Source organism: Wolffia australiana, chromosome 12 (genome assembly GCF_029677425.1).
Source record: "Wolffia australiana isolate 7733 chromosome 12, ASM2967742v1".
NCBI classification, from domain to species: domain Eukaryota; kingdom Viridiplantae; phylum Streptophyta; class Magnoliopsida; order Alismatales; family Araceae; genus Wolffia; species Wolffia australiana.
Window position 1 is genome coordinate 16,202,286 of NC_135846.1, and position 72,089 is coordinate 16,274,374.

General features: G+C 40.5%; 2 protein-coding genes and 1 long non-coding RNA gene across 3 annotated transcripts; 1 reads left to right on the forward strand and 2 right to left on the reverse strand.

Annotated features, from left to right (window-relative positions):
* Positions 1-27,885: 27,885 nt before the first annotated feature.
* LOC144710484 (rhomboid protein-like protein) lies at positions 27,886-32,052 on the reverse strand. The gene is made up of 8 exons (XM_078584279.1): positions 31,933-32,052; positions 31,254-31,378; positions 30,795-30,855; positions 29,761-29,927; positions 29,108-29,222; positions 28,814-29,016; positions 28,227-28,364; positions 27,886-28,148 (listed from the first exon to the last, which is right to left on the reverse strand). The coding sequence occupies exons 1-8, from the start codon at positions 31,963-31,965 to the stop codon at positions 28,055-28,057; spliced, it is 936 nt and encodes a 311-aa protein (XP_078440405.1). The 5' UTR covers positions 31,966-32,052; the 3' UTR covers positions 27,886-28,054.
* A 1,358-nt stretch (positions 32,053-33,410) lies between these two features.
* Positions 33,411-35,574, forward strand: LOC144710456 (uncharacterized). Its single transcript, XR_013583293.1, has 2 exons — positions 33,411-35,226; positions 35,297-35,574. It is a non-coding gene; the product is annotated as an uncharacterized LOC144710456 (long non-coding RNA).
* A 2,612-nt stretch (positions 35,575-38,186) lies between these two features.
* Positions 38,187-40,501, reverse strand: ATWHY2 (WHIRLY 2). The gene is made up of 9 exons (XM_078584411.1): positions 40,246-40,501; positions 40,110-40,160; positions 39,755-39,864; positions 39,586-39,683; positions 39,418-39,510; positions 39,190-39,284; positions 38,984-39,057; positions 38,704-38,792; positions 38,187-38,600 (listed from the first exon to the last, which is right to left on the reverse strand). The coding sequence occupies exons 2-9, from the start codon at positions 40,139-40,141 to the stop codon at positions 38,496-38,498; spliced, it is 696 nt and encodes a 231-aa protein (XP_078440537.1). The 5' UTR covers positions 40,142-40,160; positions 40,246-40,501; the 3' UTR covers positions 38,187-38,495.
* Positions 40,502-72,089: the final 31,588 nt, after the last annotated feature.

Genomic DNA, 72,089 nt, shown 5'->3' on the forward strand with positions numbered 1-72,089 from the left:
GCTCCCTCTGTATCTTTCTCGCTTTATCTCTCTCTTTCATGTCTCTCTCACTCTATTATATGTCTCTCTATCACTTTCATGTCTCTCTCACTCTCTCTTACCACTCTCTCTATTTCTTTCATGTCTCTCTCACTAGCACTTAACTCTCTTTATCTCTTTCATGTCTCTCTCACTTACTCTTATCCCTCTCTTTATCTCTTTCATACCTCTTTCACTCTCTTTGTCTCTCTCTCTATCTTTTTCATGTCTCTCTAACTCTCTCTGTATATCTCTCCTCTCTCCCTCCCCCCTCTCTCATCTCTCTCTTTCGTGAAGAGTGCCCTGATCCCAAGACACCGTCGGGAGTTGCACCTTCAATAAATATAACCCGCAATCGTGAATGTCAACATATTTGAACGTTTCTCAGACTTTGTTTGCGGTCACTTTTGGTTATTAACTCTTCCTTTTTTTCATAGCTACCTAACACTGTTGATGTCGTTTTTTTTATAAAATAGAGATCAGACCTAACATGGAGTTGTATTAGGTTGTAAGGCAAAGGTTGTAATATCTATCGTGCACATAACCAAGGGGTCAAAATTGAATATGATTAGACGGCCGCCATTTTTCTCTTCTAAAAATGTAAATACTATTCAGACTTGTCTATCTTATCCATAACATTCATTTAAAATAATATTCCCAAAAAACAAATTACTATTGGAAAACTAAATCATGGTTTTTAATAAAATGCTTCTCATAAAATATCTCATGCAATTTATTTTCTTATATTTTAAATTGTGTTTACATTATTTTTGATGTTTTTAAAAACCTCAAAAGGTCATGCTTTGAACAAAATTGTACAGGTGTGTATGTCATGGATTGAAAGGTGATTTACTTCAAGGTAGCTTGAAATTTATTAAATTATAATCCGAATTCATTTTGAAACATCAAAATTGTTACCATTTTATGTGATTTTTCATGCAAGAAGATGTAGAAATGAACGTGGATGAAGATTGAATTGAGAAATCTCACTTAAATAGATTAATAGAATATTCAATGATAATTTTCTGCGAGCAAAGAAGTTTAAAACAATGGAAGTGAGGATAGTTTTCACAATTTATCAACAAATCTAATCTAACATGCTGTATACATAGTCAAAATTGTAGATGATAGATAAAACTCTGGCTATCTTGGTTTCTTTCTGGGCCGATCCTATGTGTGCCATACTTGTGGCCAAACCCTTATTTCCGGCAACAATTTCTCCTTAGATCCATGATAAGTTAGTGTGATTTCTCACTCAAATAAAATATGACGCAGGACAGCTACGAAATGGGCGACTAAGGAATGGACAACTAAGAAAAAGGGCGACTGAGGAGACGGATGGGTTGACGACAGGTAAAGGGTGATAGACGGGTTTGTAGGGAGGGATAAAACAGTCCACAGAAATTCACAAGGTCGGATTCGGACTTTAAAACCGATGAAAATCTGGTGGTGCAGCTCCGACCCTTATCGAGGGCGGAAGTACTGTCTTCCCCCACCGCGACGATGCCTAAGCACCGAAATCAATACCCAAATTCGCGTCGCGAGGAAACACTCCAGAAAGAGGGAGAAGAAGTAGAAAATCTAAACCAAATCTAATTCTGACGGTGATGGAAACTTCTCGAGAAAACACTGACGGAGAACACTTTGACACCAAAGAGTTCGGGGGTACCTCGGCACCGTAGTGCGTGAAGAGGTTGCAGGAAATTCAGATCGTGACGAAGCTCGGCGACTACGGGTGTTGAGAGGCCCACTGAACGACGGGATCTGGGCGCTCCGGGCATTGAATGGTCCTGGTCGAGACTAGATGTTGTTGTCACAGAGTCAGGCGTAGGCGAATACCTGCGCGCACGAAGCGCGCGTAGGGTGCGCGGAGTGCACGGAGCGCGCAGAGCAGCGCGCGCAGGCGCTGAGCGCGCGGAGTGCCGGGGCGCGCACGGAGTGCGGCGGAGAGCACCCAGAGCGCGCGCAGCTCGAAGCGTCGGACGGCGTCAATGACGATCGGTGGCCTGGGGCGTTCTGGGCGACGGTGTAGGACGTGGCTTGGGCGGCCCTGGCAGGGGCGGCCTGGGCGGCCTTGGGCGGCCCTGGTAGGGGCGGCCCAGGGCGGGCCTAGGCGGCCTGGCTGGGGAGGCCTGGGCAGCCTTGGGCGGCCTTGGCAGGGGCAGCCCTGGGCCGGCCTGGGCGGCCTGACTAGGGCGGCCTGGGCAGCCTAGGGCGGTCCTGGCTGGGGTGGCCTTGGGCGTGGCCTGGGTGGCCTGGCTGGGGCGACCTAGGCGGCCTTGGGCGGCCTTGGGCGGCCTTGGCGGCCTTGGGGGACATGGGTGGCCTGGCGGGGCGGCCTGGGCAGCCTTGGGCGGCCACGGCAGGTGGCCTTGGGCGTGGCCTAGCGGCGCTGGGCGGCCGGGGCAGGCAGCGGCCGGCTGGGCGCCTGGCGGCTGGCAGGCAGCCTGGCGAGCACAGGCAGCCTGGCTGTGGCGGACTGGGCAGCACGGGGCGGCTTGAGGCGGCAGCCTTGGGCGGCCCTAGGCGGCAGCCCTGGGCGTCCTGGGTGGCTGCCTTGGGCAGCCTTGGAAGGGAGCCTGAGGCAAGCGTGAGAGAGAGAGAGAGTGGGAGAAAGGAGGAAGAGAAGAAGATGGATGGGGAGAGGTGGTGACCGGCGATGTGTGGCGATGGTGGTGGCGGCGGCGGCAGCGGCGACGGCGGAGGCGGCACGACGGCGGCGGCGGCAGCGGGCGGCGGCGGCAGCGGCGGCGGCAGCGGCGGCGGCGGCGGCGGCAGCGGCGGCGGCAGCGGCGGCGGCGGCAGCAGCGCGCGGCGGCAGGCGGGCGGCGGCAGCGGCGGCGGCGGCGGCGGCGGCAGCGGCGGCGGCAGCGGCGGGCGGCAGCGGCGGCAGCGGCGGCGGCGGCGGCGGCAGCGGCGGCGGCGGCGGCAGCGGCGGCGGCAGCGGCGGCGGCGGCGGCAGCGGCGGCGGCAGCGGCGGCGCGGCGGCGGCAGCGGCGGCAGCGGCGGCGGCGGGCGGTAGCGGCGGCGGCGGCAGCGGCGGCGCGGCAGCGGCGGCGGCAGCGGCAGCGGCGGCAGCGGCGGCGGCAGCGGCGGCAGCGGCAGCGGCGGCGGCGGCGGCAGCGGCGGCAGCGGCGGCGGCGGCGGCGGCAGCGGCGACGGCGGCAGCGGCAGCGGCGGCGGCGGCGGCAGCGGCGGCGGCGGCGGCGGCGGCGGCGGCAGCGGCGGCGGCAGCGGCGCGGCGACGGCGGCGGCGGCTGGCGGCGGCGGCGGCGGCGACGGCGGCGGCGGCAGCGACGGCGGCGGCGGCGGCGGCAGCAGCGACGGCTAGGGTTTGAGGGTAGAGGGAGGCAGGGCAGTCCTCCAAGAAGAGTTTAACTGAAACTCAATTCTTGAAATTATGACTGCCTAATGTTTCTTGAGAACAATGGCCTATATATAGGCCTTGGAGGAAAGAGAAAATGACAAGAAATTAGAGACGAGAAATTAAAGACGTGCGTCGTGTCATGCCAAAGGTCAGTTGGGGATCTGCCTCTGGCGTCGTGTCATGACGCGCGTAGGGACGTGCGCAGGTGGAGACGTGCTAGTCGACGGTTGCGGCGTGTTGACTTTGGAGTTGACTTCGGTTGACCGTGGCGGGTTGACTTTGATTGACTTCACCGTCAGGTCCATAGCAGGCGTGTTGTTTCCGGTTGACCGTGGTGACGCATTCTACGGTGATGTGTTGTCTTCCTCACCATCAAAATATATGAATCTTAGATCTCCAACAAGTACAATAATGTGCTCTAACACGGCAAAGAATTTTCTGCATGGTCCAAAAGATGGAACATCTATGACCAGGTGATAATCAATGGGCGAGATAAATTTCATTTAATAGAAAAGAGGCTTGACATTGGATCTTCATTGGACAGAAATATTGTTAATGTTTTTTCTTCAGAGAAACGCGCCATTGTGACCACATGAATCACGGCCATGTACCCATTTCCATGAAACCATCTTTCACTGGGCCTACTTTACTTGCAGGCCAGATTAGTTTTCTCTTAGACATGTACCCCCCTTCATCCATTGCCCATGACTAGACATGGTCGGTCTGTTCTTTTTGTGTGAATTTGTGCGAATTGTTCGTTCTGTTTGATTTTCCACACAGAACAAAAACAAATTAAAACAGAACATCGCACAAATCCTTGTGCAGTTCTTTTGTTCGCTTTGTGTGAATTTTGTTCTAGTTATGTGCGAATGTGAGAATTTGTGCGACTGTGCGAATTTTTGTTCATTTTGAAAAAAAAGAACAGAACAAAGCACAAGGCCCAGTGCGGTTCTTTTTTGCAAATTTTTTGTTCGTTAAAAACTAACAAAACAGAATGACCATGTCTACCCATGATCAAATTCCCCCGCACCATGACCCACAGTTCCAGGCATGTTAGTGTGTTGTGTGGCCCACGTGACAGATCTTAATAGAACATTATTGATTAATTAAATAAAACAGATATTTAAAATACACATTATCCACAAATGAATCATTAATTTGTGAAATAAAGGCTAAAAGTACAATTAAATCCTAAAATATAATGAATAAACCAAATATATTAGGGAAAAATCCAGAATAATTATTGACTGCATAATCATGCACAATAGTTTTGATTTATTATATTAAAATGTGATACAATTAATAATTACCAATTTTATGCATAAAAAAGAGAATATATATAAAATAAATGATAATGAATTATTTTACTAATTTGAATGAATAAATGATGTTAATCACATGTAAATGCATGGTATATTTCAATGTTGTCCCAAATCAATGTTAAACTTTTATGAAGGGCACGTTATCAGATGTCACCATTGAAGTACTCCGCCTTATCTAAGTGTTGACTTTGGTTTGATCATTTTTTAATGTATATTTACCAGGTGGTGAGAAATTAGAATGCACCAAGCATGCAAAAACTGTTATCTCTATTTTTGTGTTTAATAAATATATAGTATTTAATTCGTCTATTTATAGTTCCAGTCCTTAACATCTTACACGTTCGTCAAAAGTGACAAAGGCGATGTAAGAAATACTATTGAAATGATTTTTGATCATGTGAAAATTGAACAAATCTGATATTTTTTCAACCAAAGGCAAAAATTTCAGCTTAATCATGATTATTGTGTCCATCAGATTGAATGCTTCGTGAGGTGAGAGCTCATCACATCCAATGATCACACCAAAATATTTATTGATCAGTTGTAGATTATGAAGGTCAAGTAGCAACCAACTATTTTTAATTGTAACAAGTATTTTTATTGATCAGTTGTAGATTATCAAGGTCAAGTGTTGTGCAGTAAACATTATCCAATTATGTGCTGATCATAAATTTTACAATTAAAAATTTTAATTACCCCCCAAAGTCTCACAGCTAAGCCGTGTAATGCACATCCTATTTCAAGTAGAAAAGAATGGATAGCAAAGACATTTACTAAACCTTGGAGGCAACTGTATAGGTGTATGGGTTATTATAACTTTATTATATCTGATCTTATTTGGATGTGTACAATTCTAAGTCTAACCCAAGTACCTCTAATACATTTACATGAGATTGATTGGTTCAGTGTCAAGTATCAATACCATATGGTCAAAATTTATCTACCATAAGTTATTTAAGTCACAAACCTGAGCTAAGTTATATCAATTGGGTAGTAAGAACGTTATACTAGATTCTTAAACTAAATTAAGACTCTGTCCACATACCCAACATTTAATTTTTAATTAAATATTACTCTCATAACTAAAAGGTATATTCACCTACTTATTTTCATTATAAATCATAAGAGGGGTAATGACTAAGGCTCCTAAGTTATGATTTGAAACAATAGATGCATGTTATCCTAAGTTTCCTAACTTACACTTTCATTCTATCAAAGCACAAAACAGGTTCACAATGGATTTTATTTTTTGCATAATTTTCAATTTTATTTCCCACTAATGCCTTCTTAACAAGCTCTGCTAAAAATGAATGCCACAGATGGTAAATGGAGTATGTTTAGAATGACAAAGATAAAATATACAAAGGCTACGTTCCTATGTTATTAAAACTTGAGAAAATTTTAACTTAAATATTCTAATATTCGGTTTAGTGACATCAAATTTGACGTGAAATAGAGTTGTGTGCAAACTCACAATAATTTAAAACATTAAATTTTGAACTATATGTATGAAATTATTTGAATTTATTTGTACGTTAATCACAATGAGGAAGTGACAGTTTATATTTAAATATTTCCTTGGCTTTGAAATTTTAAACATTATAGGATGAGAAAATGGGTGAGAAACTAGATGTCTTCTAGTTCAAATCTGTTCAGATGTAACTAAATAGAATGCTTTGAACAAACCCTTTGATTTGTTCTCATTTTTCAGCATATTTGTCAATGGAATGGGTCTACAAATCCATAAATATGATGAAAAATATAGTAGAGTATGTAGTCCATAAAAAAATAAACACAAAGACATATAAAAGGTGAGTAGTATAGTCCAAGGAAGAAATCACACTATTCTAGAAAGAAATCCCCAAAGAGAGGGTAAAATGGAAATAAATATTGGTTCTGTTTTTTTTACAAGTGAAAAATTCCTGAAAGAGAAACCTTGATCACTCAAAAAAGTGGCCTTAATATAAATAAACAGATCAAGAAAGAGCATGGTACTCAAACTTTTCTTCAATAATTGGTTGGAGGGAGCAACATGCGGTTGGTAGCAGGATTGAGCTTGTAGTCCAACACCAGAGATCTCCATTATATATTCTAACTTTTTATCCTCTCTTTTATTCCTTTTTGACAGTTGTTCTTAAACTCTATTTTGAATCTTAGATCCAAGAACTGTTGAATGGGGTTTCTTGGTACAAATTTAGCAAAGTATTTTTGATTGGGAAATAATTTATCCATACATTACTCTAGCTGAAAATAAAGATGGGATTGCATTTCCTTTTTAACTCCAAATAACCTTCCATGGTGAATGGTAAATCATTTTTCAAATATTTTGGCATGACTTATCAAATATTTTCTCTTGGGAAGTAATTTGACACTGCAATATTGGGTACATTACAGAAGGAAACTTCTCATTAGAACCGTGCATGATGTGGCCTATTGCTCAGCATCCAGATTTCTTAAAAATTCTCTCAAAAGTATAGTACCGGAACTGAATGGTGGTTTTATAGTATATGATTACATTGATAATTTGGAGCGAGAAAATGGCTGGCAAGGCTGATGACGGGACATTGACATGGCTCGTGGGTGCATCAAACTTAAAGGGGTCCATGAATGTGATTTAATTTCAGCCGTCAGATCCCATATGAAGGAGATTGGATGGCCAGGTGATGTTTCATTCATCTCGGCCCGTGGCCGTCGACACTGTCATCAGACTGAAGTTTTTGGCCAGTAGGGGAGACCGCCATGGCAATCTGATGGCCTAGGAGGACCCCTAAGGGTGTCCCATTGCATCGATGGCCATGGGAGGTCCTTCCAACGCCTTATAAAGGGCTCAACAACTCTTAATTTGATTATCTCCCGATCAAGAACCAAGATCTGGTGAGAGACCCTTCTTGTGGCGGGATGAGCCAGGGGAGTGCCATGACACCTCCCCGACAGCTCCGACTGCTCAAGGTGGCATCAAAGGAGGTCTGGAACACCCAGGAGATGCACCAGCATGGAGGAAGGCGGGCGCATGCGCACACTAAAGCTAGGAGGAAGGCACTCTCCGACCGCCTGAATCTGGGCAATCCAGGTTAATTTTTGAGTCAATTTTGGTAGATATCTTGTTCTTATTCATATTTTCTTTGATACATTTGGTAAAAATTGTATGTTTAGATTGATATTGTTGTGATTTCATTGTGTGACATCTTTTAGGCATTCCATCAAACATGTTCCATGCATTGAGCATTCTACACAATTTCCACTATTGTCTCCCTATTGACCTTATATAAAATACTAAAATTATTTGTTATATATTTAAACTTCTTTAAATTGCATATTATCATATACTACCGCAAACCATATGGAATTATACATATTGATATTTCTCTCTTTCTATATAAATTCTCTTAACCTCCCCTTCTATATCTAATTAAATAAACTCTTAAAAATTAGATAATATCTATACTCTCATTTATCTCTATTAAGCTGTTAGCATATATGAATGTTTCTTACCTCATTAATCTATATCTTGTTAATAATATCTTCCCTGATATCATTAATATTCTTATCCCTCTTATCCATACCTTACTAAGTAAACATTCATATTGACTAACCCCCTACTCAATCATCTTCATTCACTATTATTTATCTCTTATATTATATATAACCTACTATTAATTAAATAATAACTCTCTCATATTCTACTATTAATAGTGTTGTATTATTCTATCTTCCTCACTTATCTTATATCCTTATTCCATTACATGCATTAACATCACTCTTAGGTACAATACCATTAACTCATTTTAAACATCCCGCTTTACTATCTTTAGTACCTATAAAAAAATATAAATAATATATTTTTTATTTCTCTCTTCGTCTAGTTCTCTCTCACGCCATTTACAATTCATTACTATTAAGTATTATCTTAATTCTTTCATCCATAAGATACTACCTCCCAGCTACTAAATACTCATCTTCTACTATTCCACTATCTTCCCTACTATTATTACTTCAAGTACTCAACTATAACTAACTTCTTCAACTACTAATATCATCATACTTAATTCTCCATCATCCTAACTCAACTATTAAATTCATTTCTAAAGGTCAGTCCCTGTGGAGACGACCACGCTCCTACTATACATTTGACTGAGTTTTCTATTGTTATTAAATTTATTTCATTTAGATAAATTTAAATTACCACGACATTAAAATTGGATACGTAATTTGCCTTCATCAAGTATCCTTTGAATATGAATATCTAGAACACATGCATCAAGATTTGTGATCCTCGTATTATAATCTCATCATAATTCAACAAGTCTGATCATGTATTAATGGAGTACATTCTATTAATGAACATTGAAACAAGATATGGAATTTGTGATTGACACATATATTTCCATCAATCTAGGGCCATTCGTGCTACTAGAGGAGCTAGCTTACAAGGAGATGGGCGATTCCTCGAAGTACAGTCAAGGGATCTCTACCAAAAGAATGTGACGCCACATCTATAAGAAGATTTCTTGTTTTCTAACCAATTTGATGCGGATCATACCATTTGGTATCATAGGAATGGTACGTGTCAAATTGGTTATTTAGAAGGAGAAGAATTCCAATGGTATATTTGGACATAAGATTTTATACTTTCTCAATTGGACGGATTTCAAAATCTATATGGCAAGCATTTTAATGATGATTTTTCAGATATTGTGCTCAACCGATTCATGTAAAGTGAACAGCTTGAGAATATAGAAGACAATTGCTGCAAATTTGAAAGTCTATATTTGTGCTCATCTCCCCTCTCTAGTATAGGTCTGCAAGAGAATTTCTTTAAAGGTTTGAATCCAGATATAAACATGAAGTAATCCATGAAAAACACATGGTTTGATGAAGCCAGGGAAGGCAAATTCCTTGTTCATAGTCAAATGAACACTGTTCATCGACAAACAAACAGGTCAAAATCAATGTTCATGTTCGTGTTCAGTTCATTTGTGTTTGTTTGTGAACAGTTCGCAAACGCTACACGTTTTCCAAACCTATATTACATGTGGGAAATTTGGGAAAATTGACTTAGCTATTGTTTCTCAACAATAATCATTATATGAGAAATACTATTTAGAAAGTGTTTGGAAATAAAAGTCACTCAAAAATTGATGTTTTAAATGAATAATAGAATTACTTGTAGAAATATTAATAATGAGGTAAGAGTTTGACTTTAGCTATATTTTCCTGAAAATAACCACTAGGTTTGAAATACTATTTAGATAGTGTTTAAGACTATAAGTAATGGTAAACTGTCAAAGATTTGATGTAAAATTAATGGTTTAAGTCAGTACTACAAGAATTAGAATTTGACTTCAGCTATGTTTCCTGGAAAAAATATTTGTTGTGAAATATTGTTTAGTAATATAAGTAATGGTCAACTGTAAAAGAATCGTTTAAAATCAATGGGTTAAGTTAGTAATACAAGAATAAAAAGTTGAGTTTAGTTATCTTTCCTGGAAAAAAATATTTATTGTAAAATAGTGTTTAGAAATATAAGAAATTGTCAACTGTAAAATATTTTCTTCAAAATTAGTGTTTTATATCTGTCATACAAGAATTCGAATTCGACTTTAGCTATATTTCCTAGAAAAAAATTTCTTGTGAAAAAGTGTTTAGAGAGTGTTTAGGAATATAAGTAATAGTCATCTGTAAAAGATTTGCGTTAAAATTAATGGTTTAAATCAGTAATGAAATAATCGCATCAGTTTTACTATTGAATAAGTAGCTATCTTTCCAGGAAAAAATAAGTAATCATGAAATACTATTTACATAGTGTTTAGAAATATAAGTAATGGTAAAGTGTAAAAGAATTATTCTATATTTAATATATTAAACTTTGTGCCATATGAAACACGTATTCGCTGGAACTTTTCTGAACGACTGTTTCAATCCAAAGTATAAAGATAGTTATGTAAACATAACATAGTCGACGGAGTTTCATAAACATAAATAAAGCTAGGTTGATACAACATAGTGGATTACTAAAAGAGCCATCCTTTGTCACCCCTACAGGTTAACTGGGCAAGTTGTGGAGAGGTGAAGCAGTTGACATGATGTTGGACTGAGCAATCTTTGCCGAATTGAATATGTAATGGTTCCAAAATATTCTATCACTCCACTGGCTGGAGTCTATTTTTCTTCCATGCCTTGTGAGATGTGGGGATCGATCATGAAGTATGGTGGAGTTAGGGAAATGAGTTTTGTAAGAATGTCTTTGGTACTTGACGAAGCAAAAATGGGGTGTGAATTTTGTGTTGTTGTTATTATTTTCACTTCATTCAAATAAATATCTAATTTTTAAACTTACTCAGGGATGTATAGTTATAAGTAAGGTGGTCTCCACAGGGGTTGGCACTTAGAGATAGAATTGACTCTGAGTTGGAGAGTAAAGAAAAGAACGGTCTAATAGGATAATACTACTAGGTAATTAAATGAATGGTGAATATTATTAATTTTATCTATATTTTTTTATAGATAATTCCCCCTATATATTATATTTAGACTTCCAATTTCATTTAGAAGTATAAAAGCTTGATTAATTATTTTAGGAAATTTTTATAGAATTTTTTGGAGTCGAATTATAGGAGAAGGAATTCAACTAATGAGTTAGGGGATATAGAGAGACGGAATTTTACATAGTCCCTTATTAAGATTTTATATAGACTCCATATTTTATGGATAGGTAGTGGAAGTATATTAGTGGTTTTAGGATATTTTTTGGAATTTTTAGAGGCCCAATTGTCATAGAAAAGTAAGAGTCAAATATTGAAGTCAAAGTGTTTGATAAAATGCCTAAAAGAAGATGTGGGCTTTTATGGATATTTAGAATGAACGAGAGTGATGCTTTTAGGTATTTTATCTTAAGGTATATGTAAAAAGGTCCGCGATCTATCCCGGGTTTTTAAAAAGTTCCGCCATCTATCCCTGGTTTATTTTATTCTGCGATCTATCCCAGGTTTTCTAAAAGTTCCGCGATGTATCCCAGGTTTTCCCGACGATGACGTGGCATCCGACGCGGACGCCCAAGTGGGCAACTGGGCTGACCGTAATTGACGTGGCATCCAAGTCGGACGCCACGTCATCATCGGGAAAAAACCCCACTCTCTCTCTCCCTCCGCGATCTCTCTCTCTCTCTTCCGCGATCTCTCTCTCTCTCTCTTCCACGATCACCTTCTCACTCTCTCTCGCGCGATCTCTCTCTAATTCTCTCCGGGTCTCCCTCTCTCTCTCTCTCTCCACGATCTCTCTCTCTCCCCTTCTCTCTCTCTCTCTGCGGTCTCTCTCTCCCTCCCTCTCTCTTCGCGATCAGTCTCTCTCTCTCTTCCCCTCTTTCTCTCTCTTCTGTGATCTCTCTCTCTCCCCTTCTCTCTCTCTCTCTGCGATCTCTCTCTCTCTGCGATCAGTCTCTCTCTCTCTCCGCGGTCTCTCTTCCCCTCTTTCTCTCTCTCTCTTTTCGCGAGACTTGGAGAAAGAATGAGAGAAAAATGAGGAGAGAGAAACTACGTGTCTGAAATTTCCTCCAGTAACCTAGAGAAAGAGAGGCACCAAAAAACCCATATGCGGCAATTTTACAGCATCCGCCGCCATCTCTCTCTCATACCATAGATAGAGAGAGAAAGAGGGAAAATTGAGGAGAGAGAAAATACATATCCTTGAATGGATCGCTCGTCGAAATCGCCGGAGAGATGAAAAGGGTTTTTTCCCCGACGATTTCCGATCGAAGATGATGACTTATTGGGTTCTTTCCAACGATGACGTGGCGTCCGACTTGGATGCCATGTCTATTACGGTCAGCCCAGCTGCCCACTTTGCTGTCCACGTCGGACGCCACGTCAGCATCGGAAAAAACCTGGGATCAATCGCGGAACTTTTAAAAAATTGGGGATAGATTGTGGAACTTTTCAAAAACTGGGGATAGATCGTGTGAAAAAAAACCTGGGATAGATCGCGGACAATTTAAAAAACATGGGATATATGGGACTATTTGCCCATTTTTTAAAGATCATGGCTTGATGGGCCACCATCAATCACTTGCCATAAATGGCCCAGCTTGATCGCAGAAGCGCGGTTTTGAATATCCCATATTTCCAGTTTTAAAACGTTGGAGCACTATATACATTTGAAAAAACACAACAACATCAATTGAAACAAACCATTTTTTACCTTGGGCACGGGTAACCTTCTCCAATGGGCCGCTTTAAGGTGCCGGTCTTGGCTGCGCCTGCGCTGTGGGTGCCGCCTGCGACTTCGGCCTTGGCTGTGGATGCGGGTGATGCCTGCGCTGCGGCGGCCTTGGCGGCTTCTTAGTAGCCCACATTTTTTTATTATATCTATATTTTTTATATTAATATTCTTTTGCTAATTTTTTATTTATTTATTGTATTTCTACTCAATCAATGGAAGTCATACTATTTTTTAGAAATGCAAAAACCCAGTAAAAATATGACATTTTACGTAATGAATTAATAATTTCATAAAAATGGAATTTAACATAAAAATGTATCTTCATTTCATTATATGCATTCATAAACCCTTAAAAAATGTTGATTTGCATGCATGATTTATGGTAGGTGAGTACTTACCCCAATCAATGCAACTTGCTCAGTGGAGAATGGGCATCCACTACCTAGTTGGCATCGTTCATTGCTTCAGCGCTATCGTCATGGTCATTGTCTGATTCAGATTCTGAGCTGACAACGATAATAGTAGAGTCTTGGGGTTGCTTTGCTAGTCTTCATAAGAGAAGTCGTACCCTCCTGCATGGTATGGGTCGAGGTTGAGCTCCCACTTCCTATATAAATCGATGACATCATAAACATTGGGCGAAACCCTGAAGACTGACTGTAGCATAATCCATGCTACCAGCTTTTCCATAATTCACTTTCCATGTACGAAAGAAAAAATGTTCAAAATAACTAAAAAATGTTCCAAAATGAAATCTTAGATTTTAAAAAGAAAACATCAAAATGTCATGTATATCAAATGTTATAATGCGTTTTCTATAAAATAGGATAATATTTTGAATCTCCATATCAGCCTTCCGAGGGTATCAATGTATACTATTTCCCTACGCCATGTTTCAATCATATTTGACAACTCCTATGGTACCTAGTAACACAGTGATAGTAAAGTAATCAATGCATGCACTACTGTATTAAAATAAATTAAAAAAATACATATTAAAAATAAAATATACTTGGGGATTTTGGTCTACCATCCATCTTGTGGAGTTTCTTCATCATAGTCTCATTCCACCAATTCAGCCTCTTCAACTCAGGCAATGACTCACCCATGTTGTTTTATGGATACTACTACCACAACCAACATTTTGATGTCATCATTATGGATATGTTCTGAATTGAAAGCCTTGAACGTTTGTACGTACAAATTCCATGGCCAACAAAGAAAAATCTTTTGATTGGTGCAATAAACGCACAAACAAGAAGGAAGTCTAGTGCCAAAACGGAAAGCTAAGGGAGTATCTTACATCCTTTACCATCCCACCATAATAAGGAATCATTCGACACATTAATCATTTGTAGGTAGCTCTTTAACTCATCTTCAACTGATGGGGTAACACGATTTTAATGTGGAAAAAAATGTGCAAGCCTCGACTTGACGGAAGGTACATAGCTCTCATCCATCCCACCATCCTTGTCATCACCCATGCATTGGTGTTGATCCCTCTGCCTCCTATGTCGTCAACATCCCTCTAAATTTGGGACTTCCTCCTCACTAACGTCATTCAAAAGTCCTCGAACATATGCCACCAAGCTCTCGCAATTTTTGGGGGCGATAGAGTCTAATTTAATCTTGGATTTACGACTCACTCAACTGAAAATGCAGTATTTCCCTGAATGCGAGCCTCGTACATTGAAACCTTTACTCTCGTGACTTTGCATGTAATCGAGATGGCGGCTTGCGGATCCATTGTGAGAACAAACACTGTTAGGAAAGCATCCTTGGTCTATGGCGTCAATATGTTCTAAGAGCTGTTCATCAAGAATTTGGAGCAATGATTAAATTGTTGTTCCTGTCGCACATTTAGAGCTGCAAAAAATATATGAATCTTCAAAGAATGCCTTTAAAATTGGAGCAAAATGTACCGCTAATCACTATTCATATTCATCGATCATAAACTTCTTTATGTCAAGTTGTCGAGTTTAAAAAGGGCCATCTTGTACAACACTTCACTCTTTTGATATTCTACCTTCAACATTTCATGTGTGGAGTTTCATCTAGTCTTCACATCCTACATCAATTTTCTGCTATTAGACATTTTTAGTTGAGCACAATATTGGACATAGCTCTCCCGTATATCATATGATGAACAAATTGCCGCAACAATGTGACACACCCTTGTAGCCAAGTTTCACGAGTTAGACCGCTTGACCCACCGTGTTTGTGCATCTTCATACTCCCCATCCACTAGCTCTGATGCCTCGTCAGGGGTAAGCGGCAATGGAATTCTCAATTTCTGCATCTATCTTGCACTACAACATTGATGACATGCTCAATAGAAAGCATGTGGCAAGTTCTATCAAAATTGGGGTTCACTTTTCTCATTGCACTTGCCAACGATGTAATCATCAACCTATTGTTACTTGCATTATCCATCGTAACAGTGATTACTTTCTTCCCCAATCCAAAGTCAACCACACCCCTATAAGCAGTAGCGCGAGATAACTCCCGTTATGCGATCCATTAATTTTCTTTACCCCCAAGACATGATCTTCAAGTTACCAGCTCTTTGTGACCTAGTGAATAGTGATTCCCAACAAGGAATCATATTTTCATTTGTCCATGCGTCAACTATTCTGCAAACGCTTCTAACATTGGATAATGAGTCTATCAACTTTTGCCTCTCTCTAGTAAACAAGGTCTTCAAACATGGTATTCTCATCTTATATTGTACACAATAAAGTAATACTTCTCTAAATCTTTTGTCATCAACGATGGTCCATGCTTGGTTAGTGAGACATATAAATCTGGTCAGCATCTCCCTAGTTCTCTCAAATGTGATACCAAGTATGGGTACGACCTCATGCCCCTCCATTATTTTCCTCCCTTTGGTTTTAGTTGTTGTCTGTGTACCCTCATCAACGCTCATAGAAGATAAATAGATCACCTTTTGTTGGATCTACTTTGAGTCCCTTGAAATGAGGATTAGAGAAATCGCACATAAACATGGATCTACAACAATACTGATCCAAGATGATGACTCTAGCTCTTTAGACTCCTTAGAAAAATACATCGACAGATAGACAGATATATATACATTGATACATAGATAGAAGCAGTTCTCATTATGTAAATGAAAGAGCAGACACATAAATGTTACTTCATCTCAACACTTAGATTCATTACGAGCTACTAATCAATAATTATAGTTATCGTTTGGAATATGTGTTATTGGAGATCAAAGACAAACACATAACAATGAAACATAAAAATACTTAATTCATAAGCTTCCTAATAATGTAAACAAGATCAGTAATCAAGTACCTTTTGTAGTTAGTCGGAGGGGATGCCTTGCAAGAGGGTGGGAATCAAAAGGAAGAGCCGAAGAGGGGGGCCTTGCTAGAGGCAAGAACGAGAAAGAGTGGCTTTCCAAAGGGGTGGAACTAGGGGAAGATGAGGGCCTTGGCAGAGAGGGGAGCAAGGGTGAGAAGAGGGAAGGGGGGGGGTGCGTGGGGTTTGGGGGGTGCTTGCTGTAGGGGGGAACAAGGAGGAGAAGAGGGGCTTGCCAAAGAAGGGGGGGTTGCATAAGAATGTGGCCGACAAGCCAATCACACACTTCATATCTCATTCACGTTCATTGATAGAACATATTCATTATAATGCATATGTGATGCTTATAATGAAGTCTATAAATACATGATCAGACTTAGTGAATTATGATGCGATCGTGATAAGGAGATCACTAGTCTTTAAGCATGTGTTCTAAATATTCCTATTCAAAGGATACTCAAGAAGGACATCGAAGTATCCGAATAGAATCGCACTGTCTAGCCTCACTCATATGATGAGTATGGCCGATCCCGTAGCCATTAGTGTGGAGACACTAAGGATATGTAGTGGATGCTCTTTAGTGGAAAGAGTTCACTGAATTGATCCATATGAATCCCTGAATGATACTATACTGAACTGCCAATCAGGTTGATTCACATCACAGTTGTGTAACAAGGGGAACAAGGGGAACAAAAATAATACTGACTGGATAACAAAAATAATCAGAGTGGGAACAAAGGGGAGAAGAGGGGCTTGCCAAAGGGGGGAGTGAGGGGGACAAGCGGGGCTTAGTGGAGGGGGAATTAATGTAACACGACGTGTCGGGATCGATGGCTTGTGTCACACCACAGGGAATGGACAAAAAATGCGTGATCCAACGACGATAATTGATCTGTTTGTTTGAAAGTCAAGGAGAAGAATGATGGGAAACCAATGTTCTAGGACATAGGCACAGATAACAACATGAAGGGTCAGTGCATGGACAAGCTCCTAATGACTGAGTTATCGGCTCAAAGGTCAATGGAGTGTGGAACGTTCACCATCCATATGCGTCCACGTCCGTCCATGCAAGTGATGCCAATCTGACACTATCAAAAGAAAGTTCAGAACACAAGTACAGTGGCTAGCCCTATAACAAGTACAAAATCTCTTGAGGCAGCAAAGCAAGCGACAAACAACATGGAGAGACATAATAATACTGTAAAGAGGGGAAGAGAAATGTAACCTGGGGGCCCAACCTGGGCAATTGAGGCGAGCCATTACTATCGTGGAGTTGACAAGGGAGCCCGGGCCGAGAAGAATCTCAATCTGGTCGGAAAGCAGCACAAAGGGTTGGCCAACTGAGATCATGGTAGGGAAGGGCGTTCACGACCCATACACAGGCTGCGAGATGACTTAGGAGAAGTGATAGAGATGTTTGGGTACCACGGTGGGGGATTGTGCGCAAAGTTAGTAGAGATAACTGGTGGTATCGCGGAGGTGGCGCGCGGTGCAGCTACAGTCAGGGAGTCGCATGTCAAAGCTGCGCACCACGCGGGGTGGCCCCAAGCATGGCAACGGCTACACAGTGGTGCGATCGAATGATCAAGACCGCACATAGTGAAATATGTATCTGCCCGCTGCTTGGCTGTGATTGCGGGAAGTCACAACCATGATTGCGATGATAGGTGGGCATAGACCCATATCGTGATCGAGCGGGTCGATGCTGGCAAGGGCACAACTTGGTCACTTGATTCAGAACAGATCGGCTTCAAGAGGGTGCTGACAACCGACAATCGGGTAATTGAGGATGGCGACGTCGGGACCTGTGTACAAGTCTACACCACCGGTCGTTGGCAGCCAACAGCGCTTGATAAAGCAGTTTTGATTGCAGCCGACGGAGCGGGGCCAATGCTAGTCGGCAGAACAAGGGGGGGAGGGAAGATAGTTGGCGCAATCGACTCATCGACCGCTATAGTGCATGGTGCAGAGACCCGCACACGGCGTGTGCAGATGGTGGCGCCTCTCTCTTCCACTGCTTGGACAAGGCCAACATGGGGGGAAGCCAACATGGGTTCCCCCTAAAGGACTGAATATAACTCAACAAACAACAAACAAACAAAAAAACCAGACGAGCATGGGGGAGGCCCGTACACACGTAGTGGGGCCTCCCTATAGGCAAAGGACAATGATACGTGCATGAAATAAACGATGACTGGATGCTGCCATCAAACCTGATATTGGGATGTCGGGTTCTTCACGTTGACTCGGGCTTTGCAATGTGGTTGCCGATGAGTCTGAACTTGCTCTGTTGGACGGTCCTCCATCAGAAACGAGGGGGAGAGAGGGGGCTTGTTGGAGAGGGGAATGAGGGGGAGAAGGGGCTTGTCGGAGGGGGAGAGGATGGGCTTGCTAGAGAGTGCAACAAAGGGGAGAGGAGGGGGCTTGCCGGAGGAGGGAATGAGGGGGAGAGAGGCAGCTTGTCGGAATGGTGAACAATAAGGAAGAGGGGGAGAAGGAGCTTGCCTCGGTAACGCCAACCATGGAAACATGTTCAGATGCAAAGTTTCCCTTTCATGTTCGTGTTCATGTTCGTTTGTGTTCATTCACATGTTTGCAAACCAAAAAAGCTTTTTTTCCCATCCCATGGAGCATTATGGAGGCTGCTAAATCCATTGAACAAAGGCTACAAGTCATCTACAAATATGGTTAGCCACCATATATAAACAACTCAGAAAAAATTGGGGGTTCAACAATTTGGGTCCAACAAGGCATGCCCAATTAGGGCTGATAAGGATTCAATACTGGCCCAAACACTCCCAAGGGAAAGGGTGGATGTTCTATACAAGAAAATTTCCAATAGACAACAAGAAAAGCAATCAACTAAAATACATTACTTTACAAGTGACGAATTTTTGCATATAAGAGAGAAAGGGATATGTTCCAAGTCAAATGACAATTTTTTCCTAAGAAATTACTTGGAAGCATTATTTTTGTGTAAATATATGATAACAACCCAAATTTAAGCCTTTTATTCTTAGGAAAATCTTGTATAGAACTCCACTTAAGACTCCACTTAAGTCAACTAAAATCTTGTAGTTGATTGCTTGTATAGAACTCCACTTAAGTCAACTAAAATCTTGTATTGATAAGCCAAAAATAGGGGTAAAAACTATGCAATTTTTAGCCCTTGTCGTTGTGGATTTTGGCTTATGCAATAAAATTTATAAGAACTCCACTTAAGACGTATAGTGATAAGTACGAGTATCGTCCAAGGGAAGCTAGTAAGGAATTCGATTTGGTGATTATTGGTCGTTTCACTCTGATTAAACTGAATTTGATCTTCAATGAGGATCAAGTCACCCTAATTAGATGAGAATTTAGAAAGGGGGGTAGAAGAGTTGAGATGAATAGAAGAAATATGGAGCTCTAAATTGGCTTCTTTTATCCTAATAAAAGGATCCAAGAGGTCAATTAGAGAGGTTAAAAGGGAATTTTTAATTTGAGTTTGGTTTGTTTTTGCAACTTTGATAATTCAAAACTGAAATGGGGGTAATTTAATCTCCTAAGAATTAAAACTAATCTTTTAAGAGTTTTTCTTTCGAATGCAGCTGAATGCTTAGTTGAATCCCTCGAATTCTCCTCTCAATCCTAATCAGGGCTTGTACATGCCGCTCAAGCCAAGCGATTTAGAATTTCAAATCAAAACCAAGAAGAAGAAACAAGAAATTGAACTAATCTCATTCAAAATGCACAAATCCAAATACAATCAAGGAAAAAGTACCAGATAACTTGATCCAGGGTGGGACTCCTCTCTGTCTTGCAGCTGTGATAGAGAACCATCAAGAATCAGCTCCCCCTCTCGAAATTTAGCTTTTATACTTAGGTTATAGGGTAAAAATTACCATTTTACCCCCGTTTAGTACTTAATATTTATCTATCAATGTAGGCTAGATCTGAATGATCTAACCATACAGATAGAAAGAGGGGATCAAGACGAACAAATCCATAAAAAAATCATCTCAATCGGACTTCAGGATCAAACGTTATTAATAAATCAATTTTAAACCAATTTAATCCATTGGATTTAAAATTGATTTATTTATTAGTTTCGTTTTTAAACACGCAATGACGTGTCGCTCTCTCATTGGCTGGCGCATTTTGAATCCTCCTTTTTGCAGAAAAGTCCTTAAAAAGCCTGGAATTTCTTTTGGACGCCGCCCAAAAGTAATTGCGTATATGCCCCTGGCGCACTCTCTCTCCTCCAATTTCTCCTAAAACATTAAAAATATATATTAAAAATTGCAATAAAACCCTGAATGATTTTAAATAGGATCTTTACGCCTGCCGTGGCGACCGAGAGCTATTTTTGGGGTCTTTTTGCAACGAAACGTTGCAAAAAGGCCCCAAAAAGTCTAGAAATTGCATAAATACATTTTTTCTCTTATAAATATGCCCTTCTTTCATAGAATAAATGCATTTCTTCTTGAAATAAATCCCAAAAAATTCCTAAAAATTCTTTAAAAATTCTAGAAAATTCCCTGATTAATTCCCATGTTGATAAATGTTGAAATAAACTTTTTAATGTGACATTTTCATCCAAAAATAATTATTTCGAGCTTCAATAAATCCTTAAAAATTCATATAATTAACGGAAAATTAGGGAAAAATCAGAAATTACTTGGAAGCATTATTTTTGTTAAATATGTGATAAAAACCCAAATTTAAGCCTTTTAAATGCATAAATCATGCTAATAACATGAAATAAAGACCAAAATTAGGGTGTTATCAGTGGATGTTCTATACAAGAAAATTTCCAATAGACAACAAGAAAAGCAATCAACTAAAATACATTACTTTACTAGTGACGAATTTTTGCATATAAGAGAGAAAGGGATATGTTCCAAGTCAAATGACAAATTTTTCCCTGGTCATATATGCAAGAAGACCGCACATATCTTAATTGTGAACAAAGAAGAGCAAGAAAATCTAGAACCAGAATCAATGGAACCTCCAAAGGAATCGGAAGAAATCGTGTGGTTTGAAGTGTAGTTATTATCGACAAATGTTTCCCTGATTACCATGCTAGGCTGAGCACACCAAGAATCCATTAAGTTGAAGGGGAATTTATGAGGGAATAAAATCAGCATTTTGGATAGTGGGGCTCCCACAACTTCTTGTTTATAAGGCTGTTGGAGGAATTTTAATTCTCATGTGACACAATTTTTCTTCTTGATTTCATACTGTTTAACAACATAGCATATAAACGGCAAGTGGTATGAGTGAGAGTCAATAACTCTTTACAAGAGAATGGGATGACGAGTATTTTTTACCATTGAGAGTGAAGGGAGTAGACATGATATTGGTAATAATATGGTTGTATAGCATATGGTAGATTATGGTCTATAGGGAGATGCATATTTCAAATTTAAAAGAGGATAATAAATTATTAGTTTGAAAGGTAACTGCAATATTTTCAAGTCACAAGTAAATTATTAGGAAAAAATGCAAGGGTGCCTTTTTTATAAGAATGGAGGGTTCTATTTATAAATACAACATGGTGGATCGATAGAGGAGGGAAACATAGAACTACCCTCACAATTTTAACATAAAACTTCTTCTCGATCATTATCTATCATCTTTTCAATTTAAACCAATCTGAGCCATCTAATTTTTTTCTCTGTCAACCAATTTGTTTCACATATTATCAGTGTAGCATGCATTTTTAGGAGCAAACAAAGTCAAAAAAATAATCAAAATTTTAAATAAATGTAAAATTATAATTTTATGAGTTATATAATTAGTTTATTCATGAATTTAATGCAAAAAATTGCATAAAAATACTATAAAATTTAGAAAAATATCATTTTCAAATATTACAAATACTTTAAAATATTTAGATAAATCTAAATAGATATTTTATAAATTTTAAAGTTATTTTATTCATGAAATAAATGTCATAAAAGTATGCTAAAGACCATAAATCAACAAATCATAGTTTCAATTCTTTGAATGTGACATCATTTCAGCAAACCATTTCTTGAACAAAGCATGATAGCACTTGTATCCTTTTTGGGATGGCATAGAGCCAACAAACATGCACTTAATTGGTATTGCTCTGAATGTGGCCGCACATTTGAACGTCTTGGGTTAATACCAATTTTCAAGTAACCATCACGGTAATATTGTAACCCAATATTCAATGGCTTTCATGTCCAAGATATTCACATGGGTTAAGCACATCGTTGTCAACATCGCTTCACCCAAGAGATACTTACACGCTAGTTGATGAAGAAGAAGAATTCTAGTGTCCACAACATGTCTAATCTTCCTCTCAACAAAACCAGTTTGTTGTTAGGTGTTGATGCATAATGACTCATGAACAGTGCCCTCCATTTGTAGGTAGGACATCAGGGTGATATTGAAATAATATCTTGAGTTGTCTGACCTGAACTTCCTCACTAGAACACCAAATTGTATCTTTGAGATAAAATGCCTAATGACCTAAGTGAGTTCGGACTTATTATTGAGAAGATATGCCCATGACATTCCGGTGCAGTTCTCGACTACTATTATGAACCACCGAGCCCCATTTAAATATGAGGTAGCACGTAGTTCTGATACATCGTTGTGTACAAGATCAAACATAGTGTAATCCTCCCACTTTTCCTTTGAACGAAGAATATTTATTTTTTGCAAGCATCACGCACCAAGTTAGACAAGTCCACATTACAAGCAAAAATGGGGAATATTTTCTCTATAGTTCAAACAAAGAATGAGCCATACAAGAATGAAATAGTTTTGACTTTTTCTACAAAAGAAAGACTTCTTCAACTTGTTCCTCGTCGGCCATCAGTGCAGTGGTTGTGCCATCATTCACATTTAGCAGTCCATGTGGTTCTTTAGTTGCACCGATCCTTGAGCTCAACTATGTATCATATACAAAACCACTAGTGGAGCTTCAATTTAGGTACATGAAGAACATGTTTAAGAAAACCCATGCGTATGATTTTTATTGTACCAATGTATGCAACTTGGAGCATTTCTCCACATGCAGTGAGCAAACAATGGCCCCTAGAGAAAATAGAGTAATCAACAAATTTGGGCAGGAATGAGGTCATATGATCTGTTGTTCCAAAATTAATGACCCACTTCAATATTTTGTATACATGAGATGTGTTAGAGGAAGAAATAGACTCAACAATGCATGACATGGATGTGTTGGGTTTGTTGACTAAGTTCTTCAACTTATCTGGCTCTTGTGGACGGTTCGTTGTTGAATGACACCTTTGTAGTTGTGACATGTCCATGGGTCTGACAAGGCAGTGAACCATGTATATCCCACAAAGTTCCCTTCGTGCTTTCCTTTCTTGTTAAACGAGAACATAGTACTAGTTTCCTTGCCTGCCAAGTAGACTTCGACCTCTGTAGTTTTTGTTTGTTCATATCACTCGATTCAAGTCTTGGGTGTCAATATGATGGTTGGTCCCAAACCTTTTTTGTGTTATCTAAGAGAAAATAATTTGGGATCAAATATCCTCACAGAATTATGAGAAGCCACACTTTGACTGTAGCATAATGTGCCTTCCACTCACTATATTTCAGATCTGATGGCTTCACTTCCTTTTGTGAGATGATGGTTCAGCCTCTGTCCTTCAAGAATAAGCTCCACATACTTGGTCAAATGTAGGATATTGAATCCAATATACTTCATTGACTTAGGGATGCCTTGATGTACCAATGGTGCCCCCACTTGTCCTTTCTGCGCAGGTTGAAGAGCAGTTTTCACTGGATCATCCATCTTTCCACGAACATACATTCGAAGTCAGCCTAAAAAACAGTTTGACAACAACCTGCAGAAAGTCCTTTTACAACGTCTTTCCTGTGTACCACAGTCTAAGGAGTATACTATACTAACCTTTGTTGTTTGACTCCTAACTCGAGCAATAGATGCAACTCATGATGCCCCTTTTTGCACAGCATATCATTGAGCAAGTTTTGTGGCGTACATAGGGAACACAAACTAGCACTGCTCCACGCTCAGTGCACCATAAAATATACTGCTATGGCCACATGCGATGGCACCTATGGAGTTATTCTTCTCCTCTCCTTGAAGGTTAAGCTCTCATGCACTCTAATACCATGTCAATCAAGAACAAGAACGAATAAGAAGGAACCATGGACAATAAGGATAAGGCTAGAACACAAAAACATATTTTGATTGCATTAACCTGATTTAAAGACCAGGAATCACTTCATAATAGACAGGATAATTAGGAAAACCTATTATCATGTATCCAATAGAGTGATCCAATACCCCATGGTATGGTCTCATTGACTGATATACTAAGTGTTTATCATGCCATCAAATATCCTCTTTACCAGTCTAGTTTTGTTGGTTAAAAAGAACTCGTGATGGAGATTGTGTATGGACTATCAAACCCTCAATATGATTATGGTACTTCATCATTATCCCATCCCATTTGTGGAAGAGCTCTTGTATGAAGTACGTTGAGCCTTAAAACTGTATTTAAAACAAATGAATGGTGCTATTAATTTAGAATGATGTTTTTTAGGTCAATGAATGTACATGCAACCTCCCAATCCTTAATGAATCATCTATTTCACTGATTCCATCGACAGTTCATACTAATGTTTTTGTGACATTTTGATTTACAGGAACTCTATTCCCAATCATCATGTGCATCTAATGCAGGTGTTCCAGGTCCTAATTGAGAATGATTTACATGTGAACCCAAAGAAGTGCGAATAAGTGAGAAAGAAATTAGAGTTTCTTGGGCATCCGGTTTCTCATCAGGGTGTGATGACGGATGATGCCAAAATTCTCAACGATGGAAAAGTGACCAGTCAACCGAGTGGGGTGGGTTCGTGGGGTTAGCTAAACATTATTGAATATTAATAATGGATTATGAACTCAATGCAAGACCTGTGACCACTTGACTCAAGAAGGATCTTTTGTGTGACGTTCAACAGCACAAACTACATTTGAAACCTTGAAGAAGGCCATGATTTCGACTCTTGTCTTGGCACAACCTAATTTCACCTTGCTATTTGTTATCGAGACAAATGCATCTGTCCTTGGGAGTGCAGGATTTCTTAGGGTATAATAGTCGTCTTATTGCCTACTACCGCCATGTGCTAAGGAAAAGAAGTGATAACAGCCTAGAAGCCGAATCAATGGTCTTCATTCTGTCACTAAAAAATGGTGACATTAACTAATGTATATGCCTTTGCTATTGGAATATAGTCTCAAATATATGTTATGTCAAAAGCAAATACAGGAAAAGTAAGTGGCAATATAAGTTTTTGAGTAATGTGGTTGAAGATGCATTATCTAGAGCCCCAGTTCTAGCCAAACTTTGGGAGTTGTGTGTTTCCCCTATCCGCTTGTTAGACCATGCTTGGATGCATCATGAAGTTAAGTCAAGATTCAAATATCCAAAAATAATCAAAGGAAAAAAGGGAGAGTCATGTTAGCCACCCTAACTTTACAATCCACATTGGACTGTTGTATAAAGGCAGGTTGGTGTAAACAGGTGATTCCTCCCTTTTACTACAAGTGCTATAGGAATATCATGGTTCCACTTTAGGAGGCATAAGGTTCCAACGAACCTATAAAAAAATTTAACAAGATCTGTACTGGCCAAGAATGAAATGTTTCATCAAAGTCTAGCTATTCCTCTTTATCTCCCTCAAAACTCTTGAAACCCTTACTGATTCTTGAGAAAATGTGGGAGGAAGTCTTGTTTGATTTGTTTGCAGACTTGCCCACATCATAAGGGTTTTATTGTATTGTGGTCATAGTAGATCTAAGGAGCAAATTTAGTGACTTTATTCTGTAGAAACACCCATTCCCAGCAGCAGCAGAAGTGAAACTCTATGCAAAACAAGTGGTGCAGTTAAATGGGATACACACAGTTATCATTTTTGACAGAGGCAAGGTATTTCCATTATTGAAGGATTAATTTCATCTTCAAGGCACACAATTATGGATAAGCTCCTCTTACAATCCACCCCGATGGACAATAAAAAGTTGTCAAGTGGTATTTGGAAGAACATTTACACTGTTTCACCTTTGAAATACCAAAGTCCTGGTCAAAATGGTTTGATAGGGCAGATTATTATTCTAACCCTGCTTTCCATTCTTCCATTTAGATGATTCCCTTCAAAGATGTATATGGTAACGATCCCTCAAAACTACTTTAATATGGTTCTCCACCATCCCTCATTGACTCAGTGGACACACTATTAAAGGAAAGAGATGATACCCTCAGCAAATTGCAAGATAATTTGCTGGCAGCTTAATCTAGGATGAAGAGAAAGCCAAACCAACATAGGAAAGATATAAAATTAGAAGTGGGAGATAGAGTTTACATACAGTGATGTTCCTATCCCATGAAATTGCTAACAAAGAAAGTCAATTAGAAGTTATCTCACAAATACTTTGGCCTTTGTGGATTTTGCAAAGAGTGGGACCCACCTGCCAACTTGAATTTCCTAAAGGATGTTCTCTGGATCCAGTGTTTCATATTTCAACACTTAGTAACGCCATTGGTTCAGTTGTTTAACCTCAAGTACTTCCCCAAACATTTTCCAATGACTTGGAATGCCCGTTTCACCCAGTGGAAGTCATATTTGTAGGAAGAGAAATAAACAACTGGAAACTTTTTTATCAAATGGGACGACCTCGCCAATCAAGATGCCTCTTGGGGGCCATTGAAAACCATACACGCCCAATCTCACCTTGGGGAAAAGGTTATAGTGGATGAGGGGGAAGTGGTGCAATCCCAATTAGAGAATATGAGAAACAAAAAAGAAGGGGTAGTCAAACAAGAGGAGTTGGCCAGGCAACAAGCATCAGGGGACCTTGTATCCCGGGTGGTGCTGACATAGCCACTAACTCCCAGTCTTGACGGAAGTGGGAGGAGGAACAAAGAATGCCTAAAAATAAGATGTGAGACCACAATGAGAGGTGTCTTTTTGGCACTTGGACTTCTTCGAGGGTGGGGGAATCTTGAAGGGACTGACTGTATGAGGCAAGGGTCATCCAAGGGTGCTTGTACTATCAGAGGAGCTAGCTTACAAAAAAGGTGATCCCTCGAGGCTTAGTGAAGGAATCTCTATTAGAAGAGAGTGACATCAACATCTGTAAGTAGAATTATTGTTTCCTTATCAATTCAAAACAGATCATACTAAAGTCTTTACCTTGTAAGAGCACTCTATTAAACTGACACTTACACTCAGAGAAAATCTTGGGGAGGGAATGGGATTAGATATCTCAATAGTTCTAGTTATACATAATGGATATTAGGCATTGTGCATATAATCCCTGCAGTCCAGAATTACAGAAAATTCCAACCATTGATTTTCAAGTCATCTGTAAGTCGTTGGATTAATGGAACTTTGGCCTATGAGATCCGACCATAGGCACTTAGCTCTACATCGGCCAACATTCTTGATCAGATTCCCCTAAATGCATTATGGAAAATAGTATTGAAAGAAACTGGTTAAACTAGTTGACTTCGTGCAATTAAAATCTGAGGAACATTCTTAAAATAAAGAAAAACTAGAAACAAATTAAAAAACAGATTTCACACAATTTTAGCCTTCATGATGTCATTTTCTAGTAGAACGTGGTTAAAAAATTGGAATGATGCACTAAATGAGATACATTGGCAAATAGCCAGCATCCAAACCAAATGTTAGTCAACTGCCGTTTGTTACATAAAAATCCATGCCAAAGAGAAACGGCAATCAACTATTACTTTTCATTATTGCCATGAGAAATCTAAGCAAGCATGATTCCTCAGACGATGTCCTCTGCTACAATGCCCTCAGAGGTTTTTGCAGGCGATTTTTCAGCAGCCAGCCTCTGCTCCAAGGCTCTTGCCCCGCGTTCCCTGCTTAACCAGAAATACCATTAGACACAAATGAGCTTTCTAAGCATATGCTTCGCAGTCTGTAATCATACGCTATACCTCCTCCTCGATGCTTCAATTGGATCAGAACCAGGCAGAGGGAACCCTCCTTCTCGGATGCCCTTGTCTTGATCTGCTATTTGGGAACGGCCGCAAAGGAGCCTATGGAAAATAGATGCAATGGGACCCACGATTGGCCTGCATGTTTGAAACCGCAAGAAAATGATAGAGGCCTTGGTTTAGATTTCTATCAAGGATCTTGCAAGGGGAGATAACAGGAAGATAGGAAGATAACAATGGCCACAGGCCCATATCAGTGCAATTGGGCTCACGATCGGCCTGCAAGTTTGAAACCGCAAGAAAATGATAGAAGCCTTGGTTTAGATTTCTATCGAGGAAGGATCTTGCAAGGGGAGATAACAGGAAGATTGAAAGATAACAATGGCCACAGGCCCATACCAGAGCATGTGCCACTTTGGAAAGGATTTCCTTTCCCCTGTTGGCCTTTGAATAACTACTTGATTTCCCCCTCAGGGAAGGGATACAGATATTTGGCGGGAAACTACTCTAAAGACAAATAACTGGAAGCAATTACAAAGGGCAACGCATCTGAGGAAGTAGGAAGAATAATAAGGAAAAAGGTATACCGCAAGAATTCCGGGAAGAAGGTAGCGAAGGCAAAATCATCGCTCGGGTCGCCCCTGAGGTTTGTTTCAGGCTTCTTTTGGAGGTATCTGAGATAAATCCAACTAGTGTAGACTCCAAATATAAGCGTTGGTAGATAAGACATGGCCTCCAATGAAAAAAAACTCCAGGCAGTAGACGCCAGCACAAACAAAGATGGTAGCCACTGCAAAATTGGAGAGAATAAAGCAGCAACACTGAGTTTTTTTATACCCAACGCATTCCCAAGGAAAAATGTTCCGCCAATTTGGTAATACCTTAGCCTTGATCTTCAACAGGGAAAATAAAGAAATTTCCTGGTCTGGCATGATTTGCTTAATGCCCACGAGAAAGCCCAAAAGCACTCCTTGGAACCCGGAAATTTGGACATACCTGAAAGCACCGTGAATTGCATAATTTAGAAAACAATGAAGTTACCCTACATTGACATGACTCCTAAGTTAAGTGTTAGTGAAGAATGATATTTCGCATTTAGGAGTTTTTTTTTAAGGAAAAAGGGGAAGATCACCCCGTATCGGTGATCAACTGATACGGTCCCCGCCGGGGATCATATCGTGAAGGAAGGAGGGAGCTGGCCCTGGCAGAATGGACGACGCCAAGGGGACGAGGGCGGCGGATGAGCGATGGGGTGGACGTCACCTGAGGGAATGGGCCTCGACGGAGTGGAGGTCGTCAAGAGAGAGAGGAGATACCGAGAGGAAACACTAACTTGTAAATTCATATCCTGACCTCCAACGACGTGGACCACATGTTTAAAGGGAAATGCAAGACGGAAGGGAAAGACGATAATGCCCCTAGTGGACTTACTAGAGGGAGTAGATCGTAACGTCAACCTATACTTTGCATTTAGGATATCAAAAGAGAGTCGAGAGGATGAATTCAGTGGATAAATATGGGATAGAAAACTCACAGGTAACCTTCTTCTCTTTTCAAGTAGTAAAGAGAAATCGCTGTGACAAATACACAGGTTGAAGTAAAAAAGTTAACCACCAAAATGAACTTCATAAATTCCTTTGGTCCCCATATAGGCTCCAGAAGTTTTCCGATAAACAAGAGCCCAATAATGCTGATTATTGCCTGGCAAAAATTACACGATCCAGTTAAAAATTCTGACAGTGGACACTGTAGATAAAGAATCAGCAAATTTTTTCAGTCCCATAAAATGATGTATATAAGAAGATCAAACAAGAAAACGTGTGTAAATATGCTGGAGCTATGAAGAAAAAAATGCCAGAGATATCATCGGCACTTAGAATCGTACGACTCAAACATTCTCAATCGGCATTGAGTCAAGGTAAACAAAGAGCACGATTGAGTAGTAAGAAAAGTGAAGTAAAAAAGAATTCTGACACGAAGTGTAGGATTCAACCGTTACCCAAAGAAAAAAACTATTGCTGTGACAAATACACAGGTTGAAGTGGCCAGATTTTCTTCAGAGGAAAAACTTCGTGTGGACCCAATATTTATTTGGAATTAACAGCATTGGAGGTGGCATGGTATTGTTTTTCCTCACCCCAATGGCAGACTCGCTCCATTTTCAAGCCGGACAGTGGTTTCCTACGGCATTATAAAGCATGATCTGGGATAGGGTGAGGGCTTTTATTTTCAGAGACAGATATGCCGGACAACATCTTCCAAAACAAACGGAAATTTTACCTTCAATAAGGACTGAACAAGTAAAATAACTGCTGCAAGTGTCGCTGTGATCCTCATATAGACACCATAGAAAAACAAAACTTACAACGTCTTTTATCAGTCATGTCAAGGAGACCAATAAAGGCGGCGATGAAAAAGAAAAACTAAAGACGCATCTAAAGAGGCCAGTTCAGGGGGAAAAAATGTCATCTGAAGAGCATTATCTGGTGTTTAATAACAGAAAATTGTGAACTTAAAAGATAAAAAATGAAAAAAAATCGCAAATTTCAAAAAGTGAAAGGTACGCACCCTAGGCAGCGATTGCTCAATGTAACCAGCAGTTATAAGGTTCCACGCAAACGGGATTGTCCTGAAATACATATCAGCAGAACAAAGATTTGAAGAACAACGTTACGAATTAGACTCAGCCATCTGTAAATAATATAGTCAATTTGAAATGGCGGCCCATAGGATTTTAAAAAAGATGAGGCAAAAAAGTATAATCTCCCTGGAATATCCGAGGAATATCCAAGCTCACTACACCAAGAAACTAGTGCTGAGCTTTCTCCGAATATCGGGGAAACAATGCATTGAAGCCGTAATTTATCGGATGCAAAAACAACTTCACCGAGGAACAAACCAATTGATTAGGAAGGTGAAAAAAGAACCCCCAATTCATCGCGTAGGAAATTAATCAAAACCATTGATATTTTGGGAAAAAATTACAGGATTTCTGCCAGAAAGGTTGAGCTCATCTGCAAATCATACCTTGCCGGAATGAGGGTGAGATAGGAGGCTGCTGAGGGGAAAATCTGAAGTAGAATATATCCACCAATTAGTACGACTGAGAGGCCTTTGCACAGCCTAGTAAATCCAGAAAAGGTTCTTGGACCCTGACATCATAAACCCATTTTACTTCAGATGAACTAATTTGATAATACTTTAGCCCGCATAAAACTCAAAAGAGTTCGAACATCCATTTCCTCAATATCCTAATGATGAACTTTGAGGTGTTGAATACAGATTTAAACACAAATAATGGAACACGGGCGATCAATTAAGTTAGATAACACAAGAGGTATGATTCCTCTGGCAATCAGCACCATCAAGTAATTTTCCAGGACCCAGAGGGCGTCAAGCACCGACTTTACGGAACTCGGGATTTCAATTAGTTACGCTTGTTCAAAGAGAAGGAGCAAGAACTCAGACCCACGATGACTCTCTAGTTCATAAACAGTAAATTAATTCGAATCGTTGGACAAAATCCTGCAAAGACAAAGAGGTAGGAACCCAAGTTATGATTTCGAAGTTAACTGAAGATCATCATCGCCCACTGTTACAAACAATGCCTTCTCTCCGGATCTCCCATCCAGCGCCTGAGGAAATTGAAGAAATGGGCCCTAACCAGATCCACAAGGAGAGAGGAAGCAAGAAGTTGAAGCCTTACCCCTGAAGGGGAAGCAGACGACATGGGAAGCATGGTTGAAGCAGCTCTCTCTCTCTCTCTCTCTCTCTCTCTCTCTCTCTCTCTCTCTCTCTCTCTCTCTCTCTCTCAATCGACAGTTCAATGAGCCATCTCAGAGGCGGTAATATTGGTTGTCTTTCGGTCAAAAGCAATTAATTGATCATTTCAATTTTGTTCAATTTTTTCAATTAAAGTTATTGCGTCACACGGTTTTAAAGTTTTCTATGTATTCGAACTTTCGAAGTAACTCCGTTTAGAATAATATTTTATACATTTGAACAAATATTTTGATTACCCGAGCCACAATGAGTGATGTCCACTCTATCCGTTTTATAAAAAATTTGTAGTCACGGTTTACTGAAAAATAGTTTCTCAAAGAGAAGAAGAGATATTATTGGGGGTCAAGATAGAAAGTGAGAACAATTACGGACTTGGGTTATATATTGTGATTGATACTGACTCAATATTGATTTACCTACTAGTGAATTGGAAACATTGAAATTTTAATTTTAATTTAAATGAGGGATTAAAGTAGATAGTCTAGGAGAGCAGCCAGATGAGATCCAAACTGTACAAAAAAGGCTGATTGAAATCAAAATATTGATAGAATAATTGAGTACGAAAAAAATTACACAGATCTTAGAATTAGATACCAGAGAGAATTGTTACCTCTTATTCAAAAAAATTAGCTGACATTTATCACGACAAACTCGAGAGAAAAATTGGGTCAATCTTAATTTATTGAGAAATATTTGGGTTCCAGTTTAACTGTATTGGTTGTATTGGTTGAAGTATAATCATCACATTGTTGTTTTGTTTCGCAGCTAATGTTTTATCAAACATCAAGGCTCACTATAGTGAATCCCAAGGAAGTGAAAACCTGGGAGTCCTTTGGAGGAGGAGAATCTAATGGCGGCCTTGGGTTGTGAAGAATCTAAGGATCCAGATCAGATCCAAGGAAGCCTGAATAATATATGTAAGATATCTCCATTTAAACTACCTATAATAAGTCACTTGAGTTTTTAACCATTTAAGTTTCCCGAGTAAATTGGGATATGACCTTGGGGCCAAGACAGTTGATTTGGGTATCTTGAGCAAGATGTTTGAGGGAAATATAAGATCCAAGGCATGATTAGGTAATGGATGTAGTGGGTAAAATTGTTGTGCAGTTCCTTATCTTCCACGTCATTAATAATATAGCCCAATATATTATTTATAAATATATAACTAGTACTTGTGTAAACTCAATGACTTTGTTTTTTTTATTATTGGTTTATATGGACAGGGATTCATCTAAGAAAGAGAATAGAATACATTACTTTCAATTTTTTCTAAATCCAAACTACATTTATACTATGTTTAATATTCCTCGCTATTGACTGGGAAAGATGTCATGGAGGAATGAATGATTTTATAAAGCATAGGCCAGTCTTCAATGTTTTCATGGGGATATTCAGCCCAGAGTTATGAAACCCTAAAAATGAGTTTGGGTGAGGTTCCCCAAAGCCAAACCATGCGGTATAGGTGATGCGGGACCATCCGCAAGCTGAAGCACCAGGTCAATCCATGGCGACACATCAGCAACCACGTCGCGAAGCTCGAGCTGAAGAGAAGGACCCGGAGTTCAAATACTCGGCGTGATGAGAAGTCTTCCCCTATTTATTTTCCCTCGCGTTTTCCTGAACTTTCTCGTTGTGTTTTGTTTGGGGAGGGCCTCCGTGTTTTGGCCCTTCCGTTGTATTTCGAACCGCATTTTACGACTCGATTACGGGTTTTTCCCTAATTACGGGCCGACCCCTAGGGTTTCCTCTCTCCCACTATAAAAGGAGAAGAGATGCCCTAGAGGAGATTAGAGATGTTTTGAGTTGTGATTTGCAGATTGTGAGGAGAGGAGACCCCTCCAAGAATAGGGAGGGATCCTAGAGAGAGAAGAGGGAGCCACCGCCGCCTCACTGCCGCCGCCGACCACCGTTGAGTAGAGTACTGGACCTGTTACGCCGGAACGTGCCGCCGCCTCGTCGCCGCCGCCGCACCCCTTCCGTCTCTCGAGGGAGAGACCGCCCGAGTCCATCGCCCGCCGCCGCCGAGACGTCTTTCCTCCGCCGCTGCGACCGACGACCCCCGGCACCCAGCGACAGCCACCGATGCCCGCCAAGAGCGCCCGCCGCCGCCGCCAACCCGGGCGCCTCTAGAAGCCCGCCGCCGACTTGTTGCCTGCAACCTGACACGGTGCCCGCTGCCGGTCGCCAGCGGTGCACGCTCGGAACGCCGCCTACCCCGCCAGCACCTAGGCCGGGCGCTCGCCCAGCCCCTCGGTCCTGCCGATCTCCAAGGGGGCCGCAAGCCGACCCTAGCTCGCTCGACAAAGAGGACCAGCCGCCCCGCGCCTCATTTGCCCTGCAGAGTCCTCAGGGGGCCGCCAGTCTGCCAGACTAACGCCCCCGGATCACTTGACGCCGACCTGCCGCCGCCAAAATCGCCGGAGCGCTCTCTCAGGCTGCCGCCGGAACCCTCGCCAAAGGAGGACGATGCCGAGTCAAGGCCGAGTTGACTCAGGGCGGTCGGACCGATTCCCGCACTGAGTCAACTCAGTCAGACCCAGTTTTAATTACCGGCGAGTCACCACTGAGTTGACTCAGTGTGACTCGGATTTAAGTAAGGGCACTCGAACGTAAAAACGTCTATCCGAAAGGGCCTTTTTGTCAAGACAAAAAAAACAAGAGGAGAATGCGTTAGGGCCTCAGTGAACCGCCGCCGCCGCCGCCGCCGCCAGCGCCGCTCGCCGCCTCTCTTCGCCGTCGCCATCTCGCGCCGGCGCTGCCGAGCGCTACAGCTCGCCTCAGCCGCCGCCGGCCGTCGCTCGCTGCCGAAGCCGACGTCACGCTCTGCGGTCGCCGCGGTCCCTCGCCTCAGGCTGCCACCGCCCGCGCCGCTCGACGTCTCTCACCGCCGTCGCCTTAGCGCGCCGGCGCCGCCGAGCGCCGCAGCTCGCCTCAGCCACCGCTGCCAGCGCCGCTCTCCGCCTCTCACCGCCATCGCCATCGCGCGCCGCCGCCGCCGCTGCGGCTCGCCACTGCTGCTGCCGCCTCCAGCCCTGTCCGTGTCCGATCCAGGCACGGCCGCTTGGTCTGTTTGCTCGTCGCCCAGACGCAGTCGACTACCCCGCCACCGTCCGGCGAACCACCTCTACCCGTCCTCCACCGCCGCCGCATCGGGCCATCTCCGCCACTCAGACTCGGCTTCGGTCCACCACGACTGCCGGACTTTAGTCCTCAGGTCACGACACTAACCCCTCTCTTGCGTATCATTACCTCTTGCAATATTTTCTCACGTGCTCCACCATCAGGCCTCACCCTTTGCCGTTTCTCGTACGTTGGGTTTTGGGTAGCTATCTCCACTCGTTATCCTGTCTGCCACCTTATTTCCGGAATAGATAGTTGGATCGAGGATACCCGCTCCTACGGCGTCCTTCGAATGATCTATCGGGTCATTGGGAGTCGGATCGTATGTGACACGTACGGGAACTCTTTCAGGGCTCCGTCCTATTTCAGCTATTGCCGCACTTCTCGTTATTTGCGTAAACGTGCATACCCGCATTCCATAACGAAATTACGTGTTTGTTCATCTAAGCCCTGTGTTGCAACGCGTGTTGTCGATCCCTGCCGTACGTGTTGCATCAATAGGGTACTTTCTCATGGATATCAAGAAAAATAAATCTCATTGCATCTCTAAATTCTAAACCCTAAAAATATTCCAAGAACAACCAGAATGACATCTCCGCTAAGTCACCCACAAAGCCTGATCTGAATTGGTCCTCAAATCCTTGTATGAAATTCTTAAAATATGTCAAATGACTCAATTTAAGCATGCACAACATTAAGGATAGTTTAATCCAAGCAATCATTAAGTCTCAGTCTAAATATATGTCTTGAATAGTATTTTCAAAATAAATCACGATGATGATTAAAAAATAACACTATCTTGGATATGTATCAACTAACTATAAGAAATCTATGTAGCATGCAAACCAGTCACACATTTGATATAATGCACATGAGATGATTATAAATGAATCCACGAGTAAACATAGTGACTAAGATAATTATGACGGGATCATAATTCACTTACTTTTGTTCAAACATAAATTATAAATATTCATATTTAAAAGATACTCAATAAAGAATTCAAAATATGTAGGATAAATAAACCTATACAACTCTGCTCATATGATGAGTATAGCCAATCTTATTGTTATTGGTGTGGAGACACTAATAATATTGTGGATCATCTTGTTGGAAATACAAGTTGCATGTAATCTAATCCCACATTCCATATCGTGTTAAATATTCATTGTTAAAATATATTTATTATAAGGCTCGTGAAATGTTCGTAAATTAAGATATTTAATTCATTCAACAAGTATGTAAATAATAATGAGATCATAAAACAAAGATCAATTGTCTTTAAATATTCATATTAAAATTATACATGAGAAATGCATCAAATATGTATGGGCATAAAATAGCTATCTAGCTGCACAGAAATGACGAGTATCACAAATATTGGTGCTCTTTAGTAGTACTCTTTCACTGAGTTGATCCATATTGAATCGTTAAATGACATTATAATCAAATATTAATTAGGCTAATTCATGTCTCAATGTTTGTAAGTGGTACTTAGATACGGGACACCAAAGACATCATGTGTATGGATAGTATTTTAACTATGATATAGAAGTCCCTTCCCCGTCAGATTCAAATTTGTCTTAGCTTGGATTGATAAAGAAATATATGAGAGTAATATTGTGGTTCATATGGGACTATCCCACCTCGACATCAGAGGAGATTAACTTGAGGGAGAATACAGATTACATTGCCTAGCTAGGATAGTGGAAATATTAGATAAGGTTTTTCTGGTCTTTTATGATTAGCTATACCCTAAGTTATTTGGGAGTCTTCTAGCGACAAAAATTATACATGCACTATATTTAATGATCGCAAAAGTTTCATGAGATAGCTGATATATTCCTTTATATCTTCAAGACGACAAGGTGTGACTTGATGGGTAATCACAAATTCCATATCTTATTCCATGTTCACTAATACAATGCATTAATTATAATGAACAAGTGATTCTTGTAGAGAAGTCAATGAGTATATACTTGAACATAGTGAATTATAAGGAGATCATAAAACGAAGATTACTACTCTTTAAGCATATGCTCTGAAAATTACTATTCGAGAGATACTCGAGAAGGAATTGAAGTATCAGGAAAGAATATCACTATCCAGTTTCATTCATATGATAATTATGGTCATTCTCATAGCCGTTAGTGTGGAGACACAATGGATAGATAATAAGTGCTCTTTAGCGAAAAAAATTACTGAATTAATCCATATATAGTTCCATAAATTTTATTGAATTGGCTTATAATCAAAAGAATCTTTTAGTCAAAATTCAAACAATCAACCCTGAAATCTAACATGCAAACAAATGATCACGATGATGATGACAGATTTGTCATTGTCACTATCATCAATATGGAAACAACTTATCACAATGGACAATCTTCAGGTGCTCAACATCCCAATCCCCCCTTTTTCTACCCAAAATCAAATCCCAAGTCCTCTTCAATCATCTTCCCAATCCCTACTTAGTGAGAACCCTAACCCAATGTTGTCATCTTCCTCAAAGGCAAATGCTGTACATGTCCGAGATGGCACCCAGAGAAAGGCGGCACAGCTCCAGCCATTACCTTGGGAGAGCTGCCCAAAGTGAAATAGAAAATAGAGAGGCATGTTCTTTCTTGTTCGCAAAGCTGATTTAAGAGGGCACAAGAAAAACACTGATTTATGAGGCTATCTATGTGTGTCGCTCTTTGAGATAACATGAACTTTGAATTACAAAATTACGAGTGAGAATTGCTGTGTTTTGAATATGGTTTAAATTGCTGCGATTATATATATGAGCCCTCCTTATGAATCAGGTGGGTCATCTACCAGTTTTTGACGCCCAACTTGCATCATTCTCTTGGAAACTGTAACATCACAGATATTTCATAAAAGCACATGATCTTATTACCAATAACTAATAAATAAGTTGCTTAACAATACATATATATAATTATATCTTCATAGGAGAATAAGATAAAGGGCCCAAAAATATTATATTCCAGCGCACCAAAAACTAACTACTATGAGACCGAAGTTCTATCTACTTTTTACTAGCTACCAAGATTTCACAGATCAACATTATAACCAGTGCACCCAAACTATGTTGATACCTGTATGGATTCCAGGTTCCGCACTATATGTCCAAACGCATAATTCAAGCTACTGTGCCATTCCCAGGAACATTACTCAAAGTGGAGATGGATGAACGCCCACAAACAGAGAGAGATGAAGAGTTTGGATGGCTTACGGGTCCGATTCAAAAAACCATGCTGTTGTATGCGCTAGTTTAGCAGTCAGATCACAAAAGGTCGCATTGCAGGAGCCGCTTGGGGAAGCCATGAGAAGCGGCAGCATGTAATGTAAGCAGCTGGTTCATCGGTTCCACTCCAGAACCGACTTCTCATCAGTCCTGTGCTGGGCAGCCAACTGCGTCTCGGCCGCAACACGGCCCCAACCTATGATGTGCGGCAGGATGAACTGCAAATTAAAAACCTCGATCAAACAGATGCATAAACCACGTGGGTATCGTTATTTTTGGGACAACACATGCCAAGAGAGGAATTCGGAACCGGTTACTTACCCCCAAGGACGTCCGCAGCACAGAAAATTCAGCCTTCGATACAGGTACAGTGAATCGTTCCTCAGTATTCATAGGGCCATTGACCACACCTGCATCGTTGTTCGAAGAATTGAGCATCCAATGGATTAAAGCCACGTAGACTAAAGATTAGGCCGGAAATGAAGATGGGACAGTATGGACGAAACAAAACCAGTCTTAATTCAATACCAAGACGCCACGAAATGCTTAGTAACAAAATAAAATCAAGAGTACAAACAGCTCTGGAAGAATGGGTGCTTACGCAAGCTGAAGATAAAACCCCCATCGTCGGACATGGGGCTCACATTAAGGGTTTTTCTCACTTGGCCCTGATTGCTGTGTTTCTCATTTCAAACACCCGTTAGGAGGACGATTATCCGATGGTCTTTGGAGACAACAAACAGATAAACGAAAGTTTACACAGGCTCGAATCAATAGCCAATGAAAGGTGACAACCACTTGGCATACCTAGATTGCATAGAGGGATCGTGAAAAAATTCACAAGACTCTCCGGCTCCCAAGCTAGTCAAGCACCCAATTTCGGTTGGCGACAATGCAAACAGCTGAAAAAAAAGTCCAGGTTCGACTAGTAAAAAATAAAGAGAAAGATAATCGCTTGATAACTCCAATGCCTTGAAAGAAATTAATGTACAAGTTTAACCAAATCAGAGGGAATTTTTAACGCCTAAGATTCACCTGCTTCCTTTCGTGATCATACTTGCGCACTCCAACAGCAGGCAAAAACGTTAACAGGACCGATCCTCTCTTACTCACAAAATAAGTTCCCGTCTATTCAACAAAGGAAATATGCGTCAGATCACGGATGCGTCGTTGAAATCACAAATCTAGACACGAGCAACGTACTTGCTTCGCTGAGAATTTTGGCGGAACGGGGCGTACACCGAGCGCAGCTTTGCCCTTGTAAATTGAAAATTCAGCGGACGTCCTGGGAGTAGAAGTATCTGCAGCGATTCTTCAGTCAACCCACGAACCAAGAAGCGTCAAATGTCATATGAATAATGCAAGGTTTTACCGTTTTCCCCACGCAAGCCCCATGTGGAGAAACTATTATGCCATCTCGACCAAGAAAATTCCGGTATTTCCTTAACTGAAACTGTCCCAGGAACCGAGTATCTTCTAAACCTGTTCGCCAATCAACCCGACAATGAATCAACAGCCACAAAAATCCAACGGAAAATGTCGACGGATTTCTTTAAGCAGTAAACACGTTGCCTACCCAACTTTTAAGGGTTTTGCGCATTAGTTTCTCTTGCCTGAAACTACATGTGAACCTCACAACTTCAAGGCGATTAAAAAGGATCCAATAAAATGTGACTTTGACTGGGAAATAAACAAGCCAAAAGGTTTTAGGAAGAATACTTTCTTACCGCGAAAAAAGGTTCCGGGAAGACTTGAACATTTTCCTGTTGTAATATGGTCTGCGCACAGGATTAAAAGGGCAAAAGAGTGATGATCATCGAGGTTATATGGGAGGCAGCCTGTGAAGATAATAGCAATGATCACCTCAGCCGGGGAAGTCGCTGCGACAACCTTGATCTATCTTTAGAGGACCAAACGTGGAAACACGCGGAAGCTCGGAACGCTACGCGATGCCTGACCCGTTCCTGAGAGCGCTGATGGGCGAAGACGGCGCTCGCGCGGTAACGCAGACTAGGGATTCCTCGATTCCTAGAGCTTAGCCAAGCACTACGGTCTTGCTGGGGAAGGGGGAAGGTCGGAGTTTCTCACTCCCTCTCGAGTCTTGAGTTTTGGGCCAGGAACCAATTTTTCAAAAAAATAATGACTAATTAACAAAACCTAGTATGACAAAATTTTCAACCCGTAAAAAATAAAAGTATACATTAAATTTTAGTACATAGCTACCGTGAGGGATTCGAACTGATCGTTTGAATGATCGATTGGATCGGGCATTCGAACGACCAGTTCTGAAGATCGGTCCATAAATTAGGCATGGTTGTTCTGTTCTGTTCTTTTGAAATGAACAAAAAATTTCGCACAAAAGAACCGCACAGGGCCTTGTTCTTTGTTCTGCTCTCTTTTTGTGCGAAAATTAGAACAGCTCTTCGCACAATTAGAACACTTCGAAGAAAATTCGCACAATTCGAACAAAACTCGCACAATTTGTAAAATTCGCACAAATTGCTACAAATTCACACAGAATTTGCACAATTCACACAAATTCTCAGAAATTCTCAGAAAAAAATTGTTTAGAGTTTTTTTTCCTTACTATCGAAGAAATAGTCTTAGTTATTCAAATGATCCTAATAATAAGATTAACTTACGGCTATAAATAATTTATCAATGAATCGCTCAAATAAGAGCATAGTAAATATAATATATATTGAATTAAATAAAAAGACAAAAAAATAAAAATTGAAAAATTGAATACTAAAAATCAAAAAAGAATAATCAAAAGAAGATTCATATCTTACTGTGATTCTTGAAGGAATTCGGTCAGATGATTATTGAAAAAATGAAGAGAGGAAATTGCCGAGCCGCCAAGGAAGAGCGGAAATCGCCGAGGAACAAAGGAAGAGAGGAAATTGCTGAGGCGCTGAGGGAGAGAGGAAATCACCGAGGATTCGGAAAGAGAGGAAATTGCCGAGCAAGAGAGGAACTGCCGAGGGAGAGCATCCTTCGAAAGTTCGAAACCTAAAAAAGTAAAAATTCAAATATGTATATTTTTTAATACGTTTTTAAAGAATAAACATATATATAATAATAAACATATGTTTATTCTTTAAAAACGGATTTAAAAAATTTGCACAAATCGAACAATTTGAACCACACATGGGTGTGTACGATAATCTGTGTGAATTTGTTAATGCTCTGTTTGGAAAACCAAACAGAACGTAAAAATCGCATAGATTCACACATAGCAAACTGAACAACCATGTCTAAGCCCATTTATCATTTATTGATGGAATAACAGCAAGATGTAAAGACGAGTGCAAGGCCACGGCAGCATCAACTTCGACCGATAGGATTTAAGTAGTAGTTAGTAAAAAAACATGAATATGTACTTATACTCATTAAGAGAAATAGATTGATAGGATTAAATATAGGATTAAATCTATTGGATAGGGTTAAATATAGGTAAGATTAAATTCAGCGATTAGTATTAAATCTAGATAGGTAAAATAAACCGTTAGACAAACTAACGGTCATGTTTTATTTAAAATAGACAGTTACAGATCGAGATCTGGAACTGTCTATAACTATTCATTATAGAAATGCCTATGAATACCAACTCATTTGTAAGAAGGATCAGTGATCTTTAATCTCTACTCCTGTTCTTGTCTCTCCTTCTCATCTATCTATATTCTCGTTCTTCTTCTTCTTCTTCTACCTTTTCTGAGCGTATTTACAAGATGGGCCCCCTGCGAGCACCCTGTGGCGCTAGACTAAGCGCGCGTGATGAGAGGCGCACGCGCCAACGATGGCAAAGACTGCCACACCAAGGTCACGACGGCATGAGGCCTTCGATAGAAGAGAACGTCTATCAGTGCAAACAGCTATCCAGCTCTAAGATATCTAAGATAGACTGGGTCTCAGCCATCCTAGTAAAACCGTAGATTGGCTTCTCTCGGCAGCCCAGCACGAGATCAAAAAGCTGCCTCCTTTGCGAGTCCGCCCTAGAAGTTCTCTTTTCTTCTAGTCTCCTAATGCTCCACTACAGCTATCCTTGCTTGACGAGGACGATTGATAAGGAGTTTTACTCGCCACGACAGCAAAACGGGACCCAGAGAATCAGAGTCACCACAACGTGGACCAATACGCTATCTTAAAGGCAGTATTTTGCATGGTTTACTGATCTATAAAGATTCTAACACAAATATCAGTGCATTTAGTGATTCGGATTGGGCAGGAGATCAAGAAGACAGAAGATCTACGGGAGCATATCTCGTGTATGTTGGAAGGAATCTGGTGTCTTGGAGCTAAAAAAAACAGCCTACGGTAGCTAGGTTGTGCACTGAAGCTGAATACAAGGCAGTCGCAAATGCAACTGCCGAAATTATGTGGATACAGTCTCTTCTAAAGGAAATTCGAGTTTCCACAGAATCTATTCCGACATTGTGTTGTGATAATGTCGGAGCAACGTATCTGGCAGCCAATCTAGTGTTTCATGCTCGGATGAAACACATAGAGATTGACTACCATTTCGTGAGAGAACAAGTAGCTGCAAAAGCCCTCAAAATCCAGTTTGTTGAGAGCCATAATCAATTAGCTGATTCACTAACCAAGCCTCTTGCAAAAGGTCATTTTTTTTTCTCAGGGACAAGCTCAACGTCGTCTGCAACGCTGATGATCTTGAGGGGGGGTGATAAGGAGTTTTACGCGCCACGACAGTGAAACGGGACCTAGAGAATCAGAGTCACCACAACGTGGACCAATAGGAATCTTAATAAAGAAGTAGCTAGTAAAAAATAAACACGTACCCCATATACTCGTTAGAGATTTAGATTTAGGATTCAATATAAGTTCAAACTTAGTATAGGATTACACATAGATAGGAATACACATAGATAGGATCGCACATAGATAGGCCACATAAAGATCCAACGACTACTGTTTGTTATAAACTAGCCGTTACAACTCGTTATAACAGCTACGATTATAACAAACTAACTATATACGTTATAACCATATTTCATATAAATACGAACCAACGATGAATGTAAACTTTGCAGATTCTAACAACGATCTTCCATTGTCTCTCGTATGTGTCTACTCTTCCTTCTTTCTTCCTTCCCCTCTCTCTCTCTACAGTCAAGAGCCATGGATAGTTTTAACAACGATAATCCTTACCCAGCTTACACTATCATGGAACTGCCACATGCGCCGACGTTGTTTTATGACCAGGGAAGTCTTCCGCCGCTGGCGCCAGCGCCAACGACACCGCTGGCTCTCTCCCATGGCTCTCAGTTCCTGTTGTCAATGTTCTTGCCGCTCAATCATGGGCCGTTGGATTATGATCCTAGGGACAGAAACGGCGACTTTGATGTTGGCTTTTCTTCCTCGCAGGGCCCCAAACATCATCCTTTTTGAGATTTCTCATCGCGCCATATTCTTCTCTATAGAAACGCCTCGTCATTTGAGAGAGCATGGATCGTTCTCCGTTTTAGCTGATGGAGGAGTTGGAAACTCGAAGTCACGTCAGCATTCAGTGCCACATCTACATCGAACTGTGCAGCCACATAGGACACATAACAATATTAGTTAGTAAGAAAAGGATGTATATGTTATATACTCGTTATGAGATATTAGTGGGTAGGATTCAATGTAGGATCATCTAGCGGCTAGGATTAAAGATAGATAGGCCAAGATCTAGCGGCTAGGAATAAAGATAGATAGGCCAAGATCTAGCGGTTATGATTAAACTGAATATAGCTGTTATATTCAGTTATAATAGCTACGATCAGTTCATAGAGATTTACTATATTTACATTATTAGTTAATAGTATAAATATCAAATCAAGCGTAATATAATTTGCGGATCAATACAATCGTCTCATCGCCTACTTCTCATCCCTCTCTTTTCCTTTTATTCTTTCTTCTTCTTGTTCCTGTTATTGAGAATGATCCCTGTTCTTTCAGAAGCTCACCTTCTTGTCTTTTTCTTCATGAATTTTCTTCTCTGTCTCTTTGCCTCAAACTTACTTGTTGTACTCGGATGGTGAATAGAAACGAGACGGTTCCTTCTTCGAACCCTGGACTTTCTATCTCTCTTTCTCCCTCTTTCTCCCTCTTTCTCCCTCTGTCTCTCTCTCTCTAGAAGGCCTTCTGCGTTCTGTCGGCGGTGGCAGTGACATTGGGGTTATAAATGTGGGTATGACGGGCGATGACCTGGAAAAAACACAGAATAGCTCGGCTTCTCACCGTGGTCCCTGTCGAGAAGCTTGTCCTCTTCTCCTTTCACTAACTCCCATCTTTTGCCTATCGAACAAAGCTCACAAGATTTCTCTCTTCGTCTTCTATCTACCCAAAGTTCTCACTGCCTCTATCGCTAAATGGATCCTCTAGTTTTCCTTCTTTAAGTGGAAGTGGATAAATTCAGTCTGACCTTTCATTAACACCTCAGCTCTATCATGAACAACGCGCATTTGAGTGTACCTAGACTGACCTTCTCTTCTTACTAAGTCATCAACAATCAACACTCGGTAGAGGAAGTGTGGTTTCATCGAATAGGGGTCGGGAAGTGTGGTTTTATCGAATCCGAACATTGGCTTATCACCCCACGATAGTACAATTCAAGTAAAGAAGGAAAGTAAGACTAGAGAACAATCATAAATACCTAACAAAATATTACTATCTTCCCCTTTGGATCCTTCAGATGATCATATCATTTTGGCTAAGACGATCTGTTCAATTTCAAGCAAATAATTTTCAACATAACGTATCATCTCACGCCTAACTCGCACAAGACTCTCCAGAATGACGAACGCATGGAACATCAAACACCGCATGAAAAGCAACTCTATCGATGTAATTTCCCACTTTATCACCGTATTACAGTCCAAAACAATGAAACATGTACTGGAAGCATGCAAAACTGAAGAAAAATTGGATCACCAACCAAAATCCAGATCATAATATTGCCAAGAACAACGACGAGAATTCCTTCAGAAAATCTGTTCTTCACTACGTCTTCTACCGAGAAGAGAATTTCATCCAAACGGAGAACCCCGCCACATAGTTCAATCTATATGTGGTTGTCACGCGGTCAAATTCCAAGCTAGGAAAATTGCTCGAATCTGGAGTGTGCCGGCCTTAGTGCTTGGAGCCGAACATTGAGCAGCCTTGATCTCTTACAGTGGAAGCCTTTCGCAATATCTTAAGTTTGCATAGAGGGGGTTAGAGGAGAGGGTGGGAACACATCCGTCAAGGAATAGGGTCATTGCAATAATACCATCAAACTTTTACATTGTCATCATGGGCATTACATGGGGGAAGACGAGGGTGGATATCGAAGTAACAAGACAAGGTGTCGCGCGCCTTGGTAGGGGCGCTCTTTCTCCTTGAGGCCCGCAGCCCTGCGTGCACGCCTGTCTGCCCCGCCGCTATCTGCGCGCCCCAGGGCCAGGCGTCGTCCCCCGTGGGCATGGCGATCACACACGCCATCCCAGCCTTCATGATCACACATGACACCTGCACCCGCGTTGACACCTATCGTGCGGTTCGCCCGAATTCCGCTGTGCTCGGCGCCTCAAGCTAGGCGACGTGTGCCTAGCGCTACCCGCAGGAGCACAGTGCGCTCACGTCATCCCGGCGCTCACTGTGTGCCAATGCCAGTCTCCTAGCGAGATGTCTCCTGCACACATGATGCTCGCATGTCTCCCCACGCAGCTCCACGCGCCACACCACGGCACTACAGCCCTGCCTGCACGTCCCGTGATTGCGCGCTGCGCTTTGCATCCGCACTCGCTTTCACAATAGCCTGCGCACCCCAACGCCTGCGATCAACCTAATCTGCTGCGTAGAACGCTGACGGCACGCGCACCATCCTTAGTGTGTCAACACTAAGAAGCCTAAATTTGATATTGTTAAATACAAGATTATAAAGTGTCGTTTGATTTAAGCTTATACAATAGATTTATAGAATTCCATTTTCAAAATATACAATTTTTAAAATGAGAAAGGGGTCGAACCAGAGGGAGGCACTTTGCAAGAATATTTATCCTAATTCCTCTAGATTTAATTCAAGAACAAATTAATTTTCAGATTTAATGGGCCTTTATTGTGTTTAATTTCATTTTGTAACTATTCAAAATTAAGCGAAGCTTAATTTTCAGATTAATTCAGATTATCAAGATTTATATCAGTCTGATTTATCAACCAATTTTTTATGTATTATAATTGGGAATTTATAAACAAGAGAGGGATTTTGAAATCGAGCTTTAAGATGGACAAATTTTTTAATGAAATTTTGGATTTAGGTGTTTTAAATGTTGAATTGAATTTTCAAACAATCATTTTCTAGATCTCGAGAGAGAAAGTAGACGAATTAACCTAGAGAGAGAAAGTAGAAAGATTTGGGGGAAAAGAAATTAAAGATGAAATTTGACCCTAATCTAGGGATCTAAGATGCAATATGAGATGAAAATTAATGTAGAACTAAGAATTAAGAGTCAGATATTGAACCATTTTCAAATTATAATTCTAATCACCATTCAAATTAACTCCAAGGGCATGTACATTTTGCCCATGCTTAGACATTTTAAAATCATTCAAGAAGAAGTTCAAATGGTGAAGAAGAAATTTACAACTTTGATGCGTGAACCAAGATTTGTCGACTTAGAAGCAACACCTGTGTCCTTCCTTGACAAATTCTTGGGGGGAGCTTCCTCGGTGTTTTCCCCCTTCTTCCCGACTTCTATTTAAAGATCCAACTGTATGGATCATAGAGGGTGAAGAGACAAACCTACCCCTTAAAAATTTGGGTGCAATCGGACAGCCAGATCTCAAGATATCCCCATTTTACTGGAAACTAATTCTAGCTATTGGATTTATTTTATCTCTCCTCAATGCAAGTATAAATGGGGTTTTTCGATTAGTTGCCTTGTTTTCGCTGTCCTCGGATCACGTGCTTCCATGTTTTTGTGTAGAAAACAACACGTTAATTTTTGCGTAACAAAAAGAATAAAGAAATACCTTAAGAGAAGTTGGCAGTGTGCCACGTCGCACGCACTGCATCAAGGTGGCTCGTTTTTAGCTAAACAATTATTAAAACACAGGACTATTCTTATTTCATAAAGGCACCCTCATCGATGCCAGCTTCACCACTTTATAAGCCCTCCGTAGGTCCTCGAATTGCCAGAAATTTGAGTCGCGCTCCCATGTTGCTGATTTGGCTGATCTATTCTTCCACATGATGATGTACTCAATCTTGTGGTAGCACCAGTGACGTCCTCCCTAGTCAATTTCTCTTTTTGCTAGGACCACATCTGCCTCCTGCTCAAAATGCGCTCACACATTTAGTGGAGCACGTTGGGGCTGGTTCCTCGCCGTATCATTAGGTTGTGATTTATACTTTTTTGGTACTGATACATGGAAGACTGGATGGACTGCCAACCGTTGGGTTATGTTGAGATAGTAGGCAACTCGTCCGATCTTCACCACCACATCGAAAGGCCCATCATAACGTGGTACTAGACCCTTGTGCTTTTGCTTCTCCTATTTTGTCTTCAACATTTAGGCGTTCGTCTTCAACAAGACCAGATCACCCACTTGGAACTCCACATCCCTCTTGTGTTGATCTGTGTGTTTCTTCATTCTTTGAGCAGCACATTCTAGTGCCTCACGGGTTTCCTCAACGGGGGCATGATGATCACGGGTGAAGTGCAAGGCTACGAGGAAATGTCCATTCCCTTTTCTTTTCATCACTTTTCGAGGGGTTAATGGCTGCCTTCCCGTTGCAATCTCAAACTGAAAATGCCCCGCAGCTGAGCTCCAGTTGATGTTTTGTGCAAATTGTGCTGCATCTAGCAGCTCCACCCAATTATTTTGGTTAAGTGAGATGTTGTGTCATAAATACTCTTCAAGCATAGCATTCACAAGCTCTGTCCGGCCATCAGTTTGGGGGTGGAAGCTCATTAAAAACTTGAGTTTGGAGACCATGTACTTAAACAATAACTCCCAGAAACATCTCGTGAATCTTGTAATGCGATCACTAATGATGTTCAATCAAAGACCCCAATACTTCGCAATATGGGACACGAAGAATCGAGCCACGCCATCCACGTGCACTTCTGACGTGGTAGGGATGAATGTTGCAGACTTGGAAAAATGGTCTACGACCACCATGATATCATCGTGCCCACCCAAGCGTGGAAGACGGGTGATGAAATTCATCGAGATGGATTCCCACAGTCTACTCGCCCTTGGGAGAGGTTCCAACGTTCCTGCAGCTTTAAACTTTTTGATTTTATCTTGTTGACACTCCAAGCACGAACGTACATAAGCCTCCACATCCGTTCCATTCCCGACCAGTGATAGCTACTGGTCAGAAGTGCAAGCGCACATGCTTGTCCTCGGCGTCCGGTGTGGGGTGTGTCGTGTGCTTCATAAAGGAGCTTACGATGTAGCCCCAATATGCCTTATAGATAGACATTAGACAACTCTTTTGAGAGAACCACAAGAGTCAATGAGATAATATTGTTTGAATAATCTTCCTGATGAAGATCAATAGATCAAATTTATAAACTCAATTGACTAGACAGACGTAAAATCTGAAGTAGCTCAATTTACCGATCTCAGATATTTCTATGGTTCAATATCAAATATTCAATCGCTTTGTTAGCAAATCACAATGATAGCCAAAGATGATCATTCAAAACATTGTTATTAATCAATAATGATAATAAATATCAACAATCACAAAATGTATGATCAAATATGTCACTAAATTTGTCTCTTCAGTCAAGTAATCAATCTCAATGCTTCAAAATAGTTCTACATGATATCAACACTTCAAATGATTGAACCCTTAAGTTAATTGCAATGATGTAACACAAGTCAACTATAATCTAGTAGATCGATCAATCTTTAACAAGAGATATCTCACTAGATCTAATCAATACCGTAGATATAAATGGGAAAATGAATTTTAGTCAATCAATCAACTTCATATTAGGTTACTCAAGGAGAAATAACAAAATTGACATCAATCAACCAACATTTTATTATTCAAGTTTAATTCCTTGTTTTTATTGAAGCAACATATTTAACATAGAAGTATTAATTTTCACCAAAATATTTTGGAATACATTTTGTTTTGAGCTTTTACGATAACAGTTATGGCACAATATTTACCGAAAATGCTTTTTGTGAATCTTTAAAACTCAAATATTATCTTATCAAAGATGGTAGAACAATATTATTTTCCAGTGAACATTTGGAAAATCAATGTTTTAAAAAAATGCATAGTTTGTATACCAATTTCCTCTACCTTAGGATGTCACCGAAAGGTTATTTTACAGCAAACTGCCAAAGATGATAAACCCAAATTCGAATTGTAGTATTATAATACTAATGTAAGGACTTGGGCTGAATGGAAATGATGATAGGATGCAACACCAGAGGGAAAAACACCAAATGACAGATAGGACACAGGGCAGAAGCCATGGATTTAGTTGCACTAGAATGCCAACAAAAGTGGATGCAATGTATCAATGAAAACTACGACACACATAAACCACTGAGTCAGGTCAAAATCCCCAACGAAAAAAGAATAGTGGATCAAGATGACAGATCCATGTGACTTCACATGAGAAGAACGAGATTAGTGTAAAATTAAAGACAATTACCTTGCCGATGACGCAAAATGGGAAGTCCAACAAGAAGATCAAAACTGTGATTTTGAGCCTATCAATGTATAAGGGGAAAGAAACTGTAATTTAAAAAATATATATATCAAATCATATGAAACTTCGAACAGGTCTCTCCCTTTTTCAGTTGTCGAAACATAAAGATTCCTTAGAGTACCGAGCATGAAAATATGACCTGCTTAGATCAAAGAGATTTGTAACCATATTGATAAAGGACAATCTAGAAGATCAAGCCATGATTCGTCAACACCCGCGTCATGGAGCCTGAGCTAACGTGAAGAACCCAAACTTCTGAAATCAGGTTTGACGACATCATCCTATCATCGTTACTTTTGTGCACGTAACATTTCATTTGATTGTAGGGGGCCCCCCCCCCCCCCGTGTGTACGAGCATCTCTCACGTCCATTTCGCTTGTGTGTGTTGTTTTGTTTTTTTTCGTTTGATCCTTAAGGGAGAATCCTTGTTTGAATCTCTCCCCTAAGGTGGCCCAATGGCTTGCGCTACGCAGACTCGAATCATCGCCCATTAGCTGATTTGCACCTTGGGACCCCAACAGCGCTAATGCTGAGTTGCACCACATGGCCTCTAATAGAGCCACCAGCACCAATTGCACCACTCCTATGCGACCATCAGTGTTAACGCGACCCACGCTAAAGCAAGTTGTAGCCTCTACTATGACCCACTTCGGCCTCCGTTGCATTACCGTGACGCTCTCCCGCGTGTGGGGCGACCTCGCCTGCCTGCTACCCATCTCGGCTGTTGTCCTCAATCTCTTCTCGTGGCGGCCCGCCAACAACCCGCGGCCTTTGCAACTTCGCCCTACCCCAACGAACGTCGATTGAGAACCATCGTCCACCACTTGCTCGGTTGTCGCCCTCTCTCTTTCTCGCCTGCCAATGCTCAAGCACCGGCTGCATTATTAACGACTGACGCTCCCCCCTCCCCCACGTATCTGGTATGTGCCATCGCCCGGTCGTAGCCCTGTCCTGCTCTGCTACACCCCCTGGTTCGGACGTCGTTGGACCGCCCAACTCTCAGCTACCACCTCAATAGCACGACCCTTTCAGCGGACCGCCCTGTACCTACTATTGTCTTTGTGTGTGGTTGTATGCCGAACTACCCATCGCAACAACTATCTTGAGAGTAACCCCGCGATGCCCAGTGTGCGCCCACAATCTTCACCACCCTGAGTACTCCACTGTTGCACCATCCCTGGTCTTAACTCCCTAGTGTGCAGTCCTCTGCGGCACCACCGTAGCCTCTACAGCACCTACGTGTGGTCCTCAGTAATGCTTCCCCCCCAAAGATGTTCTCACCCCGGACTTCCTTAATCACCCACGAGCACCCAGGCCAAAGCCTTAGGTCACACATTCCTTCCCCTTATTTTTCAGTATTATTATCTTCATCAATGTCATCCTCATCTGCTTCGTTGCTAGATTTTTTGAGTCGTAGGATTAGCCACCGAACTTATGTTAGGGAATTTTATTCATGGTGTCGAATACATATCACTCTCGACGATGGTCGCTCTCGGACATTGACTGTTCTCCCCCCCGTCGGCCCTCGAACTGATCATCCGGGTCATTGGGGGCTTGTCCATTGCCAAGACCCCTCATGTCGACTATCTAGATTATCACCTCAAGTCAGCAGGTTTTTGTCGTACTTCTCGTCGATTTTCAAACAAACGCATCATATATTTACATATGCATCACACATTCTCGCCCGCTCCTTGTATTGTGAAACAAGCCATTAAATCTCTGCACTTCGTATTACATCACATATGCAAATAAAAAACAAGAAATGGTAAAAAATATGATAAAAAGTGTGTAGCATCCATACATTAGTATTACCAATAATACAATTCTTTCTTCTTGTAGGCCTCTAAGAATGATATAGTCTACTTGGGCACCTCTAATGAAGTGATGTATCATCCCATCTAACTAAAATCCTTCATAATTCGGTGTTAGGGTAAATATTAAAAAAAATATTTCACATGAAGCATTGTGGTACTTAAAATCATGATTAATACCTCAAACTACTCGTCATTGGAAAAGTCCTTGACGTTATCGCCATCACAAAGTTGAGCATTCTCGGCATGTAACCAACACTTCACAGTGACAAGGAGCTCAATGCTTTCAGTGGTGAGACGTGCCCTCTTGAAAGGGACAACTACATGTCTTACGAAGAATAAACACTCTACTAGGGCACTAGTCTCACATACAAAAAAAAACTCTTGAGCAAGGGTGGATAGTCGAGGGTAAGTTTATGCTCCTATTTGTGTCCAACATCCTAGTGATGTCTCTGTGTCCGTCCTCTTTGTTGATTGGAGATAAGTTTCCAATTCTTTTATTGGGGTGGGTATCCATCCTTCCTTCTCTCTAGGGGGCAATACCCCATCGATGAGTTTAGTGAGCCAATCATCATAGATCTTGGTCGCCGTCAGGGGGCATTAGTCATCAAACAAATACCAAAGTATCATGACTGACGCTAGGATCGAGTGATGCCCCCTTATTGAAAGGGTCAAGAATGAACGATGTTGTGGTCGCACAGTTCTTTGATAGAATTGACTCATACTTCAAAATCTTAATCTTCATACTCTTACATGCTTGTCAGACATATGTGATTTGACTAGCAGTCAGCTTTCTTCTTGAAGTGAAGATTGAAGACAGATCAAACTTATGTAGGGTCGTATCAATATCTCCTTTGGCAGTAGTGAAATCATATGCCCGTTGCTTGAGGCATTGTCTGTTGTGATAGCGCCAACCTATAGTGAAAAATGGTAAATTATGCAATAAAGTAATATACTACAAAATTAAGCTTGATGGGTTGTTGCCGACTTTCATTCTCAAACCAAAGTCATCCAATGCTTGGAGCACAATTGCACTCATATTCTCACCATCGTGTTTCCCGACTATCTCTCATTACAAGCACACATTCACATATTTCCCACCGGTTGTTCACCTATTAGCAGGCATTTTTCCCTTTCTTTTATATGTTTTTTGTTAGTAAAACCCTGTATTTCCCTATATTGCAAACTACCCTTATGAGGTCGGATCCACCATATTGGGTCTGAATATACTCGATAGATGTAATCCAATACAATATAAGTATTGGCTGACTCCTTTTTCATGAGAACAAGTCATATTTTTTAATTGTCCTCTCTCTCTCTCTTTGACAGCTAGAGTTGGAACATGTGGAGAAGACAACAAGGCGAAGATATATTCTCCTCATTGATCAACTGTGAAGCTGATATTAGAGTAGCGTGTGTTATGCAGTAAAAAAATTCACACCAGTTGGCAAATTTTCGCACGCACCAAATGGGTTGTGTGATTTGCAGTGCAGTTTCGTGCAGAAATCCGCACTGCAGATCACACCAATTTGTAAATTTCGCAGTTGCTTTTCTTATTAAAAAAGTAATTTTAAAATTCATCTTTAACTTGGAAAATAATAAAACATTAACTGATAAATTCCAAAGATAATCGATTTAATTCTTTAAAGTTCAAGAAATTTCTTAATGAATTTAAAAATCATTTTTAATGGGAAAGAACAATAAAACATAACCGTCAAATTAAAAAGATAATCGATAGAAGTCATTAAAAATCTAGAAATCTCTTAATAAATTTGAAAAATCATTTCGAAGGCAAAAGATAATATAAAATTAACTATTAAATTCATAATATAATTCGATAGAAGTCATTAAAATTCTTGAAAATGCTTAACTAATTTTAAAAACCATTTATAAGGCAAAAAAGAATAACATTAACCGTTTAATTCATAATATAATTGTTAGAAGTCTTTAAAATTCTTGAAAATTCTTAATTAATTTTAAAAATAATTTCTAAGAGAAAGAATAATATAAAATTAACAGTTAAATTCATAATATAATCGATAAAAGTCGTTAAAATTCTAGAGAATTATTAATTAATTATAAAATATTTTAATGCAATAAAAAATATAAAATTACCAGTTAAATTAAAAAGATAATAGATAGAAGTCGTTAAAATTCTAGGAAATTCATTAGTAAATTTGGAAATCATTTATAATGCAAAAAATTATGTAAAAGTAACAGTTAGATTCATAATACAATGGATAAAAAATTTAAAAATTGTAATAAATTTGTAATGTTTAAAACAATAAAATATTAACCGTTAAGTTCATAATACAATCGATTCAAGTTTTTAAAAATGTAGAAATTTCTTAATTAATATTAAAAATCTTCTCTAATGGGAAAAAATATTCAATTAACAGCTAAATTAAAAAGATAATCAGTAGAAGTCGTTAAAATTCTAGGAAATTCTTAAGTAAATAATCTTTGACCATGTGATTTCTATTTCTTGAGGGGGATGTGTACATTCTTATATGAGGTGATATTGTGTCTCAATGTGTGGAACCATTTCCACTAGATCTAATGATAACGAAGTAGTACTAAAAATAACAGGAAAAGTATGGAGAGTATGGAGACCAACATGGATAATATATTGTATATGTATCAAATATTAATTCCAATATGGAGAATATTAGTCAAAATAAGGAGCTTCCAATTGACTCAAACTTTTGAGTGGTATGCTCCTCCATTTCTTTTGAAATCCCTTGTGAACAAGCACTCTTTTTTAATCCCCAAGCCGAACGCAGTGGCATCCTTCCAGTGAGCTATCCTCATCTCTTTCCTTTGATTCTTCTCTAACAGTACCTTTAATTGTAACAGGACAGTTAAGATGTTAACAGCTCCAAATAACAGAATTTGTCAAGTTGTTAAGAGCTTTTGGATGAGCATGCATCTCTAAACATTTGTTTTAGAAAATAACTTTCAACACATGAAAGGCCAATTTTCAATATAATTTCACCATCAAATTTAGAGTTCAATGCTTGATGAAGCTTAACAAATGAAAAATTTATTGCAGTGAAAAATGCTGAAGGACAGGTGTAGAAACATTGGAATCAATGTTTTTAATTTTCAGAGTTATCAAGGATGGATATGAAGAAAAAGTAGACAAGTTTAAGATTTATGATTTTTTATTGTTGATAAACTTTGGAGAGAGATATGACAGAAGTAGAAATTTCAGAGAATTTTGGCGTGAAGTTACAGATGTACAAATCTCATATTTAAATGTTTTTGCTGTAGGTGATATTCGGAGTAAAAATGTTGAAGGAATAGAATTTTGACTTTAAAGCAGAAGATTGATACATATATTAGAAAATGAAAAAAACATAGAGATAGCAAGCACAATTATGTTAATACAGAGGGAAGAACCTGCAACCTTTTTTGAGAACACAGAGAGGAAGAATCATACTCCTCTCCTTCAAATTTTGTTTTCTCTTTTCAGACCGAGTGGACGAGATCAACACTATGGCATAAGCAACATATCATCATAACAGTTAGACCAATGCCAACTAAAATCGTGAAGAAGATCAAGAAATCACGATCAGTAATGAGAAATAGAGTCTTGTTGTTCAGAACTCAGATCGTGAGAAACAAATTCTGAGTCAAGAAAAAGAGAGAGGTGGTTAGTTCTTCAAGGGCAACATAGGGAGAAGCATATCTTTTTTTTTCAGAATTTTAAAGTGATTTACAAATTTTGGTTTAACTACACAATAAAATATCTCACTAAATGTGTCAAATCTTCAACTACTCTTTTCAACTTTTCCTAAAAACTAACATATATCTTAGCAAAAAAATATTAAATTAATCACCAAGTAGTAAAGCATACCATGGGATCTTCGTCGCAATCTTTGACTGATTGCTTTATATCAGTGTCGTCACCCTCTTCTGCTTGCCACCAACACTTTAGTGTTATAAGTAATTCAACGCTCTTTGCCATCAATCTTGAACATTTGTAGTTGATGATTGCACGACCAACATAGAAGACTCTTTTCGATGGAGCACTTGTCGCACAGACCGACAGGAATTCCTTCTCAACCATTGCTAGCCTTGGATATGAATGTTCTCTTGTTATTTTCCACTAGTGCAATGGTTCGGTCCCCTTTAGAGGAGGCGAGCTCATGTACACATCTAGCTTGTGTCCTGAAGTAAGGGTTGGCGTCTACTCACTATCTGATAACAACTCGTCTAGTGCTTCATTGAAGAATGTTGTAGACGTCCACTCTAGACGAAAGCATACGCGACATTGACATAGCAGAGGAATCTGAACGAACGACATTGCCATCATTGGTGATATCAGGGTATTGTAGTAAGTGTTGAACATACGCGATTGTTTTGTCCCCATGGTCACGGTCCATTAACAGTAACTTCATGGAGGGATCAATGAGATCAGCAACGGTGAAGGTTGGGTTGCAAGTGAGTACTCATGCATATCTGCTCACCCAAGTTGCCTGCATTAGATGTAGAGAACGCAGTAAGTATGTTGCCCTGCTCTACATCATTCACACTGGCCATGTCGTCCTTGTCTATAATCAATGACTCTGATGGCACCTCTATCACACGTAGTGAGCTCATCCTGGCCTGGACCACAAGGTTAAGCACGTGCACTATGCAAAGCACGTGTCGGCTTGTATTAAATTGAGGGTTTTCTAACTTTAGATGTTCCTCTAGAATAGTCATCATCTTTTTGGTGTTCAATGTGTTTTTTGTGGTAATTGCGCACACCTGCGTATTTTGGATTCATCAATGTAACAGAACAGTGGAAAATAACAATTATTCAAATTTTTTAGGTCGTAACCCACACCTTCAGGTCAAACTTCTCCAACAGTTCAAGGACACGTTCATTCGTGTTTTCGCTAGTGTGGGAGCCAGTTAGTAAGCGTATTCCTAGAACACGCTCACATAATGTCCACTCAGCATCCGTCCAATGCATTATCATACCAAGGAAAGTAATGTTGTTTTATAACGTCCACGTGTCAAGTGTCAATGACACTCAAGCAACGAATGCCAATTTTTTCCGAACAAATTTCTTCATATCTTGGTATATTGAGAAGGCTTTTGCCTTGATAGCCTTCACTGACGGGACTGGTATTTCTTCTTGCGCAATATAACTAAGAAGTATTTCTTCCAAACAATGGCCCACGGCAAGTCAGACAGACATATGAACTGCATCAGTTCTCCTTTGGTCGTCTCCACGGTACGTCTAGTGTAGTACTGTTTCTTTGTGTCTCCACCGACAAACATCTCTAGAACTCATCTCTCATGTACAGCTTGACTTGTCCTTGCTTTCAAAGTCTGGAATAATTTGTGATGAAACCTTTCCAGGTGCCTCCATAGAGGCGTACTCCAATGGTACTTGTTGTGGTCTATAGTGATACCACACAAGTTGCATTTAATTTTTTTCCACCTATGTCTATGAAGTACCTTGCTACATCACATGCATTAAGGCGAGGCTTTTTCTTTCTTGTGGTTGGATTATTGTGAGCTTCTTCTTCTGTAGACATTTCTGTAGTGATCAGTTGATGCGAGGGTATACCATCTTCCATCCTACATTTGCAGTTCCATAATGTGGACAAGAAACAATAATAGCCATTTCATGCGGATTTAATTACATGACATGATCGGAAAAAAATTGAGTGGAAGTTTAAAAGTTAACCAAGGTGGATGCAATTTGACTCTAAGGCACTCCTACGCGTGATCCAATCCAATAATTAATGGTCATGTCAAATAATATATCGAACCTAAATTATAAAATAATTAAAATTTCAATCATAAGTTTTCCTAAGTGTTAATGTGTTTATGAGGCAAAAACATGCCTCATATGGTACTCTATGCAACGAACATTCATGCATTTAAACTCATCAATGCCAAAAAAAGCATTGAATCCCCAAATTGCTAACCTAAAAGATGAAAATAGTAAAGCATCTAACCAGATCAATCAAATCAGATATCAAGCCAATTATATAAAAATATGCAAATTTTTAGATAACACGACGTCGAGACAATCGACTCGTGCTGAATCACAGGGATTGCAATAAAATAGGGGGTAATGATGAAATAGATGCCTGTCTGTACGATGTAAAACACAACGAGAAGCAGATCGGTGCCCACAAGATCTGAGGCATAAACCACAGAACGACATGGAGCGGCGTCGAGACTTGGCTAGGCTCCCAATAACCCATATGTTCAGCTCGAATACCAACAAAGTGAGGGACGTGTTAGCTTCCGCAGGTGTCCACCATCATTGGGAGCGAACTAATTCAGACACCATCAACGAAAGACCTAACGCAAGGAGGTAGCAAGCCTATAACACTCAATCAGAATTTGCTCGAGCAGAGGAGCCGTCGAAACCGGTACTTAAGTAGGTAATGATACTACAAAAAAAATTAAGAGGAGACGGAGGAGTGACATGTGGATTTGAAGTTTAGTGTCCAGAGGGCGAGGGTGTGCCCATTGAAGATGCGGGCAGGAGCGGTCCAAGGATCAGGGGGCAGCAAGTGGATTGTCTAGGCGGAGCCGTCCAAGTATTGAAAGCTAGGGGAGAAAGACAGCTCGTCCCGTCCACATTTATCGAGTCGGGTGGGCGCTCGTAAGTCACAGAGCTGCAAGCAGAGGGGCTGGGAGGGGGCCGACCGTGTAGCGACACGGTCGGGAACAGGGCAGTTCACACACAGCCCCCACGCTGTCGAACTCAGTAATCGTTGAATGGAGAGATTCAACGCCCGTAGGACCGCAGCGCCTGAACAAGGTCAACTCGGGTCGGTAAGTAGACGTCGGGGAAGACAGAGAAAGTAAGGGGCGTGTGTGGGAACTATAGTCGCCCCCTCACACTACCTCACCCCGAAAGTTGGATTGTCACCCGGGCGGCCAAGGAGGACTGGAGCAGCGAGATGCGGAATTATTTGGCATTGGCAGCAGGTGGAGATTCAGGATCAGCAGTCGTGGATAGCAGGGGGCTGGGATCCAGGTCGGGGATAGAGCATCAATGTGTAGCGGGTGGCTACAACGTGGCCCCGACGTGCACCAGAACACACAAAATCCCAACACGGTGTGACCTTTTTTGAGAGTTCCCGGACCATCCAACGCATCGTAGGCCTTTGAATATTCCTTTTCTCTTTTATAACCTCGCAATGGAAGCGTGGACCGAGCGGCACCTGATTACAGGAGGGGTGCAGTCGTTGCCTCCAACGGGAGTTGTTGCACCACCAGGTAAAGGGGTTAATTGGATCAGAACCCAGCGCCTCGGTGAGAATACTATGTTCTGACTGGTAATCGTGGGGCGTTGGCATAGAGAAGCCTGAAATCTCCTCTTGACGGCAACCCAGCAACTTCAGGGAGAACGGAGGGAGAAGGGAGTGATGGGAACCCTAAAAAAAAACGACGACATATTTTCCTTCTTCTAAAAGATAGCAGTCCATCCAAAAATGAGGCTCTCCCTTCCCCTTATATTGAATGAAGAGGAAGGGGAGAGGATGGGGGTGCCCTAAGGAAGGCGGGTAGACAAACTCCAAAACTTAATGACTTCCAAAACGAAAAGGGGAAAAAGGGGGAGGTCGTACACATGCAGGTGGAGGCCTCCCTACAATTCATGTAAAAAAATGAAAACGGCGATGCAACGTGAAGACAAAAACTCCATAAAAATGATAAAACGGCATGAATATGAAAGAAACAACACAAAGCCGTGGCGATTTTAAACCTGGTAGCGGAAGTTCAGATTCTTCACATCGGCTTGGGCTTTGTGCTGCAGCTGATGATGAGTTGGGGCGTGTTCGACGAGGTGGTCCTCCATCAGGTACTCTATGCAACAAATGTTCATACATTGAAACTCATCAATGACAAAAAAAGGCATTGAATCCCCAAATTGCTAACCTAAAAGACGCAAATAGTAAAGCACCCAACCAGATATCAAGCCAATTATATAAAATATGCAAATTTGTACCTTGCCATTTTATTTTGAAAGGAAATTTCGATCTTATGTTGTACTAATAAACACAACTGAAAGTATAAGTAGCCGAACAATAAAAAAAAGATTAAAAGAAGAAGAAGAATAATAAAAACAAGAGGAAGAAAATAAACAGGAAGTGAAGATTAAGTAGTAGAACAAGAAAAAAGAATAAGTACAGAAAAAAATGTGGAAGGAGAGAAGAAAAAGGTAGAGGAAGAAAATAAAATGGCAAAAGAAGAGCAAAAAGAAGAAGAGCAAAAAAAGAAAAAAAGAAAAAAAGAAAGAAGAACTGAAGAATTTCTAGCCGTACAAGAAAAAAAAATAATATAAAAAATAAGAATAAAGGAGAGAAGAAAAGAAAGAAGAAGAGGAATAAAATAACGAAGACAAGAAGAATAAAATAAATAGGGATATAGAGAAGAAGAAGAAGAGAAAAAAGAAGAGGAAGAAAATAAACAGGAACTGAAGGATAAGTAGCCGAACAAGAAAAAAAGAAGAAGAACAGAAAAAAATAAGCAAGGAGAGAAGAAAAAGGTACAGGAAGAGAGTAAAGAAGAAGAAGAAGAATAAGAGAAAAAAGAAGAAGAAGAAAAAATAAAGAACTGAAGAATTTCTAGCCATACAAGAAAGAATAATAGAATCCAAAAGAAGAATAAAGGAGAGAAGAAAAACAAAAAAGAAGAAAAGAAAGAAAAATAATATAATAAAAAAGAAGAGGAATATAATGGAGAAGACAAGAAGAATAAAATAAATAGGAATAAGAGAAGAAACAACAACAAGAAGAAGAATAGAGAGAAGAAGAAGAAGAGAAAAAAGAATAGGAGGAAAATAAGAATATAAGAATAAAGAAGAGGAAGAGAATAAAGAAGGCAAGAAGAATAAAATAAAGAGGCATAAGAGAAGAAACAAGAAGAAGAAGAAGAAGAAGAATAGAGAGAAGAAGAAGAGAAGAAAAAAAAAAGAACTGAAGAAGAGAAAAAAAATAAGAAGAAAAGAAAGAACTGAAGATTAAGTAGCGGAACTTATTAAGCTTTCTAGATTTTGCCACATCTATGAGCATCTCCAACTTCATACGACCACCACGGATCAAACATAACAATTTAACACAACCATATACAGCATTTTCAAGTTTAAAAGCAATCAAAAGCTCCTCCAACACATCCGCGTAACACAAATTCTCGAAGTGACGAAAATAAAGATGAGAAGAGTTTCTACAAAAGGAAGAAAATGAAGAAGGTACGTTCGCCTTCCCACAATCACACCGGGCGAGATAGGGAGTCTTTATTAGTTCTTCTTAAGGCGAAGGCAAAGGGTGGCATGTGTCTTCTTCAGTTCTTCTGTAGATGACAGAGGACAGCGTTGAAGCGGTGGCTAAATCCTTCAGATGAGAGAGGAGAGGGTGGATTGCCTTCAGACGGGAGAGGGGGGGGCGTGGGGGGGGGGGTCTCAAATTTTTTGCACAATCGCACATAACTGCACCTTACAGACCCGTGTGCGGTGTGCGGTGCGGTGTGCAAAAATCATGTGTGGTGTGGTGTGGTGTGCGAATTTCACACCGCACATTCCCACAATCGCATGTTCGCTTGCACGAACGGACCTTCCCTAGCTGACATGGTATCACCACATCGCGTGGAGTGAGTTAGCATCTCCACGCAGTCAATCCACCATCAAACCCTAAGCATTGTTCTCGACTCCTTCCACTTTGTATGCACCAAAGCAGAGTAGGGTTAGTCAAAGGAGAAGAGTGCAGAACCGACTACTTTTTAACATATGGTCGACTTTGAAGACCGAAGCAGATCTACAACAACACAAGGAACCAGAATAAATCTGGACCCTATAAATAATATCATTGGTCAACTCAGATCATTTTCCCTGGGGTACTAGAACAGCTGCGATATGATGGTCTTAATACATTGCATTGGGGACAGTATATTGAGCTTCTCTTAGAAGGTATGTATCTCCCAGAACACCTATTTGTTTCCAGGAATCATGCAGATAAAGGATACAATGTATGGAAACAAGAAGATGCTTTGATCCGTGCATCAGAGTATGGTTGGGGATGAGTTTAAGAATTTCCTTATATTGAAGACAATGAAGGCTATATGGGATCATGCACATAAAGGAAGCGCGAAAGGCAGGGGCTAGAGAATATAATTCTTGGTGACCAGGGCAGCAAATCTGGTCCAAGGTGAGAGAACTGTGACATCCTACATAAATGAATTGCAGTCTATATGGAGAGAGATCGACTACTATAGACATTTAAGAAACCCAAAATTTGAGGAGTGGGCCTATGTATTAAACGATAGGTTGTACAAATTTCTTATGGCTCTCAACAGTTATTATGAGCAGTGAGGAGTCAGATTTTGAGCCGAGAAAAAGTCCCATACTTGGAGGAAGCGATTCAACTCATTCGGGAAGAAAAATAGAGCTTTGGAGTAGCTTCAGAGCCACTTGTTGGTAATAGTGGCACCAGTCTTGTCTAAAGAAATGCCACAAAAATCTCAGATAACTTAGAACAATCAGAAGACATAGTCAAAGGATTGTTTGTTCTACAAATATTGTAAGAAGCACAACCATAATATTGATCAATGCTGGAAGCTTCGTGGGAGACCAGCTCATCCTAGTTAAGCACATAATACAACTTCCGAGGAAGGTACTAATGATGATTTTGAAGAAGCACACCAAGAATAATATAAGCGCCCCCTAGCCACTACCGGAGGAGAATTAACCAGCCTGTAGGAAGAAGTTGAATGACTCAAGAGTATGCTTGGCTCTACCTCCATGGTAAAATCAGGCGATCATCTAATTTCAACTATTTTCCACTCATCCCCATTGAAGCTAGATTGGGTAGTCGATTCGGGGCAACGGATCCTATGACTCAAAATCGACTTATGTTCACCACTTTCCTTTGTGTCACATCGGAGAAAGGTGATTACTGCTGGAGGAGAAATCCTTTTAGTAACCAGGATCAGCACGGTCTTTATTAATCACTTGGGAAGTCTCAAGGAAGTGCTACACGTACCAAGATTGAGAGATCAACTTATCTCTCCACAGCGATTGGTGAAAGATACTAAGTGTACTCTGACATTGAACTCCCATGAGTGTTTTTTATTTGAGAAGGTACTCAACCAAAGGATTGGAAATATTAAATGAAGAATAGACTCATCAAAGTGGAAGATGATCATGGAGATGCTTTGATGGTGGGGAACCAAGAGTCCACACTAGGAGGTGACGTTGAGAGGAACTGGAGAAGCTGAAGAAGATCAAGATTTTAGATTCCAGAACTCGACATCCATCTTTTGATGTTTGGGGAAAACTAGTTTATGTAAAAAACAATAGAGCATCAAACTTCTTTTGTGATGCCTATCAGTTTGGAAAACACTAGTGAGCTTCATTTTCTGGCATTAGTGAGAGATAAAAACATCCATTTCACTTGGTACATAGTGATATTTGGGGACCGTGCAGAACCCCATCAATTACAATTAAGAGGTGGTTCCTAGTCCTTCTCGATGACTGCACCAGAGTAACATGGGTACAATTGTTTAAATACAAGTCAGAAGTGTCCAAGGTTATTCAGGATTTCTGTACTTTTATTAAAAACCAATATGTTATTACCATTAAGAAATTCAGATCTGATAATGCCAAAGATTATTTTAATATTACCTTGACTGAATTCTTCTGTGATCAGGGTATTATTCATGAGTCCTCTGTAAATACTCCCCAACAAAAAGGGATAGCAGAGAGGAAAATTGGGCATGTTAGTGCTACTATCAGGATATTACTTTTCCAACGTCAGTACCCTAGTCAATTCTGGGCAGATGCACTACTGACGCTTCTGTATTTAAGCAACCCACTTCTATCAAAGAATCTAGAATATCAAATTCCCCTGGAATTAATGTCAAAGCACTTTCCTGAAATCAAGATGTACTCACTCTTCCATTGAAGGTCTTTGGATGTACATTGTTTGTTCATGTTCACAACCCCACTAGTAAACTCACTCCAAGAGAAATTGTCTATTTCTGGGTTACTTCCCCACACATAAGGGCTATAAATGCTACAGTCCAACCATGAAGAAGTTCTTCCTATCAGTCGATGTGACCTTCAATGAAGATCAAATGTACTTTAGCTCATCAACTGACAACAATGGGGAAGTGATGCGATTCAACTGAGGCACTCTAGAGTCTACTATTATGAAGAATGGTGAAGAGGAAGACAATATCTGCACAGCACTGAAATTGGTTCAGCAAAGTCACTGCCAAGATGAAGTTCAAGCCAGCTCAGTCATGTCCTAAGGGAAGACGAAAATGCATAAATACCCATAGATGATGCAAGAACAACCACAGAATTTCCCAGACTAGGAGAAGGAGAAGTAGAAACCATTATCAATGATGAAGAAAAACCAACTGAAGGACTCCATGATGAAGACCTGGGATGGCCAATTGCCCTAAGAAAGGGGAAGAGGACTTGTAGACTACAAGGTACCCCCTATCACATGTTGTTAATTATGCAATAATATATCCTAGCTATCGTGAACTTCTCAAAAAAATCGACAGTGAAGTTATACCAAAAAAAGTGGAGGACATGAAAATACCAAGATGGAGAGAGGCAATGGAGACAGAAATAGAAGACTTCTTAAAGAATAAAACATGGGAGGTGGTATCAGCACCAAGTGATTGAAAAATAATCAGTTGTAGGTGGGTATATACCATAAAATACAACTCGCATATGGCTCAATTCAGGGCTATAAAGCCAGACTTGTTGCCAAAGGGTACACCCAATCCTATAGAATCGATTAGAAGAAGAATTTTGCCCCAATTCTGAAACTGAATATTGTATGAATATTGATAGCAGTAGCCACAAAATTGGGATGGCAGATGCATCCGTTTGATGTTACGAATGCATTTTTGCATGGTGACTTGGAGGAAGAAATTTTTATGGAATTACCTCTTGGATATAGTGTTGAACAAGGAGGAAATAAAGTATGCCACCCAGGACATGGTTGAGGAAATTTTCTCTATCAATGAAGGAAATGGACATGGTTGAGGAAATGGTTGAGGAAATGAAGGACATGGTTGTGCGAAAGGCTCTATCTGGGTTAAAGCAGTCACCCAGGACATGGTTGAGGAAATTTTCTCTATCAATGAAGGAAATGGGATACAGACAGTAATTAGGATCATACTTTGTTCATCAAACATTCGAGTGTAGGTGGAGTTGTGATCCTTTAACTGTATGTTGATGATATTATTTTATCAGGTGATGATGAAAAAGAAATTCATCATTTGAGCATTCAGTTGGCTAAGCTATTTGACATTAAGTCACTAGGCCTCCTTTGTTACTTCCTGGGAATCAAAATTGCCTATTCTGAGGAAGGGATTTTAATTTCACAAAGGAAGTATACACTAGATCTTATACAGGAGACAAACATGATATAATGCAAGTCGTCAACTATATCGATTGATCCAAATCATAAGCTAGGAGTATGCGAAGATGAGGCTCTAGACACCAAAGATCAGTATCAATAGTTGGTTGGTAATATGATATACCCAAGTCACACAAGGCCATATATAGCATTGGTAGTGGGAACATAGTCAATTCATGCACAACCCAAAGGAACCTCATATGAGCATAGCCCGCAGAGTTCTGGCATATTTGAAAGGGGACAAATGGACAAGGCCTACTCTTCAATAGAGAGGGAAATACTTCCCTAGACATGTACATGAAAACAGACTATGGAGGGTAAATTACAGAAAGACGATCAACATCAGGATATTGTTCCTTTATTGGAGAAGCAACAAAAAGATGTAGAGTCACGGTCTAGCTTTGAAGCCGAGTTCAGGGCATTGGCTAAGGGGATATGTGAAGCACTATGGATGAGAGGAATACTTGAAGACTTGAGAGTTCCTCAAGACAATCAAGTCATACTGTATCACGACAACAAGTCAGCCATTGACATCACACATAATCCAGTTCATCATGATTGTACAAAGCATGTGGAAATTGACAGACACTTTATCTGAGAAAAAATAGATAAAGGCATAATCCAGATGGTACTTGTCCAATCAGGTGATCAAGCAGCACATATTCTCAAGAAAGGCCTGCCAAGAAGTACATTTCAAAGACTAACAAGCAAGTTGGGCAAGAAGAATATATATCGCCCAGCTTGAGGGAGGGTGTTAGTATGCATATTTCTCTTTCTTTTATTTGTTTTTTCATTAGTAAACCCTGTATTTTCATATATTGCACAAGTACCCTTATGAGGTCAGATCCATCATATTGGGTGTGAATAGAATTGATAGATTTATTCCAGTATAAGTACTAGCTAACTCCTTTTTCATAACTACGAGTCATATTTTTAATTGTCCTCTCTCTCTTGGCAGCTAGTGTTAGAACGAGTGGAGAAGACAACAAGGAGAAGATCCATTCTCCGCACTGATCAGCTGGGAAGCTGACATCACCCAATGAACTGTGATGCCCAAAAGACCACATGAATTCTCAGTAGTCCACATGCCCATTGTCAACGAGACCTTGGGGACATTTGCTAATAACTTTATGAGCCTCCCTTTCATGACCCCTTATAGTTTCTGTTGTACAGCCTTTATTGCCTTCGATCCTCGCGGGCCAACTGTCATCTCAGCGGCGTACTTCCACATGATCTTGAATCCCACATTGTCCACGATGGCCCATAGGGAGTCCGTAAGACAAACAAATTGCGCTATAATATCCTTCATCTTTGCATCTTCGTCACTACACCACCTTTCCCATACACCTCAGCTATCAAGTGTTAATTAATAGGAATGCCCATCAGCTTAGCATAGATTCTACCATGACTGAACTGAAAATGCCTCCAAAATATCTTCGTGGATCCATCTTAGCATTTCTTCAACCTATTTCGTGATGGGTCAACTTTTTGGTCGCGGCATAATAGGCACACCCATATCTCAATATCTCAATATTTCCACGTCTGACCCAACCTCCATGAAGTATCTCAATATTTCTGCCATCCCTTTACGTTTGCTATGAGATGTTCCAACCAAAGGCAAAATGGTTTCCTGAACTTTGTCTACCGATGATTCTCCACTTGAGTCAATGCACAAGACGCCACGTGGGAATTCCATCAAAGAGTAGTTCATTGAGACTACATAAATTCTGCTCAGCTCATTTAGCAAAATTGAAAAATAATGCATTGAGCTAAATTCAGAAAAAAAAAATTTAATTGAAGTAAAATAATGCATTGAGCAAAAATTCTGCATTCAAGTTGGTCACCTTCAGGATGGCACAATGCATGTAAAATACACAACTAATATTACTCTGATTGGTCATCTTCAAGATTGCACAACAGTCAACTCTCATATACATTCAAACCATACTATTAAACTTTGAAAATCATTAAAGAAAAAGACTATCCAAATGAAAATAACCGTCATAAACACCTCATGGTTTATTTATATTCCAAGGGAATTGAGATTTTTGGGACATCAGTATTATGTAATATCAAGATCAGTTTTGGCCATCCCATGAATGCCTTTTGAGACAACGAAGCTGCTAGACACCTTAAAAACCTAACGCAGAGATCAAATTTCATTTTGGGTGTGACTTCATTAAAATAATCCCAGGTTGACCCTCTTCAGCAGGAGTTAAGAGAACTAAAAGGGGATATTGTGAGGGACGGGTAAAGAGAGTGAGGAAGAAAGAGAGATAGGGAGAGAGGGAGAGAGAAGAGAGTTAGAAAGAAAGAGTTAGAGAGAGGGAGAGAGAGACAAAAAGAGCTAGAGAGAGGGGGTGAGCAAAAGGGAAAGAGCTAGAGAGTGAAGGATAAGTGAGAAAGAGAAAGTTAGAGAGGGGGAGAAAGAGCTAGAGTGTTAAACTGTTAATATGTTAGTGAGAAAGAGCTAAATCATAAAGGGATTAAATGGATGGAATTTATACAGAGTGTGAGGAGCACAAAAAATTCAAAAGGGCAATAATTATTCCTTAGTTATTCTATGTTGGCTTCATAGTAGTTCTACCAAGGCAGTTAAAAACTATTTTTTCTATTTATCTAGTATGGATGGTGCACCAACTAATTAAATTGAAAGAGCTAAGCTGGCCCATGGGCAAGAAGATGATAAAAAACTTTAGAATCATGATGGACTATGATGTAAAGGCATTCACCTGAAGATCTAATTACTGATCCAACAAGAATTAAAATGAATTTCGAATACATAAAACATACCAGTGCCCATCCTAAAGTACACGTATGAGATTTCAATTCTTGGACAGGTAGGGAAGGACTGAGGTTATCCATTTTTCTCATCATAATAATCAGTTTTTACTTTCTCCCATGGAACATAATTAATCTATACCTATGACCATAAGTGCCTTAATTCCAAATCCTTTTAGCAAGGGATTATTCTTTAGGACAGTAAATAATGTACAGTTCATATTAAATGTATGCTCCTATAATTAGGATAGGTCCAAAAGATGACCTTGGCATGTTCCAAACTTCAAGACTGCATTCCACACACTGCATTTTACAGTTTTGTAATTTAATAGCTTTTTTACAATCTCATAGCCGACAATGAAGAATTTCAGTCAAATCCAAAAGGGCTTAGAATTAAGGAAGATATTTATTATCTTCCTAGATATGAAATTACACAAGGTTTTATTATAAAAAGTTTGTGGGTTATATTTCACTAAGGCATTAGGCGATGTATGGTATTGTATTTTTCTTTCTATTATCTATCAGGATCGGTTATCCATAGCTGTAACTCTCTCTTTTCTCCCTAGCCCAACCCGTCAGTTTTGTCATAATCAACATCACAGATGATTGAAAATATTGCTTCTTGATTTTGTTTTTCACATGACCCCTTCGCACTTGTAAATCAAGTCGTGATCAAATGAACTAGAAAAAATAATGATGATACATGGAGGCAAAAATTGACGCAGAGAAATAGACATTTAACCAATGAATGGAAGAATCAATTCATCAGTGATGGATCTTTTGACATTTGGAACCTCGTGAGAACCAACCCAACGAGGAGCTATTGATAAAATATAGACAATGAAAGACAAACCTGAAGTCGCTCCACCTCTAGAATTTGCTATTTACTTCTTCAACTCCATGCCCTTCACCATTCTTTCTTCCTCAAATCCCTCCCTTGACCAGACTCTTTCTTCCTCAAAGCCTTGACCAGGCTCTTACTTCCTCAGCCTTGAGAACTTGACCATGCTCTTTCTTCCTCGAAGCCTTGAGCCCTTGACCACATTCTTTCTTCCTCGAAGCCTTGAGCCCTTGACCATGCTCTTTCTTCCTCAAGACCCTTACCAGTCACATGTTCATGCGTTTGGAGAGAAAGAACCTGGTTAAGGCCCTTAACCAAAGAAAGAGCCTGACTCAAGGCCCTTAAGTCACGCATCCACGCATTTGGGCCTTGGAGAGAAAGCAAAGAAAAAAGTGTATTTCATGTCTTTTATCTATCGGCACCTGTGACGGTGATGTCGTCCGGTGATGGGATGTGGCGTGATGATGTGGATGGTGACACGTGACTAGGGTTAGGAAGAAAATTTTCGTTTGTTCGCGAACATGCGAAAGAGCAAACACGAACATAAAAATTGGACACGAACATGTTCGCAAATGGTTTGCAAACAGACGAACGGTTAGCGAACATGTTAGCTTCCCAATGCATCCAGGTGTTCTCCCCTTCTCCCCCCCCCCCTAACCACACCCTTCCCGGCTTCCCCCCCACCTTTTCTCTTCGTCCATTAACCCCCCTCCAGCGGCTCCTTCTCTGGTGGGTCCTTCTCCCGAGCAGTACTCTTTCTCTCAGCGGCTCCCTCTACGGCGGCTCCCTTCTCCTTCCATCTCCCTTCCCTCCATCGTTCCCAAGTCCCAACTCGTCCCTCTCCTTTCTCCCCTTCTCCCTCCCCCGTCACACCTCTGCCTGGCCATTCTCCTTCTCCCTCCAGCTTCCTTCTCCCCCTTCTCTCCATTCTCCCCAACTCCTCCCTCTAAACCTCTCCATTCTCCCTTTCTCCCACCACTATCAAACCCCTTTCCCCTCCTCCCGGCAGCTCCCTTCTCCCCCTTCTCTCCATTGTCCTCAACTCCTCTCTCTGACCCTCTCCATTCTCCCTTTCTCCCGCCCCCGTCAGATCCCCAGCTCCTTATCCCTCCAGCCCCCTTATCCCAATGTCTCCAACTCATCCCTCTCATTCTCTCATTTTCTCATTCTCTTGTTCTTGCGTCTAGCAAGCCCCTATGGGTAGCTCTTGGTCTACATTCACTCCCTTCGGTTAGGCATCCTCCTCTAGCTAACTACAGTAAGGTACTTTATTATGTGCATTGTTTGATTCTAATTTACAAAATGAATTATGTATTTCTTTGTGTTGCTATTTTTTTTTTTGTTTCTGATTCTAGTGCATATTCCTAATGATACACTGATTTATTGATTGGTAGACTATGACAAATGGTCATATGCAGCAACATCTACATGTTTGATCATATGCAGCTGTGCATGTGTAACGAGTGGTCATATCTAAAATTGCTTATATATATGTCTATTAATATCAATGTATGTTTCCATGACCAGTTGCATAATGATAATGTGAAGTGATGCAATCCATGAAAGGAGATGTCTTGGAAAATCTTATCCTCTATGAACGTTGACGAAGCTCAGACGAGCAGAAATTCAAATCAGATGAATGCAAATACTGAAATGGCACAAAACCGTAGCCATAGAGGAGAATCAAGCACAACTACTCTGATAACCTCACAGAGAAAGCGTCGTCGATGAGAATCAGAGGCTATGAAATATTTTGAAGAGTTCAACCTAAACCAGTATGAATGTATTGTGTGAAAGAAGAACAACCCTCCAAGAATTACAACTATTGAGAGAAACAAAGAGAAGACGAAAACAATGTTTTGGAGGCACTTGCAGAATAGCCATAAGGAGCTGCACGATCGGCTAAAAGGTAAAAAAGTCTCAATGTCAGAGGAGGAGCCAAAGTCTGGAGGTCAACGATCTATTGTTGGAATGTTGGGTTTGCCAATGGGGCAAAATACCTTCTTACTAGGTATCACATTTGAGAGAACAAAGGAGATGCTCACCAGCTTTATATGTATCACTAACCAAGCATGGTCCATTGAAAAGTTTTAGAGAGCTTTTGTTTTATTATGCACATCATAAGATTAGAATACCATGCTCGAAGACCATTCGTGAATACGCGAACGCCTTCTTTGGGCAAGAGAAGCAAAAGCTGGTATGCTCACTATCAAATGTTATAAGTGTTTACCTAACAGTAGATGCATGGACAAGTGAAAATATGATTCCCTTATTGGAAATCACTGTGCATTGGGTCACAGACGAATGGAGACTTGAAGAATGTGTCTTGGCGGTAAAAAAAATTTATGGTCCACATAGCGGGAGTTACCTCACACAACTTCTCCTTGAGGTGTTGGTCGACTTTGGCTTGGGGAAGAAAGTAACTGCTATACAACAGACAACACAACTAATGCTGTAGAAAAAGTGAACCCCAACTTTGATCGAAACCAGCACATGCCTTGTAGTGCAGGATGGTTTGAAGGCACTGGGAATTCCACCTCCACTTCCATCTGATGAGGCAGCGATGCTAGTGGACGGGGAGTTTGAAGAAGCACGAAGATGATGGGTTAGGCGATCTGCCTCGTTGGGAGATTTGGTTACACGAGTGCGTCAAATTGTTGCAGCCATTCGTTCTTTGAATGAAAGATGGAGGAGCTATGTCCAATGGTGTACACAATTAAAGATGTCTGATAGTAGAAAATTAGTATTAGATGTGAAGACTACATGGAACTCCACACATGAAATGTTCCAAGTTGCATATCAAAAGAGAAAAGTGTTGTACAAGATTGTAATTTTTCAGCTAGAGCGCATGGCAAAGAAAAATTTTGTGATAGATGACCATGAGTGGAAAATGGTGGCACACTTTGCTTGACTTTTAAAGCCTTTCAGTGAAGCGTCAGATATTATTTGCAGCTCTAAACGTGTGACGTCGGCAACAGTTTTATCATTGCGTCATGTCCTTGATGAACACCTTCGTGAACATATTGATGCCATAGAACAAGGACGCCTTTTCCAAAGGGTGTTGTCCTCACGGTGGAATAACGAACCTCCATCCAAGTCACGTATAAAGCCATGAGAGCAAAACTATCCAAGTACGAGGCTAGCGTTCGAGGAAATA

What these genes read in the sequence shown, in the direction of transcription:
- LOC144710484 (XM_078584279.1), bottom strand. Translation starts at nt 31,965, where the DNA reads ATGCTTCCCATGTCGTCTGCTTCCCCTTCAGGG. An exon ending in TTCTTCCCGGAATTCTTGCG is followed by an intron (nt 28,365 to 28,813) that starts GTATACCTTTTT and finishes TCAAACATGCAG; the next exon opens with GCCAATCGTGGGTCCCATTG. An exon ending in ATTGAAGCATCGAGGAGGAG is followed by an intron (nt 28,149 to 28,226) that starts GTATAGCGTATG and finishes CTGGTTAAGCAG; the next exon opens with GGAACGCGGGGCAAGAGCCT.
- ATWHY2 (XM_078584411.1), bottom strand. Translation starts at nt 40,141, where the DNA reads ATGTTCAAGTCTTCCCGGAACCTTTTTTCGCG. An exon ending in GGGCTTGCGTGGGGAAAACG is followed by an intron (nt 39,684 to 39,754) that starts GTAAAACCTTGC and finishes GAATCGCTGCAG; the next exon opens with ATACTTCTACTCCCAGGACG. An exon ending in GGGTTTTATCTTCAGCTTGC is followed by an intron (nt 38,793 to 38,983) that starts GTAAGCACCCAT and finishes ACAACGATGCAG; the next exon opens with GTGTGGTCAATGGCCCTATG.